Source organism: Mustela nigripes, chromosome 6, assembly GCF_022355385.1.
Source record: "Mustela nigripes isolate SB6536 chromosome 6, MUSNIG.SB6536, whole genome shotgun sequence".
Taxonomy (NCBI): Eukaryota; Metazoa; Chordata; class Mammalia; order Carnivora; family Mustelidae; genus Mustela; species Mustela nigripes.
In genome coordinates, this window is record NC_081562.1 from 33,046,906 (window position 1) to 33,118,994 (window position 72,089).

General features: G+C 33.5%; 1 protein-coding gene across 1 annotated transcript; it reads left to right on the plus strand.

Annotated features, from left to right (window-relative positions):
- Positions 1 to 34,898: 34,898 nt before the first annotated feature.
- On the plus strand, positions 34,899 to 45,229 carry MGAT4C (MGAT4 family member C). Its single transcript, XM_059404668.1, has 3 exons — positions 34,899 to 35,045; positions 40,670 to 40,817; positions 43,579 to 45,229. Exons 1-3 carry the CDS (start codon positions 34,899 to 34,901, stop codon positions 44,718 to 44,720), a joined length of 1,437 nt encoding a protein of 478 aa, XP_059260651.1. The 3' UTR covers positions 44,721 to 45,229.
- Positions 45,230 to 72,089: the final 26,860 nt, after the last annotated feature.

The following is a 72,089-nucleotide window of genomic DNA, read 5'->3' on the forward strand; positions in this document are numbered from 1 at the left end:
CCACCCTCAATTTGTTTTGTGACATGAAGAGTCTCTTTTGGTTTGTCTCCCTCCCAATCCCACCTTCTTTCATTTTTTCTTTTCCTACCCCTCTACCCCCCATTGCATCTACACTTCCTCATATCAGGGAGATCATATGATAGTTGTCTTTCTCTGATTGACTTATTCCGCTAAGCATAATACCCTCTAGTTCCATCCACTTCGTTGCAAATGGCAAGACTTCATTTCTTTTGATGGCTGCAATATATATATACCACTTCTTCTTTATCCATTCATCTATTGGTGGACATCTAGGTTCTTTCCATAGTTTGGCTATTGTGGACATTGCTGCTATAAACATTCCGGTGAACGTGCCCCTTCAGATCACTACATTTGTATCTTTGCAATTGCTGGGTCATAGGGTAGCTCTATTTCCAACTTTTTGAGGAAACTCCGTGCTGTTTTCCAGAGTGGTTGCACCAGCTTGCATTCCCACCAACAGTGTGGGAGGGTTCCCCTTTCTCCACATCCTTGCCAGCATCTGTCATTTCCTGACTTGTTAATTTTAGCCATTCTGACTGGCATGAGGTGGTATCTCATTGTGGTTTTGATTTGTACAGGTACACCCTGATGCCCAGTGATGTGGAGCACTTTTTCATGTGTCTGTTAGTCATCTAGATGTCTTCTTTGCAGAAATGTCTGTTCATATCCTCTGCCCATTTCTTTTTTTTTTTTAAGATTTTATTTATTTATTTGACAGACAGAGATCACAAGTAGGCAGAGAGGCAGGCAGAGAGAGAGGAGGGAGGAGGGAGCAGGCTCCCTGCTGAGCAGAGAGCTTAATGTGGGGCTCGATCCCAGGACCCTGAGATCATGACCTGAGCTGAAAGCAGAGGCTTTAACCCACTGAGCCACCCAGGCGCCCCCTCTGCCCATTTCTTGATTGGATTATTTGTTCTTTGGGTGTTGTGTTTGCTAAGCTCTTTATAGATTTTGGATACTAGCCCTTTATCTGATGTGTTGTTTGCGAATATCTTCTCCCATTCTGTCAGTTGTCTTTTGGTTTTGTTAACTGTTTCCTTTGCTGTTCAAAAGCTTTTGATCTTGATGAAGTCCCAATAGTTCATTTTTGTCCTTGCTTCCCTTGCCTTTGGCATTGTTCCTAGGAAAAAGTTGCTTCGGCAGAGGTCGAGGAGGTTGCTGCCTGTGTTCTCCTCAAGGATTTTGATGGATTCCTTTCTCACATTGAGGTCCTTCATCCATTTTGAGTCTATTTTCATGTGTGGTGTAAGGAAATGGTCCAATTTCATTTTTCTGCATGTGGCTGTCTAATTTTCCCATCACCATTTGTTGAAGAGGCTGTCTTTTTTCCATTGGGCATTCTTTCCTGCTTTGTCAAAGATTAGTTGACCATAGAGTTGAGGGTCTATTTCTGGGCTCCCTCTTCTGTTCCACTGATCTATGTGTCTGTTTTTGTGCCAGTACCATACTGTCTTGATGATGATAGCTTTGTAATAGAGCTTGAAGTCTGGAATTGTGATGCCATCAACTTTGGCTTTCTTTTTCAACATTCCTTTGGCTATTCGAGATCTTTTCTGGTTCCATATAAATTTTAAGATTATTTGTTCCATTTCTTTGAAAAAAAAAATGGGAGTCAATCCCATTTACAACTGCACCCAAAACCATAAGATACCTAGGAATAAACCTAACCAAAGAGGCAAAGAATCTATACTCAGAAAACTATAAAATACTCATGAAAGAAATTGAGGAAGACACAAAGAAATGGAAAAATGTTCCTTGCTCATGGATTGGAAGAACAAATATTGTGAAAATGTCTATGCTATCCATGTTACTCATTTTCTTATAGCTAGTTTTCTTCTGAATATCCTTGCTACATGGCATGGCAGATATGCTATAGGAAACTGTGTTCCAGGCAATGAATTTATAATTTTGTAGCAGAAACAATCTCTTGAATGTTGTTTAAGTCTTTATATATGATGGAAAAGTCAGTAATAGATATTTGTAACAAACTAGTCTATGTACTTTTTAGATGAAGGAAAACTAAGTAATATGGACTGAAGTTACTTCCAAAGGGCAAAAATCCTGTGCTTAAATGGAATATTATAAAATATAACCAATTTAGTTACTGCCATGAAAAATATCAAGGGTAATGTTAAAAGATAAATAAATGTATATATCTTTATATTATATAATATATACTTCAAACATTTGACTACTTTTAAATAATTTTACCTCATATAAAGGGATAGTCTGTGATATACATATACGAAATGTTAAAATTTGTATATTTCCTGTTAGTTTGGACAACTTAATAAATACATGCATAATGAAACTGCATGGGAAATAACAAATTGTCTATAATGCTTTTTATTTTACTTTTACTAATAATAAATTAGAGGCTTGTATTAGTAATACTGGACTTTCTTTTTTCCAGTGTATCAACATTTTCTGTACAGGACAGATTCTGACAGCTTCTTTCTTAAGGTGAGATTGGGTATCTGTCATTCACAGTAGAATTCAGAGAAGCTACAAATAGTTCATATATTGTCAAAGGTATTTCATAAAGTCAAATCATTTTGGGGTAGCTACTCATGCCTAAATTGAAGATATTTCCTCATTAATTAAAAGCAATTTCTGTTTTTTTAATAATACTACTTTCACAGTAAATCCTAGAGGATGTTTATTGGAAATTTCTGAGTTTATCAAAGCATGTAGCTTGATGTTTTGATTTAAACTTGGAAATATATTGATTCTTGAAGAAAATCCAGGTCATAGAACAAAGTTAAAATATCCTAATGCAACTAATAAAACTAAGGTATCTTTCAGAGTGTGTATATACACACATGCAGACACAGGCAGGTTACTATCTTTATTTTTTTTTATTTCATTCAGAATTTTTATATTACAATAAAAATTACCATATTATGGGATATAATATAAAATCCACGTCATTTTTTTTTTTAAGATAAAACACAGGACTCCATAAAATACTAAAGTTTCAGGTTTTTGAGAGTATCAAGGTCACTCTCCCCCACTTACATAGAAGAGTTTAGAGGATCTGACTTCTTCTTCTTCTTCTTCTTTTTTTTTTTTTTTAATTTATTTTTTATTTTCAGCATAACAGGTTAGTATCTTTAACTCTTACTCAAAATACAAGTATATTAGAATACTTTAATTCTCATGAGTCATCCAGATTTTTGTGTTAACATTTTATATATTTTGGCTCTATTTTTTCAAAAGTTGAAATTATTGTACTATAAATTAATATTATGTCCTAATTACTCACATACTTATCACTTATTTTTCAACATCCCTTCTTATCAGAACTTCCACTTTATCTCTCTGCTTGAAGTATGTTCTTCAGTTTTCCTCTAGAGAACAAAAGTCTGGTTATTTTCCTTTTTTGTCTAAAAATATTTGCGTTTTGCTCTTATTCTAGAAAATTAATATTCCTGGGCTGTGAGTCTAAATTGTCAGTAATTTTTCTGACATCATTTAAGATTTTATTCCATGGTTTTCTGGATTCTATTTATTAATGGAAAGTTAACTGCCTAGTTGTTGTACTGGTGCATATAATTTGCTATTTTTCCTTAGCTGCTTTTAAAACCTTCTCTTGATCTTTGGTGGTCTGAAGCTAGTTATGATGTGTCTAGGTACAGTTTTTTTTTTTTTTAAAGGTTTTATTTATTTATTTGAGAGAAAGAAAGAGAGAAAACAAAAGCAGAGCAAGGGGTAAAAGGACAGCTCCCCACTGAATGGGGTGCCCAACACAGGGCATGATACCAGGACCCACCAGGACCCGGAGGGCATGATACCACCACCCCAAGGCCATGACCTGAGCTGAAGTGAGTCACTTAACCAACCGAGACAACCAGGCGCCCCGGTTCAGTTTTTTAATATCACACTTTAGATTTATTGGCCTTCCTGCATTCGAGAATAGATGTTTTTCAGCAATTCTTAAACTACTCCAGCATTATCCTCCTTTAAAGGGGCCTTTTCCATTTTTCTCTATCTTTTATGTCCCTTAATTGTTTTTCGAATCATCTCATAGTTTCTTAATGCAACATTCTTTGAATCTATATCCAGTTCACTGCGATAATCTGCATTTGTGATTCCTTTTAAATTAATCTCTTTTTATTCTTTTAATTTTTATAACTTTGGTGTCAATAAATTCCATTAGCATGTTTTACAGATTTAAGCCTCTTCTTTCCTTTTCTAATGTTCAAGCCAAACCTCTAATTTTGTGATTCTGATTGTATTCTCTTTTGTTTCTGCTTGTATTCAGTTATAAAATCCTATTTTACTATGTGTTTTTATTTTTGAGTATAATCTCACACATGTGGAATATTATCAAAGGGAATTCTTTAAGGCTAGATCTGGAGTTCCATTCTTAAAGTACTTGTTTTTACCAATCCCCAGCATGGGGCAAGGAGGCTATCAAGTCAAGACCACGTTTAAGCTAAAGGCTCTGCTTTCAGTTTTTAATTGAACAAATAGAATGGTTTTGCATTTCAGACCTGTGATGAGGACTAACTCGTTATGAATTCTCTTTTTTTTCCTCTTCAGCCAGCACCAACGACAAAATTTCCTTTCAGAATCACTCTCTCCATAGGGTTCACTTCTCATTTTATGGAAAAGAGGGGCTTCAGTTATGCTTTCCACTCTCTTCCTCATGAAGCAGTCAAAAGGGAAAATCAAGCTTTCTAATCATTGCTACAAGTTCTTATATTAAAAGTTGGCTTTGGAGATTACTTACCTCTTAGGGTTTCTGCTTTTACCTTTATATTAGTCTCTAGATATATATATTTCACGTCAGATCAAAGATTCTTAAAATATATACATATGTGTTATACATAATTTTGTTTTAGTTGTATTTATCTTTTCATCAAAGTTTACTCTGGCTGTAGAGATCCAATATACTGGCTTGAAGAAGAAAATCAAGTGTTAATTGATTTTCTATAGAGATGGTTCTATAGAGATGCTAATATTTCTTTACACTTTGCAGTGTATAAAAGGTAATACTTAGCAGAAAAAAAAGTCTGCTAAAACTTTAACTCAAAGTAATTTCCGAACTAGTCTTCAACCTTTTTCTTCCATCTTCTGATATGCTTCTGTTAGTTCTTTCTCTTTTCTGATGCAAGGACTTTATCACATTAATCTCGCTAAATTATTAAGCCCTGTCACCAGAGAAAATGAGTATGGTTTTTGTTTGATTCTGCCTTTGCAGAAAATAAAAAGCATAATTTGTGTTTCTCTTCTAAACTTTTAGACTCTTCAAATGCACAATATTAATCTTATAGCCTTTGAGATTCTTGTAATTATCATTAATGCTTACTGTTTAACCAAGTGGGCGGTTCATAAAATGCCCATTCAGGCTCTCTAATGAAGTTACCCATATGGTTGTTGGAAAAGGGAGCTAAAAATGGCAGCACATGTACACAAGGCTTTTCTTCTCTTTATTTAGATTGAAGATGTATGTATATAAAGCAGCTGTTGATGACACTTACTGGTGTAAACATTTTAAAAATTTCTGTTTGCTACCTTTGGAGCCTGGCACTTTCATACTGGTTTAAATCAGCCAAATTTATTTGTAGAAAATAGCATTATAATGTTTATGCGTTATTTTTTTTTAAGTAAGATCTTTTTTTTTTAACTTTAAACTATACCACATATTCTTTTTCTGTTTTTGTTTTTGTTTTTTAAAGATGTGAAAATGCCATTACAAAAACATTCAGTTTATAACTTTTGAGGGAGGGAGGAAGAGATTTTCAAACCAAATTTCAGTCCATCGGTACCAAGTTCAATTTCATAAGCTGTTTTTTTTTTTTAATTTTTATTTTTTACAATGGTGTCCAATAACAATTAGAATTCAAAATAATCTCTGTTTTCCCAAATACATGTAGCATATGTGGTTCATTTTTCCTTTTAATAAATTGAGGGTTAGGGTTCCTTAATTACATTTTCTACTTCCTGCATTTCCACTAAAGGTTCCTGTGGCTGACCCAAAGTGCTAATAACAAAATACAAAGCAGAACAAGCTATGGTATTCAAATACAGTGGGATTAGTCAGCTTCATGGGAGATATTTTAGGGAGCTGTATTGTAGTATGAAATACCAGCCTATAGAAAAATTTCACCCTTCCTAATTCTATCATCACAGCAGATATGTGATGCCATATTTCTGAACAACATGGACTCCTCAGGAGCTGAGTAGTCATCTTCTTGCTTTTGATTTTATTTCTTTATATAACATTCACAGCAGTGAGATATTTTCAGTTCAAAATGTCTTAATTTTAATCTTAGTATAATAAAATTTATGAGCAACTTCACCTTCCCAAGTGCATCATTATCACAACTCCAGTCAGATTCTTCAACCTTCAACCTCAAGCTAAATTGTGAAAAACCTTATGGACACTCTGTTAGTTAAAATTCTTAGTTTCTATGTTTCCATGTTCCATAGAAGCTATTGCTTTGAATAAAATCAGGAAGTAAATATTTGCTTACAGATTAGATAAATCAAAATTAATCAGTATTCTTGACTGTGTATTGGAAAAGGAGTAAGCCTATTTTGCAAGTTTAAAATAAGGCAAAAGAATGGCTCAGCAGTATTACTAAAAATAGTGAAAGCATACCCATGCTGTATGGAATTAAAGGCTTTATATACACAACATGCTAGAGGAATCATGTCATGAGGGACAAAGAACAGTGATTTTTACTTAAAGAACAACTTCTGTTCTTACAATGGAGAAATGCCACAGAACTAAAAATGTGACCTTTTCTATATGGTTTCTGCACCTCTAGCAAGCTAGGGTGGGCCTGTCCTATCGCAATGAGGATCCCAGGAGGGAGAGTTGAAGCATGAAGGACCTATTGATTTTTAAGCTTAGAATTGCACACTATCAATTCTAGAGCATTCTTTTTGCCAAAATATATAAAAAGTCAACAGCATTCAGGTGTAGGAAACAGATTCCATCTCCTAATGGAAGACACTACAAAGTCATATTGAAGAAGGGGTACATACAAGGAAGGGTGAAGATTTATGACATTTTATTAGCCCAACAACCATAGCATCCTAGATTCTGAACAAAAGTATAAGGTAAAAGTAATTCATTGCCTAACTTTCAGTTGATTTAACTCTGTTGTATATATTACAGAAATCTGTAAGGACATATATATAGAAGTAACAGTGCTGTCTTCTAAAATTCATTAGTGTTGTTGGCTTTACCCTGAAAATGCTTGGGTGCAACCAGTGTCTCAAATGTAACAGGCCTAAGAGATGGGTTCATACTTAATGAAATACATATGATATTGAAATTAAGGACAACTTTGCGTATTTCTTAATTTATAATAATTTCTTAACAACTATATGTGCATATATATGCATATATATGCATAATCAGCAAAATCTCTCACTATAGCCAAGTAATACTAACCATACCATGGGTATGCCATCAAAAATTCACTTTTGCAAAGACCAGAAATAACCAAAATACACAATCTGAGCACATTTCTTCCTTATAGGCAGACAAATATAGAAATCAGAATGCCTTTGTCTGATTATCAAAATACAATAGATTAGATGAGTAAAGGTCTAATGACATTAAACCAAGAGAGGCACATATGATAACTGTATTTCTCTTTTCTAACAGAATGGAAAATGCTTAAAGTGAACTGCATCTCTCTCCACCTCAAAGATAACCATACCATTAAGGATAAAAACAGCCCCAATCTTTTTCAGCTTGAGGTCCCTTTCTGGATCAGATGCTGCATACTCAGCTGGTCTAGAATCATATAGGTAAATGAGTGATGCTGTTCCGTATTAAAATATAACAAATTGGGGGGGGAGGGAAAATTTCACGAAACTGGAGAACATTCCCCATCTTAATGGAATTGGCTACTACTTAGGTCTAGCCAGTTGTTACCATGTAGAAATGAAAGTCCTTTATTACTGTATACTCTAATTTAAAAATAAGTCTAGATATTCATTTAAAATTTTCTTTTCTCTATTGTATGGACCAAGTCAATTCTGTTGGAACCCAGATTCTCCCTTAGGTGGCTATTATTGTGAAACCTCCATCAAATGAACAGTGCAGATGATGCCATGGAGTTCTTGGTTTTTGGCCTTGTTTCAATTGATATAGTACTTTGTATTTATGTTCATACATATTGATATTAATTTATGAATATTGATATTCACACATTCATAATCTTGTCTTGCTCTCTCTTTAAAATTTTATGCAGTCTTTTGCTCTCATGCATTAAAGTGTAGGAACACCTTAAGCAGATTTAACTCAAATAAATAAAACTGTAAAAGGTCAGCAAAAAGCAGAGAGAGAGAAAAAAGGGAGAGAAACAGAAATAACTATATACATTTCATGTAGGCAGTCTTGCTCACCATTTTACTTGGTCTACCCCACTATGAACCTGAGAATTCCCTCAGTTATTGTTAGTTCCTATGTAAGAACATCTTACCAAATAGGGTGTGATTCTAGAGTTTAAAATGCATGTATTTCATGCATGATGTCTAAACTTTAAAAAATTACTTTTGGTACTCAAGAGGGAAAGAACAATGTTTATAACATGGGGAGAACCATTGACTATGGTAAATCAAATGTTAGAATATTGATCTTAAGTGTGGCATGAAAGGTCTGCTTCTCCCACATTGGATTATCCATGCTTTATGCCTTGGTCGGTGACTTTGAATTTAATGGCTAACATGAAACACTATGATCTTAGACTCTAAGGACATTTGAATCCTTTCAAATGTATTTCATTGACAGGAAACCTCAGTCTAGTCTTTGTCCTGTCAGTAACAAGTTAAATCAGTCTAGCACTGATTTTTTTTTTCTTCTGCATAAAATTATGGTTTGATTAATAATCTTCACATTTCTTTGTAGCTTGGATATTCTGATTATTAGTTTGACTTTTAGGGTCATTTTTCTCATGATTTAATAAAAAAATAAAGTATGCCTTGAACCCAAGTTAAGATAAATGTTTTCTTCCAGATTATAATGTAACTAGTATTCTATTAGAAAACAGCATATAAATATGTATCACATCCAATCAATTTTTAGTCTTTCCTTTTCAATCTTCTATTAAAAATAAACAACCTGGGCACCTGGGTGGTGCAGTGGGTTAAGCCTCTGCCTTCGGCTCAGGTCATGATCTCAGAGTCCTGGGATTGAGCCCCACATAGGGCTCTCTGCTCAGCCGGGACCCTGCTTCCCCCTCTCTCTCTGCCTCCCTCTTTGCCTACTTGTGATCTCTGTCTGTCAAATAAATAAACAAAATCTTTAAAAAAATTAAATGGTTGTAATCACCCTTAAGAAAAACAAACAAACAAAAAAACCACAATGCTTTGTGCATAGTAGATTTCTCAACCAGTGTTCTTTTCATCATTGATACTAACAAATTTTTCCATTTAAGGCACTTTATCTATGTGGCACTGTCTGTAGAGGTAGTCACACTTCCAAATATTAAGACGCATTACAAGTCTCAGCTCATATACACATAGCCAAAGGAAGATCTCTGCCATAGACTGTCATCTTTTTTATTGCACAATCATACCGATTTCAACCTCTGTGTCAATCTACAGATGCAATGTCTTGGTCCATTCTGCGATAATAAAATACCACAGATTGGAAAGCGCATAAATAACAGCCATTTATTTCTCACAGTTCCAGAAGCTAGAAGTCCAATATCACAGTGCCAGCATGGGCAAGTGAGGATCCCTTTCAGGGTTGCAAACTTCAGGTCATATCCTTACAGGATGAAAGGAACAAGTCAGCTCTCCAGGGCTTTTATAAGGGCTCTAGTCCATTCATGAGGACTTTACTTTCATTACCTAATCACCTCCACATAACCCCAGGTCCTTATACCATCAATTTGGGCATTAGATTTTCAGCATATAAGTTTGGGGTAGACACAAATATTCAAACCACAACACACTTATATCATACAAATGGTTCCCACACACTTTTTCTCATTCTTTTTCTCATTAATTAGCACTGGATTTCCACATGCACAAACCTAAATATGAATTTTTATTCTACAATTTAATAATTGTGGGAATGTGGCAAATTATTTAGATCCCTGAGCCTTCTTTGCCTTTTCTGTAAAGTGGCACATGACTTATAGCTACTGTCATCTCTTTTCTTCCCTCCTTTGCAAGTCATTGTCATGAAAGATGATATTTCCAACATAGGAAAATATTAACTCAGATTTCTAGAGTGCTCTTTTTATAGGATCATAGGCACAACAAATGCTTGCCCAAGTCAATTGCTACTTATAATTAAGAAATGTGGTTATTTTTGTTAAATGATTGTTTCTAAACTACTCATCCAAATACAGTTATATGCAATTAAAATTAACCCTTAGACATGTTCTATGCTGTAATCATGAAGCATTCACATTTCTTTTTAATGTTAATGAGACTTACATTCATTCATCAATGAACAAAATGAATCATATTTCAATACAGCTGTTTTATAAAGTTCCATATTTGGTGTAAATAAAGTATTACTGCTAATATCATGGGCAATGGTTTTAAATTAGATAAGTAGATCCCTCCTTTCTGAAAAAAATATGAATCCAAAGAAACAATAAATTAACCAATAATCTTCAAGAAACATTTCAGCAAGTTTTCCCTTCCCCTTTTTTCTTAGCTTCAGCTCCTGACACTTCATAAAGCCAGAAACTGTGATGGCCTCAGGAAGCAGAAAGGAAATTTTGTGTTTTCACAGTGAAAGACCCTGCTGGTTTTACCAGTCCAGATGTCTGCCCAAGTATTTGAATAGCAGTTTGTACGTATTTAACTAGACTACTGACAAAGCATACTAAACTCGTATTGTATCAGCAACATTCTCATTATAATTCTCCCATGTGATAGCAGATCCAGCCCCACACTCTGAGTTGGCTATGCACTGCCTTGGAGTACTCTTCTTTCCCATGACTCACCCTACTTTTTAATTGTTTTTTTTTGTTTGTTTGTTTGTTTGTTTTTACCTGACATTGACATTTATATTTGTCTTCAACTATGATAAGGCATGATAGGGCTGGAGACCTTTCTAATCTATTAAGTCACTCTATTTAATTCATTGTTTGAGTCCAATGCTGAACAAATAAAAATGTGTAGTGTTATTGATAAAAAAAGGTGTACAAAGCTTACATAAGCACTAAATCAGTTAACTCTTTATTACTAGCAGTAAAGAACAATAAAAATAAGCTACACAAATTATATTTAGCTAAAGAAAGTGTAGAGTACTATTATTATGTATGATTCTTAGAGTCATCAATAAATTCAACATTTAGTTATTTGCAATTTACTTGACGGGCACATGGTTAGATTTATAAATTTAAATATGTACAATTTCTACAAGTTTTGACATAGAAATGTGAATTAAGAGGAGTAGTTTATTCAATTGATGATGTCAGCATAAGGAATTGATCTGATAAACTTTTTTTGAATGTATACCCAGTTTTAATTCCTTTGTTATTTCATTTCATCAGGGAAATAACCCTTGAAATGAAGTATTAATGTGCCAAACTTACAGTGAAGACCTAAGGATTAAAATATTGCCTAAAATCACACAGCCATCAGTAGGAAATCCAGAATGCAAGTTAAGATGTATCTGGTTTCCAAATTATCTCTTTCAAGTAGATGCTGGAGGAGATTCGGAGTTGAGTTTGAAGGATTAATAGAGGGTAATCAAGGAGGCAAGCAGAAAGTAATTACAGGCAATGAAAACAATAGTAACAAAGGCACAGGTAATAAAGTGAATGACATAATTTGGATAGTAAGTAGGGCCTTTAACTATAATATTGGTTCTTGGAATGGAACTCTGAAAAATAGAGTGGAAATATAGGCTGTAGCCAAGTTGTAATATACCTAACATGGAATGTCATTGAAAGATTTCAAATAGGTAAACAGAATTATAATAAATCTTTAGAAAAGTAATGTTAATAATAATATGGGAGATGAACTGTAAGAATGAGTGGTGTGAGCAGGACAGTTAGATAAAACCCTCTGGCTACAAACAAGGGGTTCTGAGTCCAATCAATCCTGTTGTACCAATCTACTCTAGAGTAATTTAAAAAAAAATAAATGTAAAATTTTACAAAGGACATAGGTCTGTGACTGGCAAATAATGATCCTCCAAAAATATTTATTGTTATTATGTTATTTTGGAAATAGGTAGTCATTAGTTCAGTTAACAAACATTTACTGAAGGCTTACTATGTGCCAGGAACTCTTCTAGGAACAAGGGATACTGCAGTGAACAAAAGAGATCAAGTCCTTGCTCTACACAGCTTACATTCGCTTGAGGGAGGAAGCCAGTCAGGAAAAAAAGAAAAAAAAAAATACCAGAAAAATGTCAGAGACATTTCTGAGATAAAATTGACAGAACCTGATTACATGTGGGATCATGTGCGTCATAAGTCATAAGCGAGGACAACAGAGGAAGAATTAGGAATGATGCTGAGATTTTTACCTCAGGCAACAGTGCAGAGGCATTGTCTTGTCATTAGCTGAAATAAGAAAGATAGATCCAAGAACACATGTGGGCAGAGGAGAGGTGAGGAGCAGGAAATGAATTTGATTTAGAACATGCTCAGCTACAGATGTCCGTACATCCAGGTAGAGATGATGGGCTCTGGAAATTGGTTCCTATAGATGGTATGCTGTCTTAGAGCAGAAACGATTTTGTCTTGGTTATTCCTCTGTCTCCAACCCCCAGCAGAATGCTGGTGTATATTGAACATGGACTGAACAATTTTGTTATGGAAAGTACCTAATGCATATTTTGAGGAAAATACTGTTTGGAACTCCATGAGTAACTTGCAGTACGAGTATGATGAGGAAATTCCCTTCTTCTTCCTGTCTTTGCTCTTATTTGACTCTATCACCTCTCAGATAGATACAAGGAACAAACCTTGAGTGGTTTGTCTAATTACTGAGGTTACAGGTTCCCTTGGGTAAGAGCAATATTGCCCTTCTTTTCTAATTATAGTTCTGCTAAGCAGAGATATTATTAAGCAGAGCATGCATTGGTATTTAACCAGAATTTAAAAGACTGTCCATTAAAAGACTTTAAGTTTATTGGTGGGAAATATTATATTTATATTTGCTTTATCCAGATACACAATAAGCACAAAAAATGTGACAAGTTAATAAATGAAGAATGAATGAACACACAAAGAAATGGATACCACCAAACAAATTGTAATTCTTCACATAATCCTATCCAAATAAAAAAAACTCAACCGATTACAAAGATTTCTTCTGGAAATGTAATTCTGATACTAAAATTTGACTGTATTGAAAATAAGTGATATATGATGTAAAGAGATCTTACTTTTAGACATCTTTTTAGATATAACAATGAATATTTTCAATTTAAATCCCAAAAAATGATTTTAAAGTAATTATACCATTTAGTAGGTACCATTTCACAAAAATATGGAACAAAATAATATACTGAAGCTTTGGAATATTCAAACTGGTTTTACACAATGTTTTTAAAATTCTTGGGAAATGAAAAAAATATAATTTTCACTGGAACTTTGACTTGTAGCCAATTATTTTATCCCCCTGTGTATTGACAAAATTCTCATTCAAATGTCTAGCCATTTCAATAAAAATAGAGATAATGTTCAATAACAAATAGACTTTATTTTCGTTATTTTCCCATTCCAGCTCTTTGGTTTCCAAAGACAGAGCCTCAAGTAAAATGGTTGCTCTGTTACTAACCCATTTTCAAGATTTCACTCAGAGTGATTTTCCCATGTCTCCAGGTTTAAGGGCTAACTTATTAAGCGTATTTTTCTCATGTTAACTCATTTTTCCTTTTCCAGATTAATCTCCAACCTCAAAAATGTACGTAATAAAACTTTTGTGATATGCCATTCTATGCTGAAATAAACAGGAAACTCCTTTCATCCCAAATTCAGGGAAGGAAGAATATATTGTGGTTAAGATCCTGGGATTTGAATTCAGCTGCCTCTGAGTTCCCCACTGCATCTCTTCCAGACTGTGTATCTTGAAGAAATGAACTTGTTTCCACATGTGTAAAATGACAAAGATATTAATGGTGCCTATCTCACAAGTTTTCTCTGATGATCAGATGAATTATATAGCACATAAAATTCTTAACACTGAGCCAGCAGTTACTAAAACCTCAATATGCTGGTTATATATAAGCTTGGAGATCAGCTTTTAATGTTTGTACCATTGTTCATTAAAAAGATCAGGTATTTCACTACTTCTTGTCTTTAATTACTTCAGTCTTTTAAAGTGCTAAGCGTATGACTATGACTATGTTAAATACTGCAGACAATAATTACAAAATTGAAAACACAGTACTTGGTACTCCAGTTTGAATGATCAAAACTACAATAGTAAAAATTTTCAATAATTACATGCAGAGTGAAAATATAGATAAATGACAGTGTGTGATGAGAAATCATAGGTCATATCTACCTGTTTATGGCCATAATATGGCTTTTCCCTCTTATTTCCTTCACCAGGGTCTTTTGTTTTAATGCAATCATCCTGTTCCCAACTCCCAGAACCTCCCCTCGAGATCATACTCCCATCCACACTTTTGTATACAACATAGCAAACAAATTAATAAAATAGTGTCTTGTAATTAGAAACATTTTCTTTGAAGCTCCACTAACAGTTTCTTAAATTTTAATTAAAGAGATGTTTTTGTCTGTGTTCTCAAATGGCAAATTCATCTATTAAAAATCCACTCAAAAATGTTCCAGATCATCTCTGAGGTATACATTTTCCTCAGTAAATACTTTGCCTTCAGTGAGCCCATAGTGTATTAAGGGAAAAATTGCATAAAGGAATAATCACACCCATAAAGGGGTTAAAGCTGATATAATGGACAAGTTACACAAAGGGACTCAAAAAATACTGATCACTTCTACATAGAAGAATGAAAATCAGGCAATGTTGCAAAGAAGGAGCAGCATTTGAGCTACTGCAGTGGAGGAGTGGAGAGTCTTTGAGCAGGCATAGAACACGTTGTTGGGGTAGCATATTGTCATCTATTAAGGCAAAAGAAAGTGACAGATGTTAATGACATGCACAAGAATTTGAACTTTGTACCATCAGTAAATGGAATTATGGAATGTTTCATGCTTGAGAATGACATGGTCAGATTTGTTTTAAGGAAAGACTGCAGAGTGTGACAGAGGGATATGAAGGATATAAGATATTCTTTAGAGATGGCACTTGATGGAAGAGTTTTAACAGCATGTGTTTGATGGTTCTGGACTAGATACACTTGCTTTTAAGGACTGGAAAATTTATATATCTTAGGTCACTCGAGAATGTATAAAATCAAATATTATACTGATTATATGCCATTACTAACTACATATATTTTTATGTTGATGAAGTATTATTGCACTTATCCAACATTTTTCAAGAAAAAAATGAATAAGCACATTAAAGTCTAAGACTGTTATTTCAAAGATGTGCTTAGCAAAGTGAAGTGAATTTTAACATTAGTCAAATCTCTGGAAAATTATACTAAAATCTTTATGGATGGCCATGGAGCACAGGAAGATTCGAAACTCTTACAAATTATAAAACATTGCTACGTTTAACATAGTTTCAGTGTAAGAGGTATTCACATAAATTCCAAGTTTTGGCTAATTGTTGAAATGCATAATTTCCCATTTACCAGAATATTTTACTACTGGGCCAGCATTCTTAACTGACTAGGAAATAGTTAAAATGTGTAGTCTCTAAAGACTTATATTCTCGATTAATGTTTTTCACCATATGAATTTTATGGAAAAACATCCAAAAATTCTCAACAAGAAATAAAGTATATATACTATATGATTTGGTTTAAATAATTAATTAAATATTAGAGTAGCCAATGGAGTACAAATGAAAAATAGGTGATTTCTAAATTATGATTTTCACAAAATAAAAATCTAATAAAGGTATTGAAAAATACAAAAATGTCTAATTATCTCTAAATAATGCTTGTTGCTAGGATATTTCGATTTAGTCACTAGACATGGTTTCTGAGGATACATGGAAGATAGGAGAAGTCTTTTAATGCTTAATTATCAGCAAAGCCAATAGTCAGAAAAATACCTATGAAAATGCTTGCCAAGGGTCTTTTTGCAGCCCCTTCATCTCTTGTTAGGATGCTATATGTTCAGTTTGCTTATGAGGTGGGGTGTGTAGTTTCAAAGATAAAATCCTCCATTTCCTGAGAGTTTCCTAATAATGGTTCATGATAGCTCTGCTTTGTTACTATTTTTAAGAAGATGGACATATTTATTTATAATATACTGAGAACTCATTAATAATGATTTTAAGAAACCAAATTCAATGCAGATGGAAACATGAATATGTTCTATGGAGATCACCTTCTACTCAGTGAATGGCACCATACTTAAATGCATTGTTGTTACTTCAATTGGAAAGGGTCCTTTTTAGTAATGTCTCTGGCTCTGGAAGAATTATAAACACACAGATTGGAAGAGCTAAGAAAGCTTATTTAACTAAGCTGTCAACAGCAATCTCTCAGATCTGCTTAAATTTATTGGGAGGCGGGAAGATCTATTTGAAATGCTGACAAGAAACACAGAACCAGTTCTAATACTGTTACGTTCAGTATACAGGGATATATTACAAGGTTAAAGAGGGTTAGCAGTATGTATCATAAATGTAGCTACTCTTTAACCCAGCTTTTCATTCATAGATTATATCCAAAAATCACACACAATGCTATAAGAATTTTCACTATATCACTGTAGTATATTTTGTAATAGAGAATATTTAGAAAAAAACTTACAGATGTATGTGTGAGGGTCAAATAAATGTTGCAATTAGATGATTCAGCAATTTTAAATAATATAGAACCCTATTTGTACTGACACGTAAAGATCTCCAACATATGTTAAGAAACAAAAAGACACAAACAATACACATAATGTGGTTCAGTGAATTTGTGTTATTTTAAGTAGATGTGTGTGTGCTGTCTGTGTGTGTGTAGAAAAGTCCTGAAAAATTAAATTATGGAGGGAACTGGTTATTTCTGATAGCAACTTTGGGGTGGAGGAAAATTTCACTGCTTCTATTTCTCTTACACTCCTGCATTACTATGTAATTAAACAATGAAAGCGATACAGTTTCTCTTTATATCTTCCTCTTTATGAATGGAATTTGAATACTTACCTTGCTTATTTTTCTTCTTTAATTTTTATGTTAGCAAAAACATAAGATTTAGGAACACATACATGCCATCACAACCACAGAATGTATCTTTAGTATTATAAGCAGTATTTCTAATTTATCACCATGTATATAATATATATTATAAAAATACTATATAATATATATATAAAATATTTGGTTTGAATCTAAACCATTATGTGAACCTGGACAAGTTTGTTAAACATTCCCTAAGGCCTTTTTTCTTGATTAAAAAATAGATATCGTAGTATCTAGTTATCGAAGTCCTAGGAGGACTTAACATATATAGTGCATGTAAAAAGTCCTGTAGCACAGTGTCTAGCATATAATATATTTCCCTAACATGTAGATTTCTTTTAGTGGTTTCTTAGTTAATAGACTATTTTCTTCAATAAATTATAGAATTCCTGAAACAACATATGAAAATATTATTCTATAAATTTCTCAACAATGAATATATTTGCAAAACTGTTAAATTCAATAGCTATTGAATATAGAAATATAATTATTTTAATATAAAAGAGCTGGAGGTTAGCCTTGAAGAAACATATTTTATGCAATTCTTTCATTTTAATCGATTATCTGCACAATGCCATGAGTCGGTGATATTCAGGATACACATGGGAAATAATGCAAAATAGATTACAAGAATGAACATAGGAAAATTGGATTTCACTGTTGAAATTATTAATTTCTTTCTCACATGAGTTTTTCATTACAGATTTTCATTATGCACTCAGGCCATAGTTTCCTAATCAATAAAGTAATTCCTACCACGGAGAATGAAAAGGAAGAGAGACTGAAAGGTTAGTATAAAAATTATGTTTAAGGAACTAGTAACGAATCTAGATTTAAATTTATTTATTTATTTTAAATCACTTAACAATCTATTTTAAGAAATCAGTAGCCACAGGGAAAAGACAAAGTTTTGCTTCTATTTTCATTTGAGGGTAAACCAGATGAACTAATGTTGTTATACAACTGTTAATATTACTAGGTTTAATCCTAACCTTAGGAATCTGGCAATTAAAAAAAATTAAACTGATATATTAGAATTTTTTAAGATTTCTGATAACAAAATAAATGAGTAAAATTTAGATTTACAATATATTTTTTCAAATGTCAGTTATACTATTGCTATAAGAATCCTTAGGCCACAGATACCTACAGGCTTTCCATTTGAGCATTTAATTATAGAAATGATTATTTCAATTTCATCAAGAGCAGGCTGCAGAATGGTTAATGATATTTGTCTTCTTATATCTGAATTAGCACTTCTGGTCAACCTGAAATTATGATCTGTCTAGAACTATGATGTAGAATTTTATGGCCTAAGTTGTCCATTTAGATACTGAAGTACAGTTATGAGTCTTTTTAGAAATGAAAACTGTATCTTCATAAATTAATATGTGAACAGTAATTTTACAAAATACAAAAAGAGAAAGAATTGAAATATTCCTCAGCTCAGAACACATTTTTTGCCTTCAGAACTAATACGTTCTAGCATTTTTACTTCATGCTTTTTGCATATTTTTAAAAATATATGTAGAATTTTAGTTGCTTTTTGAAACAAATATGGTGCTTTAAATGTGTTATATGTCTATTACAGAACATTAGGAAGTATAGATGAGTATAAGGAAGTAATAGCCACTCATATTTGTATGAAACACATATAACCAATATTAATGTCATTGTAGTTCTTTGTTTTTCTCTATGCATTTTTACATAGTTAAAATTTCACATATATAAGACTAATAAATAAATACACATCAAGAACATTTTTAGGTCTTAGATAAAAGAGAATATGTGGAGCTGATTTATTGACAAATTATATTGAACATTTTCATTTAGGAAGAGTTTTAAAGATACAGAAAAAAATTCATTTCTCAAATTTCTTGATATAGCAGTAATCTGTAAGTTACCCACCTCAACTCTACCTTTCTGATGGGAATAAACCAAAACCAAAATTCATTGGCACTTATGCTTGTAAACTCCAAACTATGTAAATGTTATAGTCATCATAAGCATAAACAGTTTTTGAATGGATGATATTCAGTTCCCACTTCTTGTGGCTATAAACAAGGACTAATGTATTCTAACTGAACATTAGATACAGTTCTATTAATATATGTCTTAAGTCTAGAAACTTCAAAGGTGTGAAAGAGAACTGAACTTTGTAGTGTGTATGTATTATATATTATTTATTTTGAGTCTATTTGGAAATAGTGGAAGAACTGCAATTCGACACAAACTATGGTAAACCACAGGCAAGTCTGAAGACAAAAGGAAGGTCAGACTTTATTAAATTTTAGGAGGAAATTGAGGGGGGTTTTTTTTGTTGTTGTTATTTTTGTTCTATAATTTACTTCCTTATTTGAGAGAGAGGGCACTGAGGCACGAGAGTTTGGGGAGGGGTAGATAGAGAGAATCTCGAAACAGACTCCCTCCTGAGCCCAGAGCCTGACACAAGACTCAATCCAATCCCAAGACCCTTAAGACCGTGACCTGAACTGAAATCTAGAGTCTGAAGCTCAACTGACTGAGCTACCCAGGCACCTAAGCTTTGCAGTATTGAATATAAAGTCCAGCTTTACTGTTCAGATTCAATTTCAATATGAGAACCTCTAATTCCTATTGATTTCTTAAGTTCAGAATCACAACTAGGCAAAAGAAGATCTGCAGCCTTCCACCATGTCTCTCCATTCTTGGCTCTTAATTCATCTCTAAATGACTTAGTGGGTATCTGAAAGTATTTTTAAGAAGAAAAAATACTTGACTTTACAAATCATTTTGCCCCTGGAAAATAAAGAGAGCTTTTGCAAGTGGCAGTTATGAGACAAGAGCATTTCCCTTGGGGCATAAAGTCCCAAGATATTTTCTCATTATCTTCCTTTTAAATAAAATTATTATGGACTACAAGTTTGAAACCAGTCTGTTCATTTCATTTGTCAATATCTTAGTAGTTTATTAATGTGTACTGTTTCTGCTTAGATGGCTGTAAGATTTTAAGAAAGGAGAAAAAAAATAACTTCAAAAACAAATGTTATAAGACATGCTGCTCTCTGCTGGACCCCTATTTGGAATCTTCCCCACCCTTACCCTACTCCATCTGCCATCCTCTCACCTATGGAACATTTCCTGAAGGTATCAACTTCCAAGCAGACAAGGCAACTTCCTTCTTTCTGTGTTTCGTGTTTCTACATAAGCACACATGTCTAATGTCATATTCTAACACTTTATGGATATAATTTACTTTCCATTTACCTTGCACTAAACAGCGGTGCAAGAAAATGAATTTATTAATCCGTTCTCTCTAGCACAATTTCATGTGATAGTGAAACTTCAGGGAACATTGAAAGTCAAAAGCAATATGTAACATCTAGGGCAACACAGATTAAATCTTCACTTAATGATAATTCTAAAACTTCTTGATAATAGCCACCAAGAAAGTATTTCCAAACATGATATGTGCTTTTATTTTACTTCCTTGATAAGGTTTTTTGTTTTTTGTTTTTTTTCCCCTGTTCTAGTTAGGCTAGATATGAAATTGCAGTTAACTTGCATTGTCTAACATGATACGTGGTATCTTGTATTGAAAAGGTTGAACTTTATATGTGCTTGAATGAAAGGAAACATAACTGGTAATGGATTATCTAACACAGACTCATTCATTCTGATTTTAGAATCTAATAACAAACTTAGGAAAAACAATTCATAAAGAGTAAAACAATTACTTTTAAGCATATTATTTAAATGATATATTTATGCATATATCATATTTATCCACTTAAATTGATATTTGGCATTACTGAATTCAAATTACAGTTCACCTGATCTATTCCCATATAAGAATGTGTGGAAATTTTATTAAGACAATGTATTATAGACTTTAATACTATTCTAATAATTATGCATAAATGCTTGCATGATCCCTTTGGGGGAAAATCATCTGTGTATTATCTTCTCATATTAATGATAGAAATATGATTATTAATATGCTTTAATATCATTTCTTTACACCAAATTTAGCTTGATTTGGAAGCACCTAATTTTTAGGTCTTTCTGATAAACTGTTTGCATATACTCAAATGCATAAAAAGTCAGGGATTTGAAAACCTGTCATTTATCATACCTATATAGCAAGTATATACTGTTCCTGGGCACATCACTTAATCTATCTGATCTTTACTGTCCTTATTTGTAATGTGAGAATAATCACAAAATGTATTCTTATCTACCTCATGAGTTTCTTTTTTAAAGATTTATTTATTTTAGAGGGAGAGAGAACAAGAGCAGGGGGAGGAGCAGAGAAAGGGGGAGAGAGAGAGAACCTCCAGCAGACTCCCTGTGGAGTGGAGCTTGACACAGGGCTCAATCCAATGACCCTAAGTTCATGACTCCAGCAGAAATCCAGAGCCAGATGCTCAGCCACCTAAGCCACCCACGTGCCCCTCTACCTTTTTGTGGAAGACTGAACTTAGTTTACAGCCCTCTGAATGAGTCAGTTATCATCATCGTCATCATCACTTTCTTCCGCACCACAACTCAAAACAACTCGCATGACCACAATTTGCCAAAGTACTAGCCCCTATATTCTTGCTAAAGTGCTTAGTTCCATGTTGGCCATTATTGTTTCCACTCCAGCCAGCCTTTCTCAGCTCAAGGGAAAGAAACTCAAAACCTATAAGAGAATGATAGTCTAAAAAAGGAGTCAGTAAATACTGAATGTTTCTGGTCTTAGCTCAAGTGTTGAAAAGATTTTTCTTTCTTCCCAATCCTCATCTCAAGTTTTACTATTTTAATAATCAGTGACAGGAAACCTCCCATTTGTCAATGTCACAAATTTTCTGTGTTTCTATCTCCTTAAAGTAAACCAGAAAATAAATCTTGCTGGTCATCCCTGAGAACCCTAAGGAATAATCTAGACTATAATTATCTACTTTGCTACCACCTATAGCTACAAGTAGACCATACAACATGAGACTGTAAGAAAAAAATCTTACATTAAAAAACAGTTACATTTTCCATCAACTTCTGAGCTCGTTGTACAAAATGTAAAGATAATCAGTTTTGTAAAACCCTTCTCATTTTTGTGACTTCCTGAAGCTTTTGCTATGTCAGCAACATTCTTTCTTTTCATCAGAAAGTACTGAATACTGCCTTAAGGGTGTGTGCAGCCTTCCACAAAGTAGAAAAACAAATTGGGCGAGCATTAAAAAAGGCAAGCCAAGCAAGTCAGATACACATAAAGGCACATGTCAGACAGATGAACAGTTGATGGCAAGACTTCTTTCATGATTTTCCTTAATGTGGGGTTAAGTGTTGTCTACAAGCCCATAGGATTTCAAGAACGTGAGAATGTAATTTTACTTTTGCATTTGTTGATTTAAAAATAGACTATTAAATAAAATGTGAACGAAGGCTTAGTGCCTTGGGATAGACAATGTAGCCACATTCATTCAGATGAGATATGGGTTCCCTTTTTCCCAATCTTTTATATAGCCATGGAATAGTTTGCACTGGGGACATGTGATTTTACCCTAAAGAGCTAGAGAAAGAACTGATCTCATTAACATTTGGTGGTTTGTTGCATACAATCCAAGTAACATTCTAGAAACATGATGAATTTGTGGTAACATGCACAAGCATATGCACTCTAAGCAAACAGCTCTGTGGTATAATAATTCACTTGTCACTTCATATCAGCATCAGTTTTTTAATAAATGACCATTTTTCCTGAGCTGATCAAAACTAGCACAAAAATTTCCAGTGTCTTCCCAAGAAGAAAAATAATGAAGTGTTTGTGCAACGAATACTTTGTCTGTGTCCATGAGTAATGATTCGAAATACATATTTATAATGTTACAATGTCAGAGTCTTTATTTCTATACATATATGTGCATATGTGTGAGGTAGTATAGATAAGCAGGTGGTCCAACAGATCCAAATATCTGTCCCAAAATTATGTGGCTTCTAAAACTTTCCACCATATCTGATTTCTGATATTAAATCAGATTACATCTGTCTCGGGCTCTCCTGGCACAAACTAATTAACTCTATTTTGCTAGTGTTCTTCAAAGCATCCACAGTGTCAACATTACTATTGTTATTATTATTTTTGCTGCTGCATTTCTGAAATATTCTAAAAGATCTTGATTTATCTTGGTTGTGAAACATTTCAATCCACCAAATACTAAAACTAACAAGTAGCGTTATCCTTATGTTTCACTTAAATTATAAAATAAACACAGAAGAGTCTATGATGCTTTGATAACGGACAACGTTAAGTTTTGCATTTTGCAACCAAATGCCTAGAGATTACATTGTAGGTCTAGGTCATGGCAGGGAAGCTCTTAGATGAGATGTGAGAGTGGTGTGGGAAAGAAATAACCAATTTCATTGACTTGTAGTTTTCTCATAGCCTCAAGTTCAAGATTTCTGTAATGCAATGCATACACACCAGTAGTTGTTTGTCCTTCAAAAAAAAAAAAAAAAAAAGACACTTCTCTAAGTATGAAAGTGATATGTTTTTTTGTTTCTTCTGGTTTTTATGTAGGTTCCACACCCAGAATGGAGTCCAGTGTGAGGCTTGAACTCATGACCCTGAGATCCAGACCTAAGAGGAGATCAAGAGTCAGATACTTAACCAACTGAACCACACAGGCACCACATAAGAAGTTTTTAAAAAATATTCCACATACAAGAAGCTCAGAATCCAAAGAGAAATAAAACATATAAAAACACTATCAAGAAGTAGAAAGTAGGGTCACCTGGATAGCTTGTTGGGTTAAGCCTCTGCCTTCAGCTCAGGTCATGATCTCAGGGTCCAGGGATCGAGCCCCATATCAGGCTCTCTGCTCAGGAGGGAACCCCTCTCTCTCTGGCTGCCTCTCTGCCTACTTATGATCTCTTTCTCTTTCTGTGTCAAATAAACTGTCAAAAAGATAAAATATTTTTTAAAAAATTAGAAAGTATTAAGTAAATTAAGAGAAGTAGAGATGAAATGGTAAGAGTTCAAGAAAGTGAAAACCAAACTTGACTGAAAATGGGGTTCAGAGAAATCTTCAGCAAGAAGGCAACATTTTGGTGACCTAAAATTAAATTTCAATAAGTGGAAGTTAGAAATAAAAGAGCAAATCCATGGAGATTAAAATGTGAGGCAAATGTAAAGAACAGTACTTTTCTTAAACTGATGCGCAGAATGAGCCTAAGGAGGAAAGGAATTCTGTAGGAAAGCATGTCCACATATAAGACAATTTATTGTTGATCCTTTGAGAAATGAAATAGTGTCTCACATTTCTTGGCCTTACATACTTCTAAATAGTTCAATCCCTACATGTCTCTAACCAGGGGTAGGGATTCCAGAACTAACATGCTGAATGGTTTTCACTTCTCAGCTTTACCTCTAATGCAGGCCTGATTCTGCTCAATCATGTTTTCCAAAAAAGGGTCCATCAAAGTTCTCTTAGAGCTCTGTTGTATTTCCCCAGGAACTATATTCAGACACAGGGATGCTGACATCGGTGTTGGCAATTGCAAAGTTCTGCTGGATCCATCCCATTTGCATGCAAATTTAGTTTCCATACCTAGGGTCTAGCTTCAGCCAGAGGTTTTGCCAAACTTATTCAAGTTTTAGCACTATGAAGCTATCTTCCTGTGTTTCAAATGGGGTATTCAAAAATCCTCCTAATTTAAAATTGCTCAGAGATAGGTGACTTCAACCCTGTGACAAAACTTTGATAGCACCAGACTTGTAGAATGAAAAGTTCTAATAAATTGTATGAACATTTGTTTCAAAAAAAAGTATTGTCCTACCTAACTGGCTGTTTTGCATTTAGTTGACCTGTAGATGCAACTTCTGAACTCTATTCCGAAAAGGGTTATAATTAAATTTTGCTTAATCCTTACCACGCCCCCACGCCCATCTACCTGACCTCCAAGCAAATCTAATTTTTTAGCTACTTTTTTCTGGACTGTCTGGAAGTTTTCAGCCCTTCCACTTGTATTCATTGTGGTTGCAGTAGTTTCAGGGTTGCATCTATGAGGAAGGATGTAGCCCATTTCTGTGGAGTTATGTCCCTACAACCACATACACTGCCATGTATCCAAAATTCAGAGAAAGTCAGTCTTGTCGAACGTCAAAGTTAGTTGATCTGTAGTCTTTAATTGTGATCACTTGCTTTTTGCATTGTAAAAAGATGCAGAACTGTATACAAGCAAAACATTAGGAGTAAGTGTTTTAACTTTGTTAAAGGTCAGAGGGAAGCCATTGGGAGGTAGCAGCTCAGATCCCTGAGGCGCCATCTTGATACTATCTGAATGAAGCTGCTAAGTTTCGTACTTCTTCTAGTTATTAGAGGAAATCCTGAAACTCCTGGCTCAACCAATCTAAGCTTATTTGCATGGGCAACTTTGCAGTGTTTCTAACAGTTTAGGTGATCTGGGGCAAAGTCACAACCTGTATAAACTTCAGTGTCCTCAAACAGGGGATACATTTCATATAGTCATAAAGGGTGGTGCTGGCCTGCAATGGATTCTCTGCTGCTCCTGGTGCCCTTCTTCCAAGTCCCACTGATTAGTGTGGGTCCAGCACACATAGGTGGTAGAGAGGCAACTAAGGGAGATAGTACCTGAAACAGGGACTCCCACCCATAGTGGACACAAGGACATTTGTATTTCCTGTAAGAAGTCTGTTTTTGTTTTTCTTTTAATATAAAACTACTTTTATTATTACAAAACAGCAAGCTTTGGTTATTTTATCTCAGGAATGGGAAGGAGAAGTAGGACACAGGATGAAGAAATTGTAGTTTTGTCCAAAAGAATTGTCCAAAAGAATTCATTGTTTTTTAATTAATTTTTTTTAATTTTTTATAAGCATATAATGTATTTTTATCCCCAGGGGTACAGGTCTGTGAATTGCCAGCTTTACACACTTCACAGCAGTCAACATAACACATACTCTCCCCAGTGTCCATAACCCCACCACCCTCTCCCGACCTCCTCCCCCCAGCAACCCTCAGTTTGTTTTGTGAGATTAAGAATCTCTTATGGTTTGTCTCCCTCCCAATCCCATATTCTTTGATTTATTCTTTTCCTCCCCCCTAAACCCCCCATGTTGCATCTCTACTTCCTCATATCAGGGAGATCATATGATAGTTGTCTTTCTCCAACTGACTTATTTCGCTAAGCATAATACCCTCTAGTTCCATCTACATCGTCACAAATGGCAAGATTTCATTTCTTTTGATGGCTGCATAGTATTCCATTGTGTGTGTATACACATACACACACATACATTGTATATATATATGTATGTATGTACATATCTATATACATACATACATACATATACATGTATATATACATATACATATACATAAATACATACATATACATCTAGGTTCTTTCCATAGTTTGGCTATTGTGGACATTGCTGCTCTAAACATTCAGGTACATGTGCCCCTTTAGATCACTACATTTGTATCTTTAGGGTAAATACCCAGTAGTGCAATTGCTGGGTCATAGGGTAGCTCTATTTTCAGCTTTTTGAGGAACCTCCATGCTGTTTTCCTGAGTTGTTGCTCCAGCTTGCATTCCCACCAACAGTGTAGGAGGGTTCCCCTTTCTCCGCATCCTCGCCAGCATCTGTCATTTTTTGACTTGTTAATTTTAGCCAGAGAATATGATTCTTAAAAAAAAAAAAAAAATGAAGTCTTATTGAACCAGATGTGCCAACTTAGCGTACATTTGGAGTAGAGGAGTAGAGTTTTTATATATCCTTATTTCCCTAACTAAATTCACAATCAACAGTGTTTTATTATAAATTTCTGACAAAGAAGCTATTTTTTAAAACATTTGCAGTAAAACTACTAAACAAAACATGTCTCATTATACGTGCAAGAGATAAAGTGTATCATAGCATATATTGTTAGCAAATAAATTTCTCATGACATTTAGGGTATATAAAGATGATATATGTCATCTGAAGAAAATAATTCACTCAAACCATGATAATATGAGTTATCATTTTTCTAAATGAACCTAATTCACTCAAACCATGATAATATGAGTTATCATTTTTCTAAATGAACCTAGGTTGATTTTCCTAAATGAACCTAATCTGTAATAATCAATCCATGACCTCTGAAAAACACTTTTTACCTTTCTAAAATTATTCAGAGACTAAGTGAAAATTTTCTAACAAATAAGACACTGTTTGAATACGGAACCAAATGACTGCTCAGATAATCTGTCCTCACTTGTATGACTGAAATTTTCAAGCAGGAGCATGCTAGTGCAGTTTTTGTTATCAGGCTGTGCTTACCTATTTAATAATTTCAAACCAAGTTTTTACTTTCTTTTACTACTTCCAGTTTGTAAAGGATGGTGAACTTGAGTTTCTCAAGCTCAATTTATTGGTTTTCAATAGATACCTTTATCAGTTACTTGTATCAACATGCTTTCTTTTCACACTAGGACCCTGAGAGACAAATTCTGTTGCAGAGTGTCTGTTAATTAAAAATGACTACTTGGAGTGTGTGGGTCATTTGGGTGTCTGACTCTTTTCAGTTCTGGTCAAGATCGCATAATAGTGGGACTGAGACCCATGTTGGGCTCCACACTCGGGGTGGAGTCTGCTTAAGATTCTCTCTTCCTCTTCTTCTGACTCCCTCCCTCCAAAATCAATAAATAAAAATCGTTACCCACTAATGCTACCATGGTATCTAGGAGTTGCCTTGTTTTAAATCTCTCTACTATCACATTTCTACATAAACCATCAATCTCTTTCATCAGATGTGGTTGTCTCCTCCTTGGTTAGCTTATTTTGTATTATATTGGTTTATGGCCAGACAGGAAACAGTCTTTAAAATTCCTACCAACCATATTTACTTTTAACCAAATATATTTTTTTACCAATACACACACACACACACACACACACACACACAAATTAAATATTAAGAGATAATGTTGGATTATCCAGATGCTCTTTCCTATTTTTTTGACTATTTAAACTGTAGGATTCTGAGAGAAGACTACTATTAGTCCTCACTATGTTTGCAGATCCATAAACATGTGCTTATGTTTCTAAGAGTTCTTGATTTACACACATTTCTGCTCTGATGTTTCACAATTTTTGGTCTCTTGATCTGTCTTGGGCTGTGAGCATTATAGATTCCTAGCATTAGACATTTTGACTTATTGAATCTTCTGTTGTTTCGGATTTAAGAAGTTGCTGGTTGTGTTATTTGGTAGTATTTTGTCAGGAATTGCAGTGTTTAGCTTTACAAAGTAAACTTAATTAAGTAGTTTTATGCTTTTATGGCCTTTATTCACTCACATTGTATATTGGGATATGAAACTATGCTATCTCATTGTTTGAACTTGCTCAAAATATTTTGCTCATCCCTTTACCTTTAGCCTTTTTGAATAATGGTTTTATAACATATTTCTTTTATACAGTCTAAAGTTTGGGTTTGTGTGTATCTGTGCATGTGTGCTTACTCACACATGCAGCATAGTTAGAAAATATTTTCTTTTAAAAAATGACTTAAGCCCAGGGGCAACTGGGTGGCTCAGTCGTTAGTCATTCGACTCTTGTTCTCAGCTCAGGTCCGAGTTCAAGCCCCACACTGGGCTCCACATTGGGTATGGAGCCTACTTTTAAAAAAAAAAATTTAACAAGTCTCTAGACAGCACAACCAATCCATTTTACATTTGCCAAATCATTTATAATGGAAAGAAAAACAGGTGCCATTAGAAATTCCAAGTAACATTAAAAGCAGACAATAATGTAATACTATTTTTCAAGAAAAAGAGAAGAAAGCATAAGCGAAGAATTATAAAACCAGCAAGATATTTCTGACCATGATGAAGAAACAGGGAACAGATTTACCCTCTTTCCTTAACTGAAAAACTAGACTAAGTATGTGAAACAAATGTCCACACTTTGTACAACAAGCAGAAAAGGGCAGGATTCCTGGTAGAAGGGAAACAAATGAGATAACTGTTCAGAGTTTCTAGGCTGCAGTATGAGGAGAGAGAATCCAATTAGACAGTGGGCTCTCTAGGATAAAGAGACATAGTTGAGAAGTTTGAGATTCTGACCTGGCTAGAATTCACAGCCGGAGTACCAGAGAGGAGAAAGCTATGTGGAGATTACAAATGAAGGCAGAGAGAGTCAGAAAGAGAGAGATCTGCAAAGGGTTTCCCTAATGTCTTTAACTGAGCACTTAGTGCATGTGTGTGAGAACACTATCCAACACTGGTAAGGAATCACTGGAAAGAACAATTAGAACAGTTTCTGGGATGTGATTTTTCCCTCCCTTCCCATATGATCCTCTCTGCTGTTTCTTATATTCCTCATATGAGTGAAACCATATAATAATTGTCTTCCTGTGATTGACTTAGTTCACTCAACATAATACCCTCCAGTTAGAATTTCCCTTTCTGATAGTAATTCCCTTTATCCATTTTTGCCATTAAAGTGCTGGTTTCAGAGAAGCCTCCAGTCTCGGGCTGATGTTACCTACTAAGGGAATAGTCTCCTGAGTACTCCATCTGATGCCCAATCTATTACAATTTTTTTCTATTCCGGATGAAGGGAACATGAATTATTTCTGTCTTTACATTCCAGAAACTGTTCTAATTCTTGAGAGGGGCCCAGTTTATTCTTTTGCATATAGCTGTCCAGTTTTCCCAGCATTGTTTGTTAAAAAGACTATCCTTTCCTTATCAAGTATTCTTGGCTCTCCTGTCAAATATTTAGTTGACAGTAAATGGGTGGGCTTATTTTTGAGCTCTTGATTCTATCCATTGAACTGTGTCTGTTTCTGTGACAGTATCATATCATTTTGATTACTATTGTTTTGTAATATACAGTAGTTTGAAATCAGGAAGTGTGATACCTCTAGCTTTGTTATTCTTTCTTATGTTTGCTTTGGGTTTTCAGGGTCTTCTGTGATACCAGAGAAATTCTGGAATTTTTTTTCTATTTCTATAAAAAAAAAGTCGCCATTGGAATTTTGATAGGTATTGCATTGAATCTCTTGAATCTATTTGAGTAATATAGGCTTTTTAATGATACTAGCTCTTTCAATACATGAACAGAGGTTATCTTTTTATGTGTGACTTCTTCAAATTCTTTCATCAATTTCCTGCCCTGGCTTTTGAAAACTGCCTTCTGGCAACAAACTAGAAAAATCCTGGCATTTACTTCTTTCATTTCCTTTCCCTCAGAGATCATTGCCCTGTGCTGCCTGTTGTCCAGTATCTGAAAATACCAGTCATTAAATGTGGGTGAAATACAGTTCCTCCTAGAAATGCAGGAAACCTTAATACTTTCCTATCAAAGACCAGTTTCTAAATCAGATGATGCAGCGATCACCTCTAATTTTGGTAGATAGGTTTCTTACTTTCTCTTTCTCTACTTTTTATCATTGCTCTATATACACGAAATTATATAAATTCAATATTTTACTATCAATCACAGTCATTTTTGATGGATAGATTTTCCCAAATTTTCTCAATAGACTCCTCTTCAAGCTGTTTTCTATGTCCTTTGGAAATGCTCCTACTAATCTCTAAGAGTTTTCTTGCCTCATGACACAACAGAAAGTTGTGACCATAGAGTCCCTTCCCCCTACCTGAAATCAGTTATTTTGTTTTCCTTTCAGTATATTTAATTTATTGTATTTTGTCTTTTTTTTCTTTTTAAAAAATATTTATTTGGATTTTCCTGGACCCAGATGATCCTGTTTCAGATGGAGAAGAAGTTTGTATGAATAATTATCTTCCTTAATTTTCTTTTATTGTAGTTTGTCTGGTATTTTTTTTTAAATAAATGACACATATTTTGATCTGTTTTCCAATCATTTGTTTACTCTGGTTTGGGGTCCTCAGCCAGTTCTGCTTGTTCTGGGTGTTATTGTTTTCATTTATATATACAGTGAAATTTGTGCTATCATCTTTCTCATGGGTATACTCAGGATGTACACTATGGAAGGTTATTCGTGCTCTGATTGTTCTGAGTGGATTTTGGAGGATTCTGATGTGAAGGATTGGATCTTAGAATTTAGGTGGTCACCATTATTCTCTCGGGATTCTGTCTTTCTTTCTTTGTTAACTCTGGAATTACAACTTGTGATTTTGTCATTGTCTTGTACTATTTTGCATTGTTGCAGAGTGCTCTCAAGTATTGCCTCCAAAGTATTATACTTCCTACTTCTCATATCACTTGAAATACCATATATCACCCACCTCCTCACATTATATATTTGTATTTTTTTAGGCTAAATAGATTTAGTTAAAATTTTTTCTGCCAAAAAATTGAATTTATGTCTTTTATATTATTTCTATTTTATTCAAGAGATTGATATCACAAGTTATTATCATCATATATGTGGGATAGTTTGTTGGCAACATGATATCTAAAATGTCATATGAAACCTAATTAGTAAACTGTATACCAATAGTCGTTAATCAAGCAGACTGATCAATTTTAATATTTAAAAACTGGAATTATTCCTTTTAGAGACACCTCAAGAAAACTCTGGATTTTTCTTTCTTTTTTATTTGTAAAGCTAATGGGAGTATTAAAATCTCAGTATTGTTATGAAAGGCCAGTGAGCTACTCATGCAAACTATATTGCCTAGTATTTAGTAAGTATTTAATAACTTTTAATAGATAGACTTATTTTCTTTATATGTAATTTCTACATTTGAACTTTGCAGATTCAATTTGCGTCACTTTTTTTTTACATTTTGTCTTTTTCTCAAGAGAATAGAATTAGAATATACTTCTTGACTTAGCATTTTTATTGAGCTTATAGCATTCAAATTCAGAGCATCCAAAACATACCATACAGTGCTACATATTTTTAAATTTTATTTTCTTAAAAAAAAAGTCTGTGTTTATGTTTGTGTCCAAGAAATAAAATGCAGTTTTTTTCCAACAGATGATAGAGAATTTTGAAAATTAAAAGTAACTTTTTAAATAATACTGAATATATGTACTTTTGAAAGTACGAAAATTGAAAAAAGTAAAAACAGGATTGAAAACTCTTGATAATTCTATATTAAGATAACAGCTGTTAACATCTTAATAGTTTCCAATTTATTTTACAGACATCACTGTCTTTTAACACCATAGCTAAACGTTTACTCACAAATACAATTTTTGGTTTTGAATAGATTTTTAGAAGTATAATTGCTGAGTCAAAGTGAATACATGCATTTTATGCTATTGATAGGTCTTCCCAAATTGACATTTAAAAATATTTTAAAATATTGTGTCCATTGGTGTATGATTAGATTCTAATACTTTGTATTTTTGTCAATTTTCAAAATTCAGATGAAAATCTTACAAACATAATGTGGTTTTATCTACAAAACCATTATCAGATAACAGAATTTCACTTATAATGCTCTGGTTTAAAATTGTTATGTATTTTTTTGTTGAAAAATGTTATAAATGATGGATCTATAAATACATTTTTAACCTCTAAATGCAAATTAGAAAATGACCCTATTATAGAAGTGGCATCATTTATCAAAAAATGATTGATTTGGTATAACATGTGATATACAATAGTAACGTTCTTTTTTATTTCTGATTATGCGGGCGATTATACTTCCCCACAGCTTTGAAGTCAGGAGTGACTAGTAGTTATGACCAGTACACTATAAGTTGAAGACCATCAGCTCTCCAGATGAAAAATAAAAAACATATAAAATTATTCTAGTACATGATAAAAGACAAAAAAGATAAATCCTAGATATATTAAAAATCTATCCATAAAAAAATTAAGGAGGTTGTCCATATGACATCAAAATTGGGAACAATTTTCAAAACACTATACCAAAAAAAGTCTTATGTATGAAATAAATTTGAAATGAAAAACTCTGTACTGCAAAAGTCAGACCAAGAAGAGGAAAATTGTGAGAATTCACAATGCCTGGCTAGATCAGATTTAATAAACACATGCCTCCCTGGGTGAAACTAGTTGAAAAGCAAAGAAGTGTCTGGAAAACTGGGCCTCCTTTGCAGTTTCTGGGCTGAAAACAGCCAGATCCTTTTTGCGGCCCAATTCGCTCATCCAGGGAGTAAATGCTTAAACTTCAGAAACATTTATCTTCTGTGGTCAGTACTCCACGCTCTTCTTGCCTGCTCACACATTGGGAACACAGCTTGTTCTGAGGTTACTCCCTATGCCACTGTCCTGATTATTATAGCTTCACGTTCCTTCTTGTTTTTCTTATTCCCTAATGTAGTGACAACATTCACAATAAAAGTAAAGGGAGTTTAGCTTGGGACATTTTGCCCTTAGTGTGTCTTGTCCCCATGCCCTCTCCTTTCTCCTACCGAGGTGAGTGGAGTAATCGTTTCATTCTCCACCTCAGGGTTGGCCGAACCCAATAAAAGATATAATACTTGGGGAAGATAGCTAAATATTTTCATCATAAGCAAAGATAAATGTATATGTATGCATCTCTACACATACATTTAAAACTTCTACAAGTCAACAAGAAAAATAAAAATAACCCTAGAGAAAAATATGGCTAAAGGAAATGAACAGTAATTCTTATATTTTCTTTGAGAATATTTCCATTCTTCCCCTTTGTTAACCCTTTTTCCCAATTCCTAATAGTCTTTCTTATAATTTATAAGGATTCATAAATTCTTTTTTGCGAAGAGACATTGTTTGATTGCTATGTCCTAGACATCATTTAAGAAGCCATTTCCACTTCCTGAAGTTCTTTATTCATATCCATACCTCATCCTAACACTGAGCTCAGGGAGACCCAGTACCCAGCTAGACGTGGTACAGTTTCCAGATTATCCTTGATTTTAGACAAAATATGATTCAACTAGTCTTTTGATTTTTTATATGTTTTTATATGTTTATAGTTTTTAAACAAATGATCAGTCATCTAAATAAATCAATGATTAGAAGATAACACACAATGAAGAGTAGAATGGGAAAAAAACAGATCTCCACTAATCTTGCTGATGCTCATTTTGCTATTTTGCAATTCATGAATTATTTTAACCAGCCAAACTTCTTAGTTAGTAGATCAAGCAAGGCCATGTAGATATGTCACTCTAGGATTTACTCTGATTTAACAAGAATTACTGAAAAGTAACCAAACCAACTGTAACTCAAGTTCTCAAAGATATGTTTGGACTTAGCCCAAAAGTTTAACTTCCTTTATGACTTCTCTTTCCTTGACCCAGGTTCCCTCCCAGGTGCTCTTTCCGGTGCACTTACTCCAGGATCAATATTAGGCCCAAGCTTCTAGTTTCTTACATTTTCATTACATTATAATACGAGGAGGTAGAAGTTACCTTAATGTTTATCTTTCTCTCTTATTATTGTGCTGTTTCTCATGAAAGGACTTTTTTTTTTTGGCATTATTGTCAATGTTTATTTGTTCAGAAAAAACTAAGATTTGCTTTTTATTTTTATTTACTCCACATCAATATAAAGCAGTACATTGATCGTATGTTAAGATATTAATAATCTGTGAAAATCATATGTGTGAAATTGGAAACAACTTTAGAGGTGAAGGGTGTCTTGTTATAAAGGACAGCTTTTGATACCTATAAAGAAATATTTACATCCAAAGTTAATTGTCAGTAATTCTGTGCCCCTTTTCCCCAGGATAGAATGTTTAAGTTTTATCAAATGAAGCACATTTTTGAAATACTCGATAAAATGAGATGCCTGCGAAAGCGTTCCACAGTGTCATTCTTGGGAGTTCTTGTCATTTTCCTTCTCTTTATGAACTTGTACATTGAAGACAGCTATGTTCTGGTAAGTTTGGGGGATTATTTTTGTTGTTGTTGTTACAAATAAGGTCTAAATCAAATTAAGCTTAGTCCAATTTTAACCAAACTTCAATCCCAGGCTGCTGAAATAGTCTTAGTTTGAGCAAAACTCTAACATGTATACTTTCCACCTAGCTACTTTTTGTATTCATTCTAGAATACCAGCATTACAATTATTTTGATTTATGTTGCAATATTTTCTTTAATGCTGCATATAGTAGCTCAGGGATGTGTATTTGGCTATAAGTAAATTAGCTATCATCACTATGCTGAATTAATTTTATGTATAGCCATAATAATTTTGGAGCTTTAATTTGAAATATGTAGAATTTTTAAAAATTGCTTAAAGATATCAGTCCTTACTTTCTCAATTTTTTATATATCATCAAAGTTTTTAAAATTTATTTTTTAATTAATGGTACTAATTATGCTATTTTGTTAAGAAATAATATTTTATTATAATGTATGACACTTCACTTGATTTTGAATAGTCATAATTGGCCACCATGTTATATATTTATATTCAGTGAAAAGTAGTATAGAACCTCAAGAACTAGAGATGCTGTGAAAACTATTCAGTAGTTTAAAAAGGATACATTAGTATATAATATGTAAATGAATTTTTAAGTAAATTCTAGAAACATAGAAAAGGACTTACTCAGGCTAACTTTGAGATCTCAATTTGTTCTTTAGTTGCTATGACTGTATCACACCAGTTCGTGTCTGATGAGAATAACATGGACATTTTTTAAATTCAATTTCTGAATTGAGTTTAAGATATTTGGAAAAATCCCAATCTTTATGTTATTACTCTTGTTCACATATTTCAGAAAATCAAAATCTTTGGACACAGAGAGGACTGAAAAGTACTTTCCACCATGCAAGCATGCTGAAAGTTTCAATGACTATCTTAGCAAGAGAAAAATCTGCCAAAAACCACAAAAAGCATTTCCCAGTAAAATGTTTTATTTCACTAATTGAACATGATCTTACCTACGCATTATTTGCCATGTACTATTCTATAGCGATAAGCCAACCGTTTGATCTTGGGACAGAACCTCTCAGGAGGTCTTCTGTAAAGCATCTTGCTTCCGTTAGCATCATTCTTTGATGACAAAATTCTGCCAGATTCTAGATTTTGACTATGCCTATGCCTTTTACATTCATAAATGTTTCTTGATCTTGTGGTTCCTTTATTCTGTTTTCCATAGACAATTCATGATGGCTAAAATCACCACAGATGAATAGAATTTGACTAGGCATGATGTAGGTAAACATAGCAAACTGGAGAAACTTAACTAATGGCATGCATTTTGACCTTTCTTTAAACCTGATTATTAGGTTTATGAGACTTAAAGACAATATAACAAGGCCCATGTGATCCCCCTATTTTTTTCTGGATAAAATTAAAGGTCATAAATTAACAAGGAGAGCCTTTGATAAATGATTTAATTTTGTAATAAAAATTTATCTCTTGCATCTGTGTTTACTGGCAGCAGTAAATCACATCTTGTAAATCAAACACATGGCATTGGCAGGATGTTTATTGTATTCAATGACTTGCTGCATTTGTGAGACACTTTTAAACATAATTTCAGTGTTTTATTTTAAGCAGACAAAAGATCATTGTATGCAGCAAACAACCTTATATCTTGATATAGAACCTCTTCAAATCATTATAAAATGTATAAAAAGTAATAGAGTGTATATCTGTAAGAGGATAAGATACTTTTGCCCTGTCTTGTGGATTTTTACACATTTCTATCCAAGCTTCAGTCCTATGTATCTAATGTAAAACGTGTGATTTAATGAAGCAATGCTTAATAAAGAGTACTTTCTTAGTGAAATTTTCTCTGGCTAGATTACATATATAATTAGCCAAATTTACAAATCAGCCCAAGAGTAGAGAAGATTTCGCTCCTTCATTTTAAAAGTTTATAATTATTTTTAAATACTTATATTAAGTTGGAAAAAAATGAGTTAAAATGATGGTTAAACACAATCACTCCCCTTACTGAAAATTTATTTTTTAAAATATTTTATTTATTCATTTGACAGAGAAAGATCTAAAATATTTTATTTATTTATTTGACAGAAAGAGATCACAAGTAGATAGAGAGGCAGGCAGAGAGAGAAGGGGAGGGAAGCAGGCTCCCTGCTGAGCAGAGAGCCTGATGCGGGACTCGATCCCAGGACCCTGAGATCATGACCTGAGCCGAAGGCAGTGGCTTAACCCACTGAGCCACCCAGGCACCCCCTGCTTACTGAAAATTTAATGACAGTATTTTTATTAGTTTAGTTTCTCACTATTTCCTAGGTGATTATTTTTAACCTAAATGTATTCAGAGCTAAATTTTATCCCAAGGCTTAATATGTATAAAGACTTAAAACATTTAAGTAATTAATGTAAAACTACATTAAAATTGTTTTTCTAAAAATGTTTAATAGCCACAGAAAGCCAGCCACATACTAGTATATAATGTAGCTTCTTTGTAACCTTTGTCTCTTTTGACCCTTTTATCTGTGTTTATTTCAGTTTTCACAAAATTATGTCATTTAGTTTTTTTTTTTCCTTGACTCCAGAATGCCACAATGTGTACTATTGCTAAAACATAAACATTGGTTGATCTTTCTTTTCTTACCTTCCTTATTTCAGGGGAAAATAACAGTTATAATTCAGAGAAATCAGATAAACAATTACAAGTAAAAGATCTCTGGAGTTACTTAGCACATTCTTTTCTGCTGTTTTTGCTAGAAAATCCATTTGTGGTCTGAAATCCTTGGCATATAGCAGTTTAATGTATGCTTACATATCCGAGACATATGCGCCTTTCATTGGGAAAGGAAGCCAAGCTCAGTGTAAGAGACAAATGCTATTACAAGGCAAACTAAGTAGGAGAGACACTACATGCCCAATCAACTTAGCCTCTGGGCTGTGAGCATCTTCAAAGTAGCCACAAGGGTATACACTTAGTCTGCAGCTAGTCCATTGAATTGCATTCCTATCCAGAAAATGATTGTCATAAAGCTTTGTCTTATTACTGAGAAATACACCCTAGCAGAGCAGCTACAGAAAGAAGGTATCCAGGGAGAGCCTAACTGTTCAGGTAGATGCCTCTGGAAAGCAGCCAACAAGGCTGACTCAGGCGAAAGCTGCATTATTTATTTATGCTGAAAAGTGTAAAGAAGCTTGTTCTTGAGAATTTAATAAAGTGCTTTCATATAAGTTCCATTTCATTTTATTTTCTGTTATGTCCTTCAATCAGGATGAATGTACTCTATCTTAACACAGAAAAGGTCAGGATTTTTACACATTCAAAATAGAATTCTTAAAGAAATAGCCAAGATCCTGTACTTCCTTTAGAATGTAACATCACGTAAGAGCAGAATGGCAAAATGAATTCAGAATTGTGACTACTGTGATTCTTAAAGATTTTTCTTCTAGATCCTATTGATAATGGACCCTATTACATCACTATTAAAGAAGTTGGTACTGAGCTGAGGCCTTAGTTACTTTTTAGTAGTCCTAAATTTATTTTAAAACTCTAATAATGTTTTATAAGTTTTCAGAAAGACAAAAATGAAAATATTTATGTGTAAATAAAAAAAAAGAAATTACAATAATCAGAATTCAATAGTTATGCAATTAGTATATTTATAAGAAGTAGAGAATTCAAGACATAATTCCAAATATTTTGAAAGTCTACAACTGATAGGTGGCAAATATGCTATAAATATCGTAAAACACTAACCTCTTTTTCTCAATTAAGACAATATAAAATATAGAAATATAGTAAAGACCAAGTATAGGTTTATAAACATAATTGAATATGCAAAAGAGATATTCCGAAGGATTTTGAATTAGCAAAGACCAGATTGAAACTCTTTCCAGTCATGATTTACTATTACCTAATTTTTATTCTAAGACAATTCCAGTCTGGCCATTGATTTAAAGTTTTGAGTCAGTCTTTTTCTCCATTGACATTTGAATGCAATACAAAGTATTGAATATTCCAAATGAGGTAAGGTCTGTATTTGAATCCTTTCTAATTTTTTATAACAGGGGTTTAATTAAAGTTTTATTGACTACAGTCAGATAATATGAGGACCAAATTGGTTCAAATGCATTTACTTTCTTTATAGTCTTAACTGCTTGCACATGCCTGACCTGCTATTGTATATGGAATAGTAGAATAGATCCATATAACATCACGCAGTACAGTAGACACTTGCCAAAAACAACAAAATTCTTTCTAAATAGGTTATCTTTGAATATATTCTACCTGTGGTAGTGAACCTTATACAAAGAGCAAGCAAGTCGATATTTTGATAATAATGTATAACCAATAAAGACTTGACCAAATCATGATTAGATAATCAAAATCTACTATTGAATTTATACTAAAGAGGAGAGAAAAAGGGACCAATTAATAATTAACAGGATATATTTAAGCTAAATATGAATCTTTTTTAATATAAACTTTCTTTTTTTTTTAAATTTAATTTTATTTTTTTCAATGTTCCAAAATTCATTGTTCATGCACCACACCCAATGTTCCATGCAATACATGTCCTTCATAATACCCACCCAAACCCCCCAAAACCCTTGGTATGTTTCTCAGAATCCACAGTCTCTCGTGGTTTTTCTGCCCCTCCGATTTCCCCCATCTCACTTCTCCTCTTCATCTTCCAATGTCCTCCTTGTTATTCCTATGCTCCACAAGTAAATGAAACCATAGGATACCTGACTCTATCTGCTTGACTTATTTCACTCAGCATAGACCTTCTCAAAGATCGAATACGTCCATTACCAATTAATATAAGAAGGATCATAAACATAAAAGGACCAGACTTCAACAGAATACCACACACAAACACACATGTTTGCATGCATGCATGCACATGTACACACACACACACACAAACAACAAGCAAACAATCATGGGAAAAATTAGTGCAAGTTCTGAAGACATTTCCTTAACTTGGTACAAATGTGTATGAAGATATCTTGAGGACAGTTGAAAGAACACTCACATCACAAGGACCATGGCTATCTATTCTCAACAGCCCTTGATTATAGTGGCCATTGATAAGTGACTGACTAAAACTTCTTGATTAATAAATTTCCCAGAAATAATTATATAGAAATAATGTCTGGTATTATTAAACAGTGCTTAAAGAAGATGAAATAGCTTAATATGACTCAAATATGGGAAACTTGTGAGAATTAGCTTTACATGATACAAGTAGATTATTGTGAAATTTTAAGGTCATTGAATTATTGTAAAGATTTTGAATTTTAACATAAAGGCAGTAGGAGTTTTCATGCGGGAATTTTTTGTCTAGAAAATGCCATTATTAGTGTATATTGTGGAAAAGCAAGTGGAAGAGAAGTATGAAGAGCACAATAGAGTAGGAGAGCCTGGAGTAGCGACTATAGGTGGGAATTCAGGTGAGAGATGGGGTCCTGTAGCTTGTGGCGCCAGTAGTTGAGATTTAGATAATACCCATGTTACATATCAACAACATATTTGTTGCATAAGGAGAAATTTTATTTAATCATGACATCTATTATTTATTTATTTTCTCTGCCTCCTTCTTGGCATTCAGGAAGGAGACAAACAACTTATAAGGGAAACATCCACACACCAGCTGAATTCAGAACGTTATGTGCACACTTTCAAAGATTTATCTAATTTCTCAGGAGCCATCAATGTCACCTATCGCTACTTAGCTGCCACGCCTTTACAAAGAAAGCGTAAGTATCCCTACACTTTCAAATCAAGAGCACATAAAGTATTTTTGTTTTAAAATAATGACAACCAGCTTCATCTGTATCGCAATAAAACTTTCTGGGCATTACTAATATATATTCTTTGAGAAGTAATTCAGTGTTTCTTCACAAATTACAGTTATTGATCCAGCTCCATTTATAGCCCCAAAAAAGAAATTTTTAAAATTCTTAATTGTAATATAAACTTTCAAACAGTTTGCTTGTAGGACCATGTAGCGAGACTGAGAAAAATCAATTTATTTGAGCTTTTAAAACTTCCCTTTTAAAAACAACCATTTTCATACCGATACAATTTCCAGCTCTAATGCTTTGGTTTTTAATGACTTGCCACTGCTTTTGAAGTAGTGAGAGTCATTGTTTTAGTTTACCAAGGTGCTATAACCAATTACCACAAACTAGGTAGTTTAAAACAATGGATATTTATTCTCTCATATTTCTGGAGACCAGACGTTCAAAATCAAGTTGCGGGCAGAGCCACTCACCTGAAAGTTATAGGGGAGAATCTTTCCTTGTCTCTTTCAGCTTTTGGTCACCCTTGCATTCCTTAGTTTGTGGGGGCATAACTACCAGCCTCCGTTACCACAGGGTCTTCTTCTCTTAGTCTCTGTGTCTCTCTGTGTTCTTTCCTCTTCTTCAGGTATGACCAGTTATTGCATTTGGATCCCACTCTAAATTCAATATGATTTATCTCAAGATCCTTAAATAATTATATCTGCAAAGACTTTATTTTCAAATAAGGTCACATTCTGAGGTTCTAGGTAGACCTCAATTTTTGGAGAAAACTAGCCAACTCACTATTAGTAGATTGGATCTGAGAAGTAAATACACACACTTAATGGATTTCAAGACATCATAGACTGTAGAAGGTATCATGATCTAATTAATGTGCCACTAAAAGACCATAAGCATTATCAGTTTTAATTGTAAGATGCCATTAATTGTAATATTCAACCTGATTTTAAAATGTTTTTGTGTGAAAAATAGAATTCATGAAATGAATGAAACACAGTGATATCATGAATTTCTTAATAGGTCTGTGGGGACTACAGAAATTGAGTTCCCCATTAAGAAGTGTTTATACAAGTGAGTCTGTGATCACCAGGTGGAGGAAATTGTAACTTAACTTAATTCGGGCTTCTTTAAGTCTATCTCCCATTCATTCCTTCATCTCAAATGTCTATTGCTCTTAAGCTTTCTTCTAACTGCTTAAGATTGCCAATGTTTATTTTTATCTCCATCTGTTACACTACCTTTGTGCAAACATTACTGATTCTCCCTTTCCGTCCTAAGTTTACTGAAATGTATTGGCACATATGCCACTGCTTTATACAAAGAGGTGATATAAAACACAGGGAAAACGCAGGGCACTCTGGGATGTTGGCTCCACACTACTCACTGGGTGTTACACTTTGCACAAGTGAATGTATCTTCCTGTGATTGAGTTTCCTTTCCTCATCTACCAAGCAGAAACAATGACAAGTGCAAAACTATCCCAAAAGACCGTTAGAAATATTCAAGATACATATTACAGGCAAAATGCATAGATTCCCGTCTTTCATGTAGAAAGTGTTCTAGGGCATTAGTAAAGGCTGGAATCTTGAGTTGAATGGTACCAGAGAACATATTCATTTTTCAAAAGAAGTTAGGGTCATAAATCCAGGTATTTGAACAAAATGTGTAAATCTCTACCTCTCTAACAGCCTAGTGAGAAAGATTATTCTTGGATTATTCTTGGAATAATTATTATTATTTCTGCTTTTTCAGTATTGCATAAGTCACAAGTAGGTGTCTGTATTAAGACAGTAATCTTGGTGAATGTAAACATTTTCCTATTTTCAAGTAGTAGGAAATTTTATTCATGTAGGTGAATCATGGTGAGAATCAGAGATTTATAAAGTGAAAATATTTCAAGGAAGAGACATCTACACTTCTTAGATGTAAACTGCCATTTCATAAGGCTTTATTTTATTCCCTACAAATATCCAGTTTCTAATTTTAGATTTTAGGTATCTAAATAAAAATTTCCTCACAGAAAATTGCTCTAAAATGTGTTTCAAAATAAGGAAAACAGTGATATTTATGTACTGGAAAATGTACTAAACATTCAAATAATAATGCAGTCTTTAAAAATAGTTTATAATTTTGTTTGCATTCTAATTAACATTCTAGTAAATTTCAAAATAAAATTGCGAAGTCCAATTATTAATTTTTTTAGTGCAAGATAATGACAGTGATCAAAAAGAAATGAAAATGTAACGTGTTTTCTATGAAAAATTTAAAGATGATTAAAAGACTGAGTTATGCTTAATTTTCTTTTTCATCCTTTGAGACTGATTTGTTCATCCTTAACATCCTTCTCCTTTTGCATTTTTTAATAGTGTGGATATTATCCAAACATCTATTTTTCTAATGGGCATTTATGAGCACATTAAGCTGCAAAACACCTTAAATAATATTTTTTATTTCACAAACAAATGTTTACATCAATAGGCTTATATGTCATTGGACTTAAGATGCATTTTTTTCCAAAGAAAAACCAATTATGTATTAAGTACTACAGCTTTTATATATTTAGCATAAGACTTCACTCACAAAATATGCAAATATATATCATTTACTAGATATACCTAATATCATAGCAGACCCAAGGGGAAAAGATTTTTTATATGTTATTCAAAACCTATTTCCCATTTAATTTGTCTTCTTTTTTAATTCTTTTGTTCAGGGTTTCTTACAATTGGACTTTCATCAGTGAAACGAAAAAAAGGAAACTATTTACTTGAGACAATCAAGTCAATTTTTGAGCAATCCAGCTATGAAGAGCTGAAGGAAATTTCAGTGGTGGTTCACCTGGCAGACTTTAATTCATCCTGGCGTGATGTCATGGTCCAGGATATTACACAGAAATTTGCCCACCATATTATTGCAGGAAGATTAATAGTTATACATGCTCCAGAGGAATATTACCCAATCCTGGATGGCCTTAAAAGAAATTACAATGATCCAGAAGACAGAGTCAGATTTCGTTCTAAGCAAAATGTAGATTATGCTTTTCTGCTTAATTTTTGTGCCAATACTTCAGACTATTATGTAATGCTTGAAGATGACGTTCGATGTTCAAAAAATTTCTTAACTGCCATCAAGAAAGTCATTACATCCCTAGAAGGAACCTACTGGGTAACTCTTGAGTTCTCGAAGCTGGGCTACATTGGAAAACTTTATCATTCTCATGATCTCCCACGTTTGGCACACTTTTTATTAATGTTTTATCAAGAAATGCCTTGTGATTGGCTATTGACTCATTTTCGAGGTCTTTTAGCTCAGAAAAATGTGATCCGTTTTAAACCATCTCTCTTTCAGCACATGGGTTATTATTCATCGTATAAAGGGACTGAGAATAAGCTGAAAGATGATGATTTTGAAGAAGAGTCATTCGACATCCCTGATAACCCTCCTGCAAATCTCTACACCAATATGAATGTTTTCGAAAATTATGAAGCAAGCAAAGCTTATAGTAGTGTTGATGAGTACTTTTGGGGGAAACCACCTTCAGTAGGAGATGTCTTTGTGATTATATTTGAGAACCCAATTTTAATTAAAAAAATTAAAGTGAGTACTGGAACAGAAGATCGGCAAAATGACATTTTACATCATGGAGCCCTAGATGTTGGGGAAAATGTTGTAGATTTCAAACAAAGTAGACATTGTGTTACTTACTTAAGACTAGGGGAATTCAAAAACGGAAACTTTGAAATGTCAGAGGTGAATCAAAAAATTCCATTTGACATAAATTGTATAAGGATATATGTTACCAAAACACAAAAAGAATGGCTGATTATTAGGAGCATTAGCATTTGGACTTTTTAGCCAATTAAATCGATATGTCCAGCTATCAAAGCAGGCTTTCCTGTTTCCTTTTTTGCTACCTTCCCTTTTGCTATTGTTTGTTGGAGAGAAAGCAATGGATGGGATATTTTCAAGGAAAAGTCTAATCATTTTGGCAGTTTTGATTTTCGTATTGTCAACATAATTTTATTCTAATCCACACTTGTATTTATTTTAACTCCTAAAGTTTATAGTTAATGCTACTTTCATTTATATTTTTAATGTGTTGATGTTAGTTCCAAAATTTTAATTAAATGTCAAAAATATGACATGAAAGATTTAAAGTGAGAAAATTTAGTTTGCTGGATGGTGAGTCTTGAAAAACAGTTGCCAATTGTGTGCACTTCCTCAAGAGTTAAAACATTCATTATATCATCAGATAGCTTTTATTAAGCATCTATGTGAATATGCAGTTGGTTAGAATGATAATCTTTTTTTTATTGTAAACATAGATTTTCATAGACTTCTTTACATCTACAATGAATACCTCCTCATAGAAGTGATGTCTTTACAACAGAATTTTGTGCATAGGTGGAGTGATGGAAAGAAAAAAAAATGACTTAAAATATTTCTCCCCTGATCATTTATACAAAAAGGGGCATTGTTCATTGTATAGAAACAATTAACTGAGCACCTATTGTTAATAAATTTTCTGTGGGAAGCAGTCTTTTTCTAGATTCCCTTTTGCAAAAAGAATAGTTATGCTCAATATTTTCAAGTTATATTGGGTACCTACATTTAATAGAAGAAATTAGAGAAGGCCTATAGTTAGTTCATTCTTACAAACATTTTCAGTAAATGCAGAAAACTTTTGAAATTGATTTTATATGTTTTGTATTAAAATTCATATAATTGAAATTGTAATCTATCATATATTTTTTTGAAGTTTAATGGACATCTTGTAAAATAGAAAAGAAGGAAAAATAGAAATCAGTTGACTTTTCTATACTCAGAGCTAGTTCATAGTAAAGCCAAAGTGAGAGATCAGATGTTCTGATAACCAGACAGCACCCTTTCCCTTACGTAGAGATTACTCCTCACATAAATTATGCTTTCTGTTCACCTCCACCTAAGTCTCATATAGTAAGTTATGCTATCTTGAAATGGGTAATATGATTTTTCCATAAGTCATATTATCATTCTGTGGAGTAAGTCTAAAGTGTCTGAAATGATACTCTTGTATATGTACCCACATGGTGAGTAAACTTGACTAACTTTTACTAAAAGGAACTGGACAATTGTGCCTAAACCATATGTCCTATTAAAGCATTTCAGGACACCTTAGTGCATCCTAAAGACATTGGTTGTCCAGAATGCCCTGAGCTTATCTGATCCTTTCTATCTTTTGACAAACAGCAGAAATGAAAGGGTTTACTATAAAGATATGAAAAGTACTTCATGCATGTTTATGGAAAGGTTCAAATGCATATGTTTCTACAGATTGGAAAGTATTTATTCACGCTATCCAAATTGACTAAATTAGAAACTCATAAAAATTTGGGATTTTTTTTATTGATACAATAGCTACTGTGTATTTTCTTTGCATCCAGATGCTATTGTATAATAAAGAGAAAATAGGAATCTATAAATATTAATATTTTGTTGCACAACTAAGTCTTAAAGTCATAAGAAAAAATGAGCACTGCCACTAAACTACAATTTTTGCCTTGGTTTGGAGGGTATTTGCCAGATGTTTAAAGACATTCTATTTTCTTGGCTTTTCTCATCCTCTTTCATTAACTGGCTAGTTGCATAATATTCTACATATATCTCAGAAATTATAAATAATCTTTTTTCTGTACTTTTAATGACAAAAGGCAACCAACAAAGACATATAATTTCAAGACTTAAGCAGACTCCATGAAGTGATTGTAAACTTCATAGAGTCAGCATAGGTTCTGAGAGTGTTTCCAAAGACCAGCCATTGACATCAACTTGTGGAAAATGCTTTCAGAAATATTGTTGAGGGTAACAATGATACTGAACGTTTGCTAGAGAATTATAAACGCAAAGTGATTTTAAGGAGTTGCATTTTACCTTAAACTTGATCTTTTCTTTAGGAAAGCAGGTTTGAATAAGCTGGTCAGTCACCTAAGGATGTATTTATGTTTTCTTTATAGATTGAGTGGAGGTCAACTTTTTAAGGAAAGACTTTGACAAACAAAGTTTCTCCATTGGAGAACAAGGGGGCAGATAACCTTTCTCTTTATAAAAGATAATCTGACCAATCATTCTTTATATGAGTCAGTGTTGCATTTCCTGTATTTAAAAATTCTGAATATGGCTACTATAATCTTGTCTCAGAGGCATAGAGCAAAAAGACAGTTATTAGGTTTAATTACATTCAATCTGTTATTAAGCATTATGTCTCATCAATGTCTCTTTGCAGTAAGTTTTTTAAAAAAATACATATATATATATTATTTTCTTTGTTACAAATATCCATTGAAAAACACTGGAGTGTCATACAAAAGTTGAGTTATTTAATTGCTACCTGACTAAGATGCTGATAGAGTTCAAGCACAAAATATGACATGTACCTAAATAATGTCTAAATTTGTTACTTTAAACTGACTAAAATGCTTATTTACATTTAAATTTCTTCTCCTTGAAGGGAGCCTTTTCAGCATTTATAAACATCAAAGAAAAGCATTCATGAAAGCACAATAAAAACATGGAAATTATACATTTTTGGAAAATACACGTTATAGTAGCAATAACGTGTCTGGATATAAAAATACATAAAAAGTGGTAATATAAGCACTGTTGCACTATCATTAAAAAATATAACTTTTATAAGATAGATATTTTCCACATATAAAAATATAATTTAAAAACCAAACATCATTTAGAACTACTTTTCTCATACAGCTACACTTATGAAACTAGAAGATTCCATTTCTTACTAAACCATTATTCTCTGGGAATTTTTATAAAGCTATCATAGAAAAACTATGCTGTACAATAATGACACCCAAGTGAAACAAATATTTACAAATTACAAACACTTGCTATTCTAAATGTCTATATGGCAAACATCACTCAATATTTGCCAGTTTGTCAACATGTCCATTAGAACATGACACCCTGGATTATCCTGGAAAACTCTACTCTTGGTGTCCTCCAGCATCTGAAGATAACAGTGTGATTGATCCTCTTTCTTTACCTCATCAGTATTTCCGTTAATACTGTTTAAGATTACATTTATTTTTATCACCATACTACTAATAAAGCTCACACTCAAATTTCATGACATTTATTTCTTGATCTCATGACAAAACCTGATTTGCCATTTGGTGAATGTTCAATGGATTTTTTGAAGGTTTCTTGTAAAATTTAGTATTAATTTCCAGAGAATTTCATTTTTTCTTTTGACTGATGACTCCCTACTTCCAGCTTTTGATTCCATCATTCAGTGTTTTAACATAACTCCCCAGCTTTCTGGTACCACAGATTTGGTACGTGTGCCTTTTGTCCTCTCAGAAAATACAGTTGAAGGGTCATGAACCCCTGAGTTTGAAACCCAGTTCTGCAATTACTGACCTCCAGATACGAGGAAAGTTATTTAACCTTTTTGAATCTTAGTTCCTTCATCTGTGAAATTGAAATTATTTTACCTTGTAGGCTGTTAGAATTGAAAAGGAGATAACAAAGTAATCAATCAAGAAATAAATGTTTCTTCTTTTTTTTTAGCCATGTTATATATGTTAAAAAAAGGACATGGCCCTTCAAAACACTACTAGAGGCCTGCATCCTGAGCAATATCATCAACTTCATTATCCACTAAAAATGTCATCCAGAGCACCTTTTTATATTTATGTTGCTAAAGAATGTCATGTAGGCTTATGTAAATGCCTTCCTCAATATCAAGATCTATTGTACTCCTGTCATTCTATTACTTTAGAAACCTCATTCAAAATTTGTAACAGTTATTCCTAATATTCCCATTGTAAATATTAATGATTTCTATTTAAGAAATCTAAACCCATTTATTTTGAAAAATTAAGAAAGAAAGTCTTTTTGTAATTCTAAAATTTTGCCCAGAATCTCCAGTAAGCTCACAGAGCTGGGGTTTGCTGAGTCTTTCTTTTTTCATTACCACGTTTCTATTTTTTTGTTTATTTCCTTTCATTACTGGCAAAAGTTATCAGTGTACTAGCCTATAAATTACCTGGGCTGTGATGTTCAAACTTGAAAACAGGCTTCCTTTCTCCTTGTCTACCTTGAGTTTCATTGTTTAGATTTCTACTTTGAATTTTTTCTCTGTTCATTTCAGTATTATTCTTGTTGGAAGGAAGAAGGTTGTAATGAAATGTAATTTGGTTAGTTCTTGCTCTTTGTCTTTTGTTTGCTTTTAACTTTTTGTTTTTGAATGTTCCAAAATTATTGTATCATTGCATACATGGGCGTGTGTATCTATGTCTAGATCTGTGTGTGTGTGTATATGAGTATACCTATATGTATACATAGATGTATGTGTGTATACATGTAGATATTACTGTATGTGTATATATTTGAATATATTTGTATTTGTGTATGTGTGTGTGTGTGTTTGTGAGAGCAAGAGAAAAGAGGAAAAAAGGAGAAGAGGTATCTGTATCTTTAGCATTATTTTTGACAAACATACCTCCACTTATTCTTGGCATTAGTGTTCCTAAAACACTGTTTCCTGCTTGTGTCTCCCTTCTGAACTGGCTTTTGATTGTGTCCTTACATATTTTATACATCACATTCTCTGAAAAATCACAACTCATTAGAAATTTCTGGACATTTTAGATTCTTCAAATTCCTTAAGGCTTATTTGCTTGTTAGAAGATCCCAAATCTCTCAAAACAGGACCTTAGAATTTTAGCTTTAAATTTATTTGTATTTCTTAACTATTGAAGATTCAAACATGCATTGCAAAGCATTCTATTTCTAAACTGTAAGTATTATGAAAACAAGGTCATACCATTCCAAAATTCTTGTCCCTTTCACCTTATTAATCTGCTCAGCCCAGTTACACTGACTGAAGTCCAGAGTAGTACTCACTTCCTTAATTCTCAAATCTTCTAAGATGGGTTAATGTTGTATTTTGAGAATTGAAATTGAAATGTAGATTTGAGGCCATTTCCTAGATAATTGGATCTAAACATCTATTCTGAAAAACATACATATTTACATATTTGAGATCAAAGTAGTTTCTTATTTGAACTATTGCTTTAGTTTCCCATTTTGTTCTGTCTAGATATTCTCTTCAAAAATTTACCCAAAGTTCAATTTATTATGTGATAAAATGAGTAAGATTTTTATGCTCATAGAAAAATATAATCACACTAAGAATAGAGTCTGTTCAGATTTCATGTCTTATTGAAAGAAAAACAGTACCCTACATAGCCATCTCTTCCAATAGCTGAATTAAAGATACATTGATACGATTCTCAGTATTTTTCTTATTAAATGAAAAATTTTATAAACCATATACCCATTAATTTTAATAAGCTGGAAATTATTTTATTTAATTATTTAAGGATGAACAATGAGAGTGAATAAACAGTATTCAGAAGTTTAGCCTATAATTTCAGTATACTATGTGTCACTACAACTTAAACTACAATAACCAACGTAATTTACAATGATTATGCCTAGCTGCAGATAAATATGATTTTAATGCATAAATAAATCAGTTCATAAATAAAGTTAGCAGTCAAAATTGAAAGCCAACTATTGCAGAACTTTTTAAAATATTTAATGTATGGTGTACTCAAAGGTCTGGAAGAAAGATAAGGAATTTTTCTCTTCTATCTCCTCATTCACTTGATCTTCTGTGGACTGTGCAGAGATAAATGGCAGTCCCATTTTCAAACCCCAAGGTTTTAAATTCTATTACAAACCAGACATTTAATAAATGTCTTTATTGTAATTTCCTCTAAGTCAATTTTCTTATGCCACAATAAACTATTATTTTCTCATCAGTATGTCCCCAACTATGTATGAAAAAAGTCTTAAAATATTAAATGTATCTTTTCCCCCCATGAAATGTTTCATATTAACTTTTTGGTATGTTCTATTTTTTCATCTTTAAATAATCTATACAGTTCCCACCTACTTTTAAATATATCGATACTCTGCCACCCTCAAGCACTGGTATTCCACACTGTTTACTTTATCAGTGAGAGGAGTACATTTCCAAAAAGTTAAAATAGAGATCTTGATTCCTTTACCATTGCCTATCTTTTACAGTAATCTGGTTTTGACTACAGGTTACATTGGTTATCCTACATTTAGGTGTTATTGGTCATAATGGGACCACATGAGATGATATCAGTAGTTGGCAGGAGTTATTGGCAGGAGTTATTCCCCACTATTACAAAATAAACTCAATGACTTAAACTACATTTTGCACTTTAACAACTAATACCATTGAAAGATATTGAAGGTAAAAAAAAAAAAAGAAGATATTGAAGGTTTATATCTTTCTATCTTTTTATATCATTGGATCTATTTTTTAATTATAATTCTTTACAAACAAATAATTTGACTGTGAATAAAGGAATAATGTAAAAAAAGTCATTTCCTTGATTTATAAATCAGCCTAAGATAGTTATTTTCAAAAGGGTAAGCTAGTAAAGTGAATGGTACTTTTTCCTTACATGAAAATATAACGTTAGCTTTGTATAGAATTACAGTAAAGAGGCTTTCTCCTATGAAGTCAATACCCAAATTAAAAATATAAAAATCCCATTAATGCAATTTTAACTTCAATATTCAACTTTTCTTAAGCTCTAAATCATATGTGACTGGACACAAGAATTTTGTTTATTGTTTGTAAGACCTTATCTACCATAATTTGGTAATAAATCATGACCTCATTAATGTTCTTAAAAATCTAAGAGAAGCAATTATAGGACCATTACTTGAGAAATTTGTCACTAATAGTAAAGAAAATTTCTAAAACTTAATTGTGTATTTGAAGTATCCATAATTTAATGGTTGGAGATACATTCACTTAAACCCACAAGCCAAAGTGTGTATGTCTACCCTCTAATTTTCTGCTGACCTACTGTAACCAGTCATGTGTTTTTTATAAAACTGATTTTAAAAAATGTAAGTGCCCTTCTAGATAAAGCAAACTAAGTTGACCATCTTTTCAAAGTAAATATATTTTGTAGTATTTCTTTTTCGTAGATTTTTCAATTGGCCAAAACAATTTAATGTAGTTAAAACTACACATCATTAATCAGCATACCACCAGGTAAAAAGGTGCTTAATAAATAATGATCTGATACACTACTGAAAATAACTATCATGAATACCCTTCATACAGTGTGACCCTAACATTTAATATTTTGTTTTAGAAGAAGAAAGTGACATTTGTTAAATTGGTTTGATAATGCCTATTGTATTCTTATGAATATAGTTGCACTGTTACTATTAATGTAAATTTATTATTATAAAAATGCAATTTATTATAAATATATAAAATTTTTACTGTTTTTCTGATTTTCATTAGTAAATTTAATAACAATGATTGTAATTGATCTCACAATATAAAATTTTGCAAGGCATGATTTTACTTAACACACCAGGCTACTGTTTAATTTTATTTTAATCTCATAATATATGCAGTTGGTTTTGCTTTTTTAGTCACAGGTTTTAGGAGTCATAGAAATGGACATTGTTTAGTACAAAAACACATTTTTAGTAAGTTAAGAAACCAGCTTTACATACCATGTCAACATTCTAGATTAGTAAGTTTATTGATATAGCCATGTAGACTATAATGTAGAACATTGTTTTTGTTTAAATTCCTTAAAATTTCCCCATTTGATTTCAAAGCATATTAATATCTAAATTGTAAAAGCATTGCAAATTTGGAATATTCAAAGTACTATAAGTTCAATTAGTTAAATCACTAATTTTCACAGATAATTTACTGAAATGAAGGCACACAGGAAGACAATTACATCCATGCAGACTTAAAAATAAAAAGAAATATTCGGTAGTGTTACAGTGAGATTATACTAAGTAAGCATTCATGGGTTTTAAAGTGGTCTAGGAGGGGCTTCTGGGTGTCCCAGTGGGTTAAAGCCTCTGCCTTCGGCTCAGGTCATGATCCCAGGGACCCTTGCATCAAGCTCTCTGCTCCCTGAGAAGCCTTCTTCTCCCTCTCCCACTCCCCTTGCTTCCTCCTCTCTCTCTCTCTCTGCCTGCCTCTCCACCTACTTGTGATCGCTGTCTGTCAAGTAAATTAAAAAAAAAAAATCTTTAAAGTGGTCTAGGAGGATTTTTAAGGAATGTGTCTAATTCATAGTCACTTTAATGGCTTGACCCAATAATTTAGGTTATATTTCCAGATCATAAGAAAAAATTTCTGTCAATTTCATGATAAATTCGAGTTTATGATTTAATAGAGTTTATTATGCTAATCAATCTCCCAGATGATTCAAAATTCGTCAGTTGCTTCATTTCTAAATGACATGGCCTGTCAACCTATTGGAGAGAAATAAAAATATAAAAAAAACAAATGTTGGTCATTATGCAAACTAAACCACTAGAAGAATTATTGAATTTTGTCCCATTTAATTAAAGAGTGACCTAGGAAAGACATTCATTTCCACCTATTAACACTTAATTAATTTTAGTGAATTAATAATATTTCTTTAGAAATTGAGTAATGAAATCATGATGTTAATAATTCATATTTAGTGGAGGGTAGAAGTGGAGGCCACAGAGTGAGACTAGGTTATTTAGTTCCAAAGAAAAGTCATCTATGTTGATAAGAAAAGGAAACAAAAATAAATCTTCTCTAATTTACAGATCACTTAATGTAGGCTCAACATCTAGAACAGCATTTACACATAAGCCACATGTTCTAAGCAACTAGGAGACACAGTGAGAAGACTACATGTTCATTTTATTCTCTTATATAACAGGTAAAGGAACAATCCTTTGAGATAGTAATCTGGTTTATATTACTATTATTAATATAATATATGATATAATGATATAGTATATATTATGATATAATTATATATTATATATAATATAATAATGTATAAAAATAAATATGATATTACTAACCCTAAGAACATATGGGGAAATTAGGTTTTAGTAACTTGTCCAAAGTCATATAACTAGTAAGTGACAGACAGGATTCTATTTCAGGTCCATGTAATTCAAAAGTCTATACTCCTAACCACCTTCTAGTTATGGTAAGAGAATATTGACAATGCATATGGCTATAATGTGTTATCTAGAGAACATGACTGCATTAAGTAATATAAAGTCTTAAAATGAATTTAGATAATTAGAAGTCCCTTCAAGAGAAATATTTGTTCTCAATTTTAAAGAATTTGAACATCTAAGACACTTGCTTCCATAATGTATTTCACTGAAGGCAACTACAGCTTGGAAGTCTATTTTTTCCCCCCTAACTTAAGTTATTTAAGAAAGAAAGCAAACTCATGGACTCTGAGTGCATTAAAAGACTCTGAAAGTTGCAAATTTGAATTAATGCATTAAATGATGGTCTTTTGTAGTACCAGGCTCAAATCTGCAAATTGGTAGTTTGGCAACATTTGTGTAACATTTTTGGTTGATTAACTGATTTTGTTTTTCTTTTTTTAGACAGAGAGTGAGTGAATTTTTTAAGGAGAGCAGGGAAGGGCAGAGGGAGAGAATCTTAAGTTAAGTGTGGAGCCTGATAAAAGGCTCCATCTTACGAGGCTGAGATGATGTCCTCAGTTAAAATCAAATCATCCAAGAGCCCTGACCAACTGAATTTTTAACATTCCAGCAGATATATTAGGTTAGAAAACACAAAGTCTAAAGTTTCATTTATCAGCTGAGAGCTTACATGTTATTGAGTGCTTTGGGTATTCTCCTAATGGGTACCTCCATTACCCATTAAAATCATGATTGTTGTAGCTTATCACGTAAAGGAATCACCTAGATAGTTTACTGAAAATGTGTATGCCAAGCTACTCGATTCTTAACAGTAGGTCGGAGATGGGTCTTGACATTTTTAATGTATTCCAGTCAACACTGATCCTGGTGGTGCCTGAACTTTTTTGCATTAAATCCTTACTGTGCTGTCAAGTAGAAATGACTATTATTCCTACTTCACAGATGAGGTGTCTCAGGGTTAGAGTTAAGCAATTTGGTCAAGTTCACACAGTAGAGATGAACCAAACTTCTGACCTTGTTATAGAAATCTTAAACCCAGGGGCACCTGGGTGGCCCAGTGGGTTAAAGCCTCTGCCTTTGGCTCAGGTCATGATCCCCAGGTCATGGGATTGAGCCCCGCGTCGGGCTCTTTGCTCAGCAGGGAACCTGCTTCCCTTTCTCTCTCTGCCTGCCTCTCTGCCTACTTGTGATCTATCTCTCTGTGTCAAATAAATAAATAAAATCTTTAAAAAAAAAAAAGAAAAGAAAAGAAATCCTAAACCCAGTTCTTCTGAACCCTATGCCCCCCTATTCATATTTATCTAAATTAGTAGTTTTTAAATCTGGCTGCTTGTTATCACCATGGAAACATTTTACCCATTCTTCAACTCTACTACCAGAGTCTATCATAATTTTTCTAGAGTTTGAAGAATCAGTATTTTAAAAAGAAAATTCTTCCTAAGTGATACTAATGTACAATCAGAATTAGGAACAACTGTGAGATTGAGAATCACTGTACCACAGGAAATTCCAAAGTTTATCATTTATCCATGCTGGAAAGGCCATAGATTAGGAGACATGGTGAATGGTGTAGATTTTCCTCATTGTTCCCTGTCCTTTTAGGTTATGTCAATATAATTATAGTTGGATTGAAAAAATAGAAGCATCAGCCAACTTTCTATTGCTTTTGTCAAGTTTATTGAAGTGACTGTACATGCCTTCTTGTGGGATCAGAAATTCTAGTTACAGGAAAACCATATAAGGAGTATTTTTTTTTTTTTTAATATGGGTCTTGACACATCTTACCAATTAGAAAGTAGAGATCTTCATTCTACTGCATAAAATCTCATGGTGCCATCTCTTTCACTTGTTAAAATACAAGAACATGTAGAGCAATGCTTCTCAATCCAATGCTCTTTGTAAGCTGAAGGACCTTCCTCTCTTAAAGTTAGGTGAACTTATTCAGGAAAGAGGGAGAAAAACTCTCACTTAGTTAAGCTTGCTTTCAACTTTTCCAGTGGACTTTTTTTCATAAATTTTTTAAAATGTCAACATATGTGTTTTCCTTCATGCAGTCACAGCCCACATTATTCAAATCCCTAATGTATTTGCGTTTCTTTTTTGCAGAAACTGGCTGTTTTAAAAATGTATTTGTCAAATTTCCAATTTTAGATAACAGAGAACACATTGGCTTGCCCTGCATGTTTAGAGACTTTGAGGTGACTTGATAGAAGCCTTGATATATACCCTAACAGAAGGATTAAGGTGTTCACTTAAACACCTATGAAGTGTATTAGTAGTGGCTGCTTGAGTCAAGAAGAGGAAAGGTAACAATTATGTTCACACATGCATACATTCATGTATCCATCCACACATAGGTCCAAGGATCTCCTACATCAGTTCCAGCTCACAAATTCTCAATACTATCTGGTAAAGAGAAACATGTCTATCTAATTAAATTTACTTGTTAAAAAAAAGTCTGGTCACTTGTTCTTTTGGAGACTACATTTTGATGTTTTGTCTTATTCTCAAATATAATTTTTTTGCACAAAATCTCTAGTTAAAATGAAATATATTTCATGAATGGAAAGATCTCTTAAATAATAATAATAATAATAATAAGGTCATTTTTTATCTTGGAGTCATGTGATTTTTCTGATTTGATCTACATAAAATGAGCGTTTCAGGAACATTCATTTGTATCGCTTAGCTGGTCTTTGCAAGTATTAGTGGGAATATCAGATATTAAGCTCAAATTTATGGATTTTACATACCTAAAACATAATGTATAGAGATTTCTTGTAGTTATCTGACAGTCTCAAGATAACCAACATAATTTTTAAACTTCCCATTCACTTAAAAGAAATAGCATTTTCCTCTAAGATGAAATGAAACATTTTTGTCAAACATCACTTAAAACCAAAGACTTTTTAGTTGATTACCTTTGATTGATGGGTAATGAATCTGAAATGGCAGAAATTTTAACAAATGTCTGAAGATTTATTGTTTATTATTATAAAAGACACAAATCAATATTGTTTCTTCAGCATCTAATCTAAATGCTCCATTTATCAAATCTGTGAATTTTTAAAAAATGATTCAAAGAACTAAGATTTAAAAAGAACTATCTTTTATTATGTAGTTAAGAGTGCACAGTAGAATAGAACAGTTGGGTTTAATAGTTTCACTAATAAGTGATTACAAAGACTACCTTGATTAAGTACCTTTATCTTCTTATGTAACCCCAGAAATTCCATACTAGTAAATGATGGGTGATGGGTGTTAGAGAAAGTTATATGTCAGTTTTCAAAAAAGAAACCTACAGCTTCATAAATAAGCCTAGCAAAAATAAAAGAAAATGAGAGAGTATGACCAAATTAGGTAGGAGTAAATGTGAGTGAATAGATAGGGAATGGCCTTCAAATTCACAATTAATGATAGAATATCACTTTTTTAAAAGATTTTATTTAGTTATTTATTTGACAGACAGAGATGACAAGTAGGCAGACAGAGAGAGGGGGAAGCAGGCTCCCTGCTGAGCAGAGAGCCCAATGCGGGGCTCCATTCCAGGATCCTGAGATCATGACCTGAGCCGAAGGCAGAGGCTTTAAACCACTGAGCCACCCAGGCACCCCAGAATATCACTTTTTTAATCTTAGTATTATTGTTATTTTTCTGATAATATGAAGTGAATGTTTTATGAAATTATTTTGGATACAATCTCAGATAATATAACCATAATGCAAAACTTGTGGATAATGGGAAAAACAAAAACTGCATTGACCCTTTCATTTGTTTGATACAATTAAATGTAATTTATTTATCAGCTCTTTTTAGGTGTCCTTCTGCATTCCATGCATGCTCCTCTTTTACTATAGACTTATAAGACAGTCTTGGGTGCCTACATTAAACAGAGATTTTCTATGAAAATGTGGAAACCATCCAAATGAATGAAGATATGATAATTTTAGAACTATAGATTTGGCATGAACTGTGACTCAAAAAAAATTGGGCAAAATTTGTCACAATTTTAAGTGAGTTTCATTTAATACTTAACTGAAAGTTTTAATCATTCAACATACAAAAGTTCAGTTTCAGATTCAAGTTTTCACTTCATGAAATTCACATTTATTCATAATTATTCCTTCTCTGGCTCTTAAAATGGTTCCTTGTCCACTTGTTCAATGACCTTTTTTGTCAAGTTTATGATTTTTATAATAGTAAGAAAGCAATAAGAAATGTTAAAAGCAATAGATTTTATGAAGAATTCTCTTGTAACATTGGACAACTCTTTCTAATTAAGAGAAAAATGTGTCTAAAGAGGTTAATACACATTTCATGAGCTTTCACCTGGGGTACCAGGAGGAATTCGTGACCTCCACGACTGACAGAGAATAAAAGGCTCCAAGCACTCTATAACAATCTGAGGAAGTTCAGTGATAGTTTATTTACATTTCTCAAGGGCTTTCTACAGCCTTACTATCTTACCTGAAAAATGAGCCTAATAATAGGAATTTGGAACATCAACCCACAGATGGGATACCTATTTTAGAATGGAAGATTTTTAACAAATGACATTACCTAAGTGGCAACTAATTCTGCTTACCCATATGGCTGACTCTGAAGGAACAAATTACAAATTATAGATATAGATATAGATATATAGAGAGATATATATAGCTATTGATAACTGTTTCTCCTTTACCTTAGAAATGTCAGAAGAAAAAGTAAGTGAAAGTTTAAAACCAAGCTACAATATTGTAAAAAAGTAATTACAGTTTTCAGAAAAGCAGTAGTTTTTCTGGGCTGTGTATCAGATAAGGGTATATTACCTCCCATAAATGGTTAATATTCTCTTTATCAGTAAATATATTTGCCCTAATCTAGTCAGTTTCCTTCACCTGGGTGTCCTTATGGTTAAAACATAGTTTATTCAAGATAACAATCTACTCTTAGGGAAGTTCCTAAGGTCTTGAAATAGAATGATGTTATTAGTTCCTCACAGTATAAAAATCTCTAAATTATCTCCTATTATTCTACAATTCTATGGCCAATGTACCATTAAAACTTTATGTAACCACACAGAAAATACATTATACATGTCTTACATTTTTACAAAATAGAATATTTGGGGGTTAGATTAGAAAGTTTCTGTGACAAATTTTTTCAGTGGCACAACAGATGAGAAGAGTATATTCTATCAATGTGTAGCATTTGTCTAATTATAAAATCTAATCACTGGAGTTTTATTATCTTTTCATAATTTTTCATTAGATGATTGATACTGGCATTGCTTTTCTATTATAATACCAGTCATTTTTTTATATTACTCCAACTTATTTTATTTTCTGATTAATTGATTTTTCTAAGCCATAATCTTAGTTATAACCTAAGAACTGCACAAAACAGTGGTATCTTAGGAGTATAACATTGGGGCAATTGTTATGAATATTATATATCTAACATGACTCTTTTTCAATTTTTTCTTGGTATATCCAATGACTTTCAATCTTTTTTTTTAATTTGTATACATTATTTTAAGCAATTTCCCTCCTAACTTTCTACTTTCTCTGTTTTACTCTGTTTTTTTTTTCTTTGTTAGAATAGGCACACAATTTATACGCTTCATTTATTGGGAATACTGATTTTTAAAATTAATTTTTAAATTTTTTTATAAACATGTAACGTATTTTTATCCCCAGGGGTACAAGTCTGTGAATCGCCAGGTTTACACATTTCACAGCACTTACCATAGCACATACACTCCCCAATGTCCATATTCCCACCACCTTCTCCCGACCCCACCCCTCAGCGACCCTCGGTCTTGTTTTTTTGAGAATGGGTCTTCTATGAAATTTTTTGAGATTGGGTCTTTTATGGTTTGTCTCCCTTCCAATCCCATTTTCTTTCATTTTTTCTTTTCCTACTCCCCAAACCCCCCATGTTGCATCTTCACTTCCTCATATCAGGGAGATCATATGATAGTTGTCTTTCTCTGATCGACTTATTTCGCTAAGCATGATACCCTCTAGTTCCATCCACGTTGTCGCAAATGGCAAGATTTCATTTCTTTTGATGGCTGCATAGTAGGGAATATTGATTTTTGTATATTCATTAACATTCCTATATTTATAGTGAATTCAAGCCTATTTTTTTAAAGAGTTTATTTATTTATTTGACAGACAGATATCACAAGTAGGCAGAGAGGCAGGCAGAGAGAGAGGGAGAAGCAGACTCCCTGCTGAGCAGAGAGCCTGACATGGGGCTGGATTACAGGACCCTGAGATCATGACCTGAGCCAAAGGCAAAGGCTTAACCCACTGAGCCACTCAGGCATCCCAAGCCTATTTTTACTCTAAATTCCATTAGCCGACATATAATACATCATTAGTTTTTGATATGATGTTCAATGATTCATTAGTTGAGTATGACACCCAGTGCTCATCACATCCCTTGGCCTCCTAAATGCCCATCACCCAGTTACCCCAACCCCCCACCCACCTCACATCAAAATCACAATGAGGTAACACTATGCTGTTCATTTTAACCCCTTATATGGTTTAACACACATTTTTATTTCTTATTTTCTCTCTAAGATCCTACTTACACAGTAAACCAAGATCTTCTCTGCCATTTTAATGACCATGATCTAAACTACATCAGCAATACCATTAAAAAAAACTTTGAACTTTGGTAATATCTATTCAAATCTTATTGATGGACATTACTCCATTGACAGCTACATTCTGGAAGCATATCAGGACTAATAGCAAATAATCTCTTGGTCTGTCAAAAAGTATCTTTTGAGACTCATATAGAAAGATCTGTGACTTGGTGTTTATGACTCAAGGTAAACCCAAGCATAGTTAACACTGGGTCTTTAAATTTTTCAAAGCTTAAACTGTGTGTGTGTGTGTGTGTGTGTGTGTGTGTGTGTGTTTTCAGGAAAGAATGTCTGTGCTTTCAGCATACTTTCAAGTTTCAGGACCCCCAAATGGTTAAGAATCACTAAGTATGCATGAGTCGTGTACAAGAAGATTTTTCTATGTAAAAGTGTTGTAATTATTCCACAAGCAAAAAAACATGGAAAAATCCACACTTTTGAAATAATCAGGAGAAATCAAAATCCAGCTCCTTCACTTTAAAAATTTAAGATTTTATTTTGTAACAACCTTGAGAAACCATTTGGAATTACACAAATAATTATATCAACACAAGGTATTTATAGCCCAGAAGGCAAAACTATTTTTCCAATGGCAATACAAATTCAGTATGTGGATATTTGTTGTGGACTGTTGTTATAAAGAATTTACTAAGTATATATTGTGTTCTTACAAGACACCTTGCTGTTGGGAAAGACCAGTGTTTTAACTCTAGCAAATATTAGATGTTTAAGCAATGTTTCTGTGAGGTAAGAAAAAGAACTTAAGTAACAAATACCTCACAATATCAATAGAAATAGCTAAATATCTTGATTCAACTTTTCAGTCAATTACACGATAGTTTGTTTTCAGTTGAATTGAGTAAAAATAAGGTCTTTTTAATAGGTAAGTTATTTATATCTATTAAAAATATCAGTATTAATCAAATTGATTATGCTTTATTTTCATCCTATATAAAATGTAGTTGATGACAAAGACCTATGAATAACATACAAGTGCAATTTGCAGTTCATTCTTAAGTGAATCTACTCACACAATCTGTCATCTTTCATTTCTTCCTCCACTCAATCATTTAATACAGTTATTACTTACTTAACAAACATGATTTGGAAATAGGCTTAATAATAATACATACAGTGTTGAATTTTGTGAGGATCAAAAAGTAAATGGTCAATATTCAGTTAGGTTAATATTTTATTACCTAAAGAACTACATAATGCAATTTTATTTTATTAGACTTTACAAATTATTTTTATGACATAAACCATTGCTTTAGCTATTACACAGTTGAATTAAGAGTCAAAACTTGGCACCTGGATGGCTCAGATGGTTGGACATCTGCCTTCAGCTTGGGTCATGATCCCTGGTGTTCTGGGATGGATTCCTGCATCAGGCTCCCTGCTCAGTGGGGAGTCTGCTACTCCCTCTGCTTCTCTCTCTCTCTCTCTCTCTTTCTGTCTCTCATGAATAAATAAGTAAAATCTTTAAAAAAAAATTTAAAACGAAGAGTCAAAGCTGCCACGTCTGAGTTCAGATGTTGACTTTGTTCTGCAAATATCAGAAACAAAAGATACAGTGGGATATTTGGACGAGAAAATGTGTTACAGAACTCTAGGTAGGAAAGCATTTGACACGACAGGCTACACAGTACTGTACTGACTCTAGAAAGTCTTCCACATTTCCTTTGATACATACCATCTGGGGCTTATCAAGCTCATTGACATGGGAACTTATTCTTTCCTAAACAAATCTGTTAATGCTTTTGTATGTTTTTTATAAATTCCGATTTTAAAAGTTTCTACATGGACTGTCACTATATCCTACCATTGTGTTTTCCACATGTGTCAGTCAGGTATACAAAAAGACTGAATAAAACTGGACATACCTCATAGTTTTACTACTCTGATGATGGGGAATCATTTCTGACAATGAGTAATCAATTCTTACTTCACAAGCTCCATTATTACAGAATAACCTTAGGATCTTAATGAACTACTGGGGCTGAAAATTGTATTTAATGCTGCCAAATCCAAACCTCCTGACTGTGTTAATCCATTATTTTAGGGTCATTGGAAAGTGCATATCAATTTGTCTATATATAGTATGAAGTAGAAATGTTCACATAAGCAAGGTCAGGCTAAAAAAAAAAAAGAGAGAGAGAGAAAGAAAGAAAAATTCAAGATAACAGGAAACTGCATTTTGCTGTTTTCTTTAACTGTTTTTATTGTTTCTGGCATAAAACTTTCTGCAGAGTGAAATTTGTAGACAGACAAGCACAGGCAGTGTTCCTGAAGTATTAAGACCTAGTCAGAAAAAGAAGATATTGGAGGAATTATTTGGTGGACAATGGCTTTAAATTAGAAATTAAACTATGTGCCTATAAATTTCTCCCAACTATACTCTAAATCATAATTCCACTGTTCTCTAGGACCATTCCCCAGACAAGTCCCCTCTGTTTCTTACTCTTCTTCCTCTCAGGGATAGGAATAACAACAACAAAAAGATGTCTAAAGGTTGATGTCCCATTTCTTCTGAGCTCATAAAAGTTGATTTTGTCATTTAATTGTCTCTTCTCCGTAATACGACAGTAAAGAGCGCAGTGTTTTGAGGCTACTAAACAATACCCATCCAATTGACAATCTCAGGAATGATGGCGAAATGATGGACTCCAGCTGCAAGAGGTCACACTTTGTAAATCTGACTGCTGCAGAGCTAGAATGCTAATGAAAGCCCACCACCATTTCCTTCCTTGCTCCCAATTTGTAATTCTAGCCCTGGTGGCACATATATTACAGAAAGCATATTGTTTTCTAATTTATAGTCAAAAAGTCATCGGAGTGACTCTGATCCCGTTCTTTAAAGAGATGGTAAGTATATTGTCTTATTAAAAAATGCATACCTCCCCGGAAACGTGGGAATAAAATGATTTTAAGCTAAACGTAGTTTTATAAAATAAAGTGTCATCTTATATAAATAAATACTTAGAGGCTGGATGTAGATCAAACCAGTGATAGGAGAGAAATCTTTCAATGTATGATCTTAACATCCAATTATGACTTTTTGGCAGTTCAATTTCGTAAGAATTTACAGTATGAGCCCCTTCATGTCATAGGTAAAGAAAAACCAACCATCAAAAGTTGTCCATCTAGTTTGTTCAGGTTGAGTTGCAAAGTACTTTCCCTATGACTTGCTTTGCAAAGTATTTCCAAATATAAAACAACGGGGCTCATTCTACAGGTGAATTCTAGGTTGCACACAGAGCAATCATTATCATCCTAATTAATTTGAAGTTTAAAGATATGAGACGGGGAGTGAAGGATGAATTTGTTGAGAGCTTGTCTTATTCTAACCCTTGTTCTAGACTTTTCATCTATTTCTCTCACCTGATTCAAACCACAGATTTGTGTAGTGAGTATTGTTATCCTTATTCTACCATTGAAGACACAGTACTTAGTAGTGTGAAGTTGGATTTAGTCTTGGATTCAGCCTCCTCCGTCAACTTCTCCCTACAAGTGAGATGTCCTGGATGCTTGGTCTACTTTGGTTAATGAGAAAGCCCTTTCTTCTTTGGTCCTCACTCTCTTTGTCTGTGTAATGAGAGGATAGGACAAAGATGTCTGATGAAAATATCTTACAGTTATATTATGCTTTAGTTCTGAATTGGTTGTCCTTTGCTAAGCCCGCCCAGGGTTCGCTGGTGATACGCCGTGGCCACCAGGGGGCAGTAAAATAAAATAACTCAAACAACAAGCTAAATGAGACCATCACCAATGCTGTCAATGCATTGACTACTTTGACACTGAACTGCAGGCTATAAAGCAATGTTTCCCTGCTCATCATAATAAAACTACAGAATAAGGAGACCAGAATATTTTTTACAGCTTTGCAAAAGAGTGAAATCTTGGCCTGTCCTTAAAGAGGTTTAAAGGTGAATTTTAATCCTTTAATAAGCACAAGATTTATAGAAAAAAAAAAAAAAAAAACAACAACATCAACACGCTACATTAAAGTCATTTTATAAAATAACACAGACCAAACGGTTTCAGTTAATTTTAAGTAGAGTTAACCAAAAGAAAATAAATATTGATCCAAACTCAGCAAGCAAAACATAGAAAAATGCAGTAACCAGACAAAATGGTTAAGGGGAGCAGCAGAGGTTGCTCTGGGAAACTATAGCACAACTTCAAGCAGTCATTCCAAGGTCAATGTCAGGTTTAAAATCATGGTTTCAATGCAATTTTTGAATAAAGTTTCCTCCATTGGTCTGCAATAGTAAAATAAATTAAAACTAAAGCATATGGATGTCCTCCCTCAAATCCAATCTAATGTTCAAGGTTTAAAATTAGAGGAGTTCCTGAGAAGAAATGTAAAAAATAAAGAGGAAGAAAAGGAGGTGGGGAGGGTAGGGAGAGAGAGAAAAGGGAGGAAGGGGAGAAAAATCTGACCTGAAGCTCGAAAAGCAAATATTTTAATAACTTGCCAATTTTTCATTTCATACCCCTTCTTTTATTAAACTTATTAAACTTTTATTAAACTTAAATTTTAGACATTCTGTCTAAAGAAAACAGAATTTTTTAGAAGTTTAAATCTTCTAGTCCTCACTTGATTTTCCATATTATCTGCCCACTATGTTATTTCAAATTGCTTAAGAGTTCTCATTACTTGGTATGCATTATGTGATTATAATTAAACAAATTATGTGATTATAATTAAACAAATTAGTAGTTTGTTTTCATTCTACCATACTATAGGTGGAACTTGAAGAGTACAAATGTAGTTTGGATATGAAACCTGCATATATTGTATTCAATGGTTAGCAGAGATGTAATGACATAGCAAATATAACTGAACCGTTTCCTCCCAATTCATTTGTTTATTTTTTCTTATTTCAAAATGTGATAAGGATAGACATATACCAAAATATAGATTTGGTAAGATTATGTACAATTTAGCCACCTAACAATTAGTTTGAGCATTAGTTAATTAAGCTTAGCAAACTAAATATTAAGGTCACCACCACCTGTTTTTAACCCTAAAGCATACACATCTGTTTTCAAAGGAGTTTCAATTTAGTAATATATGTCTTTAAAAGTGCTAGTTCTAAAAAAATTTTGTTTCAAAAATTAACTTGTATGTGCCCATGCTCACTGGACAAGTAAATAGAATTACCCTTGCTTATTTAACAGCCAACTATAACTTTGTGCTTTCCAGTTAGTTTTAAAATATCCATGAACTGTGTCGCATATATATTTCTGTTCTTTACATCATGTAGTCCATTGTAGGTACACAATACGAATTAACGTGATATATGATGATTTCTATCCTTGAAGAAATAAGATTGATCCATAGCAAAGTTAAATGAATTTGAAACATGAATATATTTGACTGCTTAAACTTACATGATATGAAATATCCAAAAAAGTTGAAAATTTAATTAAGTCTCATAATTGGCAGAATGATGAACTGTGAATTTTGCTGTAGGTTAATGATAAATCTCTTACTTGGATAAACATAATCCAAGTGAAATAATTTGAGCCAAATGAAGCATTTCCAAATTTACATGGAAACAAACCAAGAGAAGGAATAAACAATGGAGGCTCCTTTCATACTTGAATTCCTTAAACTGTCTTGAAAATCCTTGTTCCATCCGCTCTCCTCCCAACGGACGAAATCTTTAGCTGAAGGATTTCAGTTTATATCCTTACATTTGAACTGACTAGACTCACATTCTTTTCATGACTGATGGTTTTTGTTTTTTCTTTTTTTCTTTCTCGTTCAACTCTGCAATAAAAGGAAAATACATGGTTTTCTTTGACACAACAGACCTATCCCCAGCTATAGTTAGAGGAAGGGTCCCGGGATAAAGTCCATTTTCTTCTTCTTTGTACCAAACTTGTGTTTTCAGGATACTTAAAAGGATCTCTTAAGGGCTGTTGTTCAACTTCTAAAACCGTTCACTCCTTTCTAGCTGCTACTTGGAATTCATGTGTGTGGTCAGAGGAAGCCTGGAAGTTCAATTTCTCTACAGATACCTCAGGTCTGTGCCCTTCAAAAAAATGGAGATATGACAAATTTCTAGAATCTTTGCGATGAATAAAGTGACATGGCCTCATCATAGAATAACCCCAAGATTCTTGACCTTGGTGCTTCACAAATAATACCCCTCACTTATAGATGAAAACACACACAAAAAAAAAAAAACAATTAAAATAAAGACTAAGCATAAGAGTAGGTCAGAAAACAAGAAACAATAGTAAGAATTAAGCATGAAGATAGCTCGGTTCTCTGTCTCCAGCCAGGTAGGATGTTATCACTATTTCTTTGATAAATAACTGAATTCTGAATAATGGTCTTTAAGAGAAGCACTATGCAGAAATACAGGCGACAGAAAAACAACAATTTCTATTTTGTCAGGTTTGACACTGGCAAAGTACTTTCACCTCTATTCTATCATCATTTTGTCTGACCTGCCCAGGATTCCACGCCTGCTTGAAAGGCCTGTAAGCCCGAAATCAGTTTTTGCAATAGAAGATCTCCACAAGCACTTTTGTAACTTATTTTTAAATTGACTTTGGTATTTTTGTTATGGGTGTATTTCTGTGCTTTTTTGTGTCAGCTCAACAAGGCTTCTCAAGTGAGGTTATTCCAAGTATAATGTGGGCAATAGTTAAAGATAAAAAAATTATATGGAATTTTTCTAGCTCATGTCATAAATAATGTGTATGCCTGGTCTTCCACTCGGTTTCATATTTGCATGATTAGCTTTAGCTGAGGATACAACTGGGTCTCATGATTCATTGTCTAATTATGTAGTTTGCCTCCTGTGGTTTGGGCTAAATCCTACACACAAAAAAACTGAAAAATGAACATTTTAATGACCCTTTGTTTCCTCTACATTATAACAAGTATTGTGCTTGATTGAATTAGATGTTTTTTAAAAGACTAAACATAATCCAAACAGGGTTCTGTGAATTTTGGTAAGTTTATCAAATTGCTTCAGTAATTTTTTAAAAAGTTTACCTTGAGGTATTTAAATGCAAACCTACATTTCTTATTTCTATTGTCTCAGCACAAACTAAATACCAGAGCTCTTGAGAAGGGATTCCCATGTTAGTGTAAATGACTCATCTAGTTTCTTCTATGAAACTGAATAATAGAGCAACCTATATTTTCAGTTCTCGGCCGGTTGGTTTGATTGAAAATTCGATGCTTGTTTGTTTGCATAGCCAAGAGAGTTTTGAGAGAAAATTATTGCAATCCCCACTGTTCTTCACACAAAGTGAAAGGTTAGGTCCAAGTTAAAAAAAAAAAATTCCAATCCATCAGAACTACCTATCAGTTAAATCAATTGTTTGTCCTCTAAGAAGAGAGATTTAGTTTTTTGTTTGTTTTTATCAATCTGGTTTGCAAAAATCAGAGTTCTGTTAAGCTATTTGAAAACTCTCCTTTTTACTCTATGTATTCATGACTTAATTTCATCAAAAATAATTGTGCCCTAAATTGTGCCCGTCATTATACTGATGTTGTGATCAACATTTACTGATTGATGTGTACATATATAAAATATGTAAAAACTAATGATTTACATGTTTCTTCATTAGCACAAATAGTTCTTGTATATCTTGGTCCTGTATTTTTGAAGTCTGTAACATGGTGGTAGTTTGCTACTTGCTTGCTGTTTTTATACCTGTGCTTGCAATTTATTATTCTTTTGAAGCAACAAATTGACAGTCGTTCAAAATTGTGAAGACAAAGAAACATAAAAACATTGTGTATACTTTTTATGAATATTTGTTTTCATCATCTGAATCTTGTACTTGTCCCAAAAGGAAAAAAAAAAAAAAAGAGTTGTCTTTTGTCTCAAGTACACCTGTAAAGGTGATAAGTGAGAGAATCTTATGAATTGAAATGGGAAGAAAATACTTATTTCTTTCATTTAAATCATGTGGACATATAAATCAAAACATTCCTATATGAGAGTAAAACTGATGGAAAATATAGCCAGAAATAGCTAATATGCTGAATTAATTGTTTTATGCAATGAACAAGTAAAAGATGATTCAAAATAATAAAATGACTGAACTTCCAAAAGATACCAGAAGATCTCGTGAGGGTGGTTCAATTACAGACCCTTGGATTAGGTGCGCCATCTAGTGGTCAAATTTCACACCTCCCAATATGAATGGCCCAAGAACCTGTTTTCCTAGTATTTCCCCTTGAATTTGTCATTTAAGAAGTTCTGAATTTTTTATAAAAGTATCTGAAAATTTTCTAATCCTATGACTTCATATTTACCTCAGAAAATAAAAGCATAAGTAAGTCAACAATCGCATCATGTAAAACAAAGATGTTTCATTTCCAGTTTATAATTTTGTATTAATAAAGAAAAGAACAGGGGCACCTAAGTGGCTCAGAGGGTTAAGCTTCTGCCTTCGGCTCAGGTCATGATCTCAGGGTCCTGGGATCGAGCCCCACATCAGGCTCTCTGCTTGGCGGGGAGCCTGCTTCCCTCTCTCTCTTCCTGCCTCTCTGCCTACTTGTGATCTCTCTCCCTCTGTCAAATAAATAAATTAAATCTTTAAAAAAAAACTTAAAAAAAAAGAAAGGATAAATCAAGTATGATCTAAAAAAAAGAATAAAAAAAGATAAAGAAAAAACAGTACACCTAAACAGTACACATCTAAAAAAAAGAATAAAAAAAGATAAAGAAAAAACAGTACACAGTAAAAGCATACAACACTTTGGTCAATGCTACTCAATATTTCAATGAAAACACCAACGCAGTTTGACATCAATAGTACTAAATCCCTAGCTTTATAAAGGTAATTGTGCTTACTGAAGAGTAAGCTGGCTCAAAAAACATTTTTCGAGGGGCCTGAGGTGGCACAATCAGCTGAGTAACCAGCTCTTGGTTTCGGCTCAGGTCCTGACCTGAGTCCTAAGATTGAGCTCCATATGGAGTCTGCTTGGGATTTTCTCTCCCTCTCCCTTGGCCCCTCCCTGCTCTCTCTAAAATAAATAAATAAATCTTAAACACACACACACTTTTCTCTAGATAATAATGTTAAACAACCCTATCTAAAATAGTAGTGACTCGGGCGCCTGGGTGGCTCAGTGGGTTAAGCCGCTGCCTTCGGCTCGGGTCATGATCTCAGGGTCCTGGGATCGAGTCCCACATCGGGCTCTCTGCTCAGCAGGGAGCCTGCTTCCTCCTCTCTCTCTGCCTGCCTCTCTGCCTACTTGTGATCTCTGTCTGTCAAATAAATAAATAAAATCTTAAAAAAAAAAAAAATTAAAAAAAAAAAAAAAATAAAATAAAATAGTAGTGACTCTTGGAGTCATGGACTAACCATTTGTGAAGCTGTGGTTGTTTTTGTTGGACTTGAAATTGATCTGAAGAGATACAGGGGCAGACGAACTCGAATCTGAATTTTCAGCAACATTTTAAATTTTACCTGAAGGTTAAATTGCATCCCTAGTATTCAGAAGAAAAAATAAATACCCACATGGATTTTAACTAAGAAATTCCAATTACTTATTCTTTTTTTTTTAATTGTATTTATTTATTTGACAGAGATCACAAGTAGGCAGAGAGGCAGGCAGAGACTGAGGGGGAAGCAGGCTCCCTGCTGAGCAGAAAGCTGGATGTGGGGCTAGATCCCAAGACCGTGAGATCATGACCTGAGCCAAAGGCAGAGGCACTGAGCCACCCAGGTGCCCTTCCAATTCCTTATATGAAGTAATGGAATGATGAGCTTAACTCTCTCTTTTTAAAAAAAGATTTTATATATTCATTTGATAGAGACACAGCGAGAAAGGGAATAAAAGCTGAGGGAGTGGGAGAGGGAGAAGCAGGCTCCCCACTGAGTAGGGAGCCCAATGCGGGGCTCTATCCCAGGACCTTGGGATCATGACCTGAGCCGAAGGCAGACGCTTAACGACTGAGCCACTTGGGTGCCCCTTAACTCTCTCTTAATAGACTTTTTTTTTTTTTAAACTTTCTTTCTTAACATGTATCAAAAAGAAATGGCCTGATGATTCAGATCCTACTTGACTAGAATGTTGGGCTTGTCTTCTCCTGTTCCTTCCACATTGTCTTCAACGTTCCACTCCTTAAATAGAGCACAGGGTCTTCCTGCTTCAAGTGAGGCCAATTGCCGCATTTAGGAAAGGATTTAGGTCTCCTGCACTTCTGAGATCACCAAGAGGCTGCAAACCCTTCAGCGGAATTAGCAAATGGAATCAAAGCCCTGAGGTTTTCAGAAAGACAGAAGGAAATTCCAGTGCACACACACACTCTTGAAAGCTGACTCCCTGGCATCTTCCCGCAGTTATTCTCAGACTGATTATTTCCTTCTTGCTATTCCAGGCCACAAGAATGTTGAACTACACTAGTTTAAACAAAGCAAAACAAGTACACAACAACTACAAAACGTGAAATGTAAAATATTCACCATCCAAGGGCCCTACTTGATATCCAAGGGGAGGCGTCTCATTAAGGACAGCCTAAGTGTGATGATAGTTGCTGGGGCAGGGGGCGGGGGGGGGATACCAGCTTTAATATTCCCGAGTACAATTGTCTACTCTCAATGATTTCACAGGGCTGACAATGATTACTGACTAATGGTTGATGAAGTCAATTACTGCAGAAAACTATCAACCATACTGTTTAGTTCAATATACAGTGGGTAAGAGTTAACACAGTTTCAAAGAACTAACTCGTATATAAGGCCTATAAGATATTCAGAAAGAGGGTCACTGTGAGCCATTGTTAGGGTTACCAAGCACACTGGTTTTCCCAGAATAGTCCTGAATTCCTCAATTTATTATATGTGCCAGCCTCCCTTCCTCTGTCTCTGAGTCCTCATATTTATTTCATTACTAAGGAGATGTGATGGAGTGATGCTTCTGCCAGGAAGGAAAGAAAATATGAATCAGATTTAAACTGTCCTATTTCAATTCAAATTTCAGAAAGAAAATACAAATGTGTTAATAATAAGAATTTTCTTTATCAACTTTAAGTTTTATTACATGCTTTTTTTGGTTGGTCCACAGCCAACCCAAATTTGACAAATGATGATGCTCAGCAATGTTTGAGCTTTCACACACTTGATATAAAAATTTATCCTTTAAAACAAGATTTCACTTTATAAATGAATTTAAGATAAGCAAAATAAAATGTGACAACTAGAATGCCTTTTTTCCTCATAATTTCCCCTAGAAAGGAGATCATTCAAAGTTTAAATTCAGTAAGAATGTCTTGGTGTGACACCAGGGTGACTCAGTCCCTTAAGCCACTGCCTTTGGCTCTGGTCATGATCCCAGGGTCCTGGGACTGAGTCCCATGGTGGGCTCCCTGCTCGGCAGGCAGTTTGCTTCTCCCTCTCCCTCTGCCCCTCCCCTCAGTCTTGCTCTTTTTCTCTCTCAAATAAATAAATAAATAAATTTTAAAAAGAAATCTCTTGTTAACACATTTAACATATTCAATAAGGTCTGCGTTATTATGCCAGTGCACAATAACTTGGGCAAATCCAGTGTCAAC

Bases quoted from the DNA above. Each gene is read 5' to 3' on its own strand.
- MGAT4C (XM_059404668.1), top strand. From the start codon at position 34,899: ATGTTTAAGTTTTATCAAATGAAGCACATTTTTGAAATACTCGATAAA. The intron at 35,046-40,669 runs GTAAGTTTGGGG...CTTGGCATTCAG, and splicing joins TTGAAGACAGCTATGTTCTG to GAAGGAGACAAACAACTTAT. The intron at 40,818-43,578 runs GTAAGTATCCCT...TCTTTTGTTCAG, and splicing joins CACGCCTTTACAAAGAAAGC to GGTTTCTTACAATTGGACTT.